General features: G+C 50.7%; 6 protein-coding genes and 2 long non-coding RNA genes across 11 annotated transcripts; 7 read left to right on the forward strand and 1 right to left on the reverse strand.

The window, feature by feature from the left end:
- Nucleotides 1–787: 787 nt before the first annotated feature.
- Nucleotides 788–2889, forward strand: HOXD9 (homeobox D9). Its single transcript, XM_047772935.1, has 2 exons — nucleotides 788–1583; nucleotides 1931–2889. Exons 1-2 carry the CDS (start codon nucleotides 788–790, stop codon nucleotides 2170–2172), a joined length of 1038 nt encoding a protein of 345 aa, XP_047628891.1. The 3' UTR covers nucleotides 2173–2889.
- A 4464-nt stretch (nucleotides 2890–7353) lies between these two features.
- Nucleotides 7354–10625, forward strand: HOXD8 (homeobox D8). Of its 2 annotated transcripts, none has more exons than XM_047772938.1 (2): nucleotides 7354–8783; nucleotides 9164–10625. In XM_047772938.1, the coding sequence occupies exons 1-2, from the start codon at nucleotides 8225–8227 to the stop codon at nucleotides 9454–9456; spliced, it is 852 nt and encodes a 283-aa protein (XP_047628894.1). In that variant the 5' UTR covers nucleotides 7354–8224; the 3' UTR covers nucleotides 9457–10625. The 2 variants fall into 2 exon arrangements, with proteins under 2 accessions (XP_047628894.1, XP_047628893.1); XM_047772937.1 differs by having other exon boundaries at nucleotides 8148–8783; nucleotides 9161–10625.
- A 1795-nt stretch (nucleotides 10626–12420) lies between these two features.
- LOC125123314 (translation initiation factor IF-2-like) lies at nucleotides 12421–14871 on the reverse strand. Its single transcript, XM_047772940.1, has 2 exons — nucleotides 14592–14871; nucleotides 12421–12912 (listed from the first exon to the last, which is right to left on the reverse strand). The coding sequence occupies exons 1-2, from the start codon at nucleotides 14869–14871 to the stop codon at nucleotides 12905–12907; spliced, it is 288 nt and encodes a 95-aa protein (XP_047628896.1). The 3' UTR covers nucleotides 12421–12904.
- On the forward strand, nucleotides 14870–29382 carry LOC125123315 (uncharacterized). Its single transcript, XR_007134026.1, has 4 exons — nucleotides 14870–14962; nucleotides 25437–25462; nucleotides 27646–27752; nucleotides 28013–29382. It is a non-coding gene; the product is annotated as an uncharacterized LOC125123315 (long non-coding RNA).
- On the forward strand, nucleotides 28209–45442 carry HOXD4 (homeobox D4). 3 transcript variants are annotated; one of them, XR_007134024.1, is made up of 3 exons: nucleotides 28209–29871; nucleotides 30409–30841; nucleotides 45381–45442. XR_007134024.1 is itself a non-coding variant. In XM_047772939.1 (2 exons), the coding sequence occupies exons 1-2, from the start codon at nucleotides 29436–29438 to the stop codon at nucleotides 30744–30746; spliced, it is 774 nt and encodes a 257-aa protein (XP_047628895.1). In that variant the 5' UTR covers nucleotides 28209–29435; the 3' UTR covers nucleotides 30747–33922. The 3 variants fall into 3 exon arrangements, 1 of the variants encoding a protein (XP_047628895.1); XR_007134025.1 differs by lacking the exon at nucleotides 45381–45442 and adding an exon at nucleotides 32959–33922; XM_047772939.1 differs by lacking the exon at nucleotides 45381–45442 and having other exon boundaries at nucleotides 30409–33922.
- On the forward strand, nucleotides 45398–50059 carry HOXD3 (homeobox D3). Its single transcript, XM_047772932.1, has 3 exons — nucleotides 45398–45482; nucleotides 46029–46652; nucleotides 48491–50059. The coding sequence occupies exons 2-3, from the start codon at nucleotides 46112–46114 to the stop codon at nucleotides 49246–49248; spliced, it is 1299 nt and encodes a 432-aa protein (XP_047628888.1). The 5' UTR covers nucleotides 45398–45482; nucleotides 46029–46111; the 3' UTR covers nucleotides 49249–50059.
- A 2823-nt stretch (nucleotides 50060–52882) lies between these two features.
- LOC125123317 (uncharacterized) lies at nucleotides 52883–56483 on the forward strand. Its single transcript, XR_007134027.1, has 2 exons — nucleotides 52883–55212; nucleotides 55381–56483. It is a non-coding gene; the product is annotated as an uncharacterized LOC125123317 (long non-coding RNA).
- Nucleotides 56484–63104: 6621 nt separating this feature from the next.
- HOXD1 (homeobox D1) lies at nucleotides 63105–66475 on the forward strand. Its single transcript, XM_047772941.1, has 2 exons — nucleotides 63105–65086; nucleotides 65408–66475. Exons 1-2 carry the CDS (start codon nucleotides 64438–64440, stop codon nucleotides 65785–65787), a joined length of 1029 nt encoding a protein of 342 aa, XP_047628897.1. The 5' UTR covers nucleotides 63105–64437; the 3' UTR covers nucleotides 65788–66475.
- The last annotated feature ends 1339 nt before the right edge of the window (nucleotides 66476–67814 follow it).

Consider the following 67814-nt stretch of genomic DNA (forward strand, 5'->3'; position numbering starts at 1 on the left):
TGCGCGGGCGTGTGTGAGTGTGGTAGGGGGAGGGGGCCCTCCGAGCTGCTCCATCCGTCCGTTTTATTAGGGACACATTAATCTATAATCAAATACACCTCATAAAATTTTTATTGAAAGGCATAATATCATTACAGAGGTCTTCCACCTGTTTTAAACAACACGACAAGCTGTGAGAGAGCGTGTGTGTGGGTATGCGTAGGGAGGGGTGGGTTCGGGCCTGAAGTGAGGTACAGGGAGAAGAACTCCCCTCGGGCGCCAGGGGGCCGCCTCGGAAGGCCGGCCAGCCTCGGGCCGCACTGGCTCTACGTTCTCCCCGGCTTCTCCCGGCTCTGGCTAAGTGCCCGATGAGCCCAGGACTTGGGACCGGTAGCTCGGAGCCCAGACACTGGGAAGTCAGCGCCGGATCGGACTGCAAGACCGAGGGCTGCAAGAGGAGGCGAACAAATAGTCCCCAGCGCCTCCTCCGGCCGCGGTCCGGCGCATGGTCCCAGCCGCCTTCTGGCTGGTTGAGCCAGGCCGGGCCGAGCCCGGCGCACTGGCCCGGGCCCGCGGGCTCTAATTGCGGCGCTTATGTTGATGATGATTTTTTTTTTTTTTTTTAAATCACAGCAGCCCCCAGTTTAGCGGACTGATTTACTCCCGGTATTGGTAAATATGATCACGTGGGCCGCGCGACCAATGGTGGAGGCTGCAGCCTGCGAACTAGTCGGCGGCTCGGGCGCCGGCTGGGAGCGGCGCCGCGGCGGGCAGTGTAACCTTGGGTGGGAGCGCACGGCGCCTCAAAATGTCCTCCAGTGGCACCCTCAGCAACTACTACGTGGATTCGCTCATAGGCCATGAGGGCGACGAGGTGTTCGCCGCGCGCTTCGGACCTCCAGGGCCTGGCGCGCAGGGCAGGCCCGCAGGTGTGGCCGACAGCCCAGCCGCCGCCGCCGCCGAGTTTGCCTCGTGTAGTTTTGCCCCCAAATCGGCCGTGTTCTCCGCCTCGTGGTCCGCGGTGCCCGCCCAGCCCCCGGCGGCGGCGGCGATGAGCGGCCTCTACCACCCTTACGTGCCCCCGCCGCCCCTGGCTGCCGCTGCTTCCGAGCCCGGCCGCTACATGCGCTCCTGGATGGAGCCGCTGCCCGGCTTTCCGGGCGGCCCGGGCGGCGGCGGCGGAGGCGGCCCGGGTCCCGGTCCCAGCCCTGGCCCCAGCGGCCCACCCAACGGGCGCCACTACGGGATTAAGCCTGAAACCGGAGCGGCCTCGGCCCCTGCCGCCGCCGCCGCCGCCGCTGCCGCCACTTCCACCTCCTCCTCCACTTCTTCGTCTTCCTCTTCTAAACGGACTGAGTGCTCCGCAGCCCGGGAGTCCCAGGGGAGCGGCGGTCCCGAGTTCCCGTGCAACTCGTTCCTACGGGACAAGGTGGCAGCGGCGTCTGGGGGATCCGGGCCCGGGGCAGGGATCGGGTCCGGGTCCGGGTCTGGGGCAGGCGGCTCATCGGAGCCTTCGGCTTGCAGCGACCACCCGAGCCCAGGCTGCCCGCTGAAGGAGGAGGAGAAGCAGCACCCGCAGCCGCCGCAGCAGCAACTTGACCCAAGTAAGTGCAAAAGAAATTGCCCCCTGATTTATTGCTGAAACCTGTAAGGCTCGAATGTGCAAAACTGATAGTTTTACTAACCTATAAAAACGTCTAGACGCCTACCCTAGCCTAGGCGAGCAACACGCACCCATAAAAAAAGCTTCCCATAACCACCTACCCTAGGCGCGCGGTTTGTACGGTAAACAGAGCGCGGGCATTAAGGCTTTTTATGATAATTCCCCCCAAGTTGTGAAAAGCGGCTATCCTTGGTGAAATTAATTTAACGACCTCTCTTCCCACCCTGTGGTCTCTTCCTGCCTCCCCTCCGCTCCTCGCTCCCCTTTCCTAAACCTCCCTCTTCGTAGACAACCCCGCAGCAAACTGGATCCACGCTCGCTCTACCCGGAAAAAGCGCTGTCCCTACACCAAATACCAGACGCTTGAGCTGGAGAAGGAATTCCTCTTCAATATGTACCTCACCCGGGACCGGCGTTATGAGGTGGCAAGGATTCTGAACCTCACAGAGAGACAGGTCAAAATCTGGTTCCAGAATCGTAGGATGAAAATGAAAAAGATGAGCAAGGAAAAATGCCCCAAAGGAGACTGACTCGGCGAGGCGCCGTTGGGACCACTCTGCTTTGCAATGGCAGTGGGGTTTTTTCTTTGTGGGTGCTTGATTTCCAGAAATTCTCTAGCGATTGGACATCTCCCCCACCCCCTTTTTTAGGTAGAAGTGACTGTGTGGTTGGTCTCTGTGCGGTATTTTGGGGAACTCTGTATTTGCTCGCTTATGTCTTGGAGAAACCAAGTGGCTTTGGGGTTTTGCCCTATCACGCTCCCCCGTTTCCTGCCCATTGGTTCCTTAGGAAATGCTATATTTTGTGAGTGCACGACAGCTTGAGGAGCCCTGTCCTGTGTAAATGTTCCCCATGTTTCTGAAAAGTGCTGTAGTTTAGCCCCCAGTGCTGTTCAAGCAGGGGCCAAGCGCACCCCACTTCCAAGAGCGAAGGCAGAGCAAGGAGAGTGAGGAGGCCCTCCCAGGCCGAGCCCTGGGTGGTGTTGCCCACTGGTTATGAAAGCGCCCTTTCCTCAGGGAGCCTCCCCTGAGACTTGGAATGAGAGAGGAGCCCAGGGCCTCCGGTAGGTTGGGGGTTTCTTCTCAGTGCACTGGGGAAGCCACTCTCTCCCTGGGAGGCTTGGCTCCTGTGGGCGGCCGCGGGTGTAAGGCTCTCCCGGTTCCTGCCTGAGGACCAGTTGTAAATGTTACCGCTTCCTACCAATAAATGATAACCTGATCAAATGGAGCCCAGATGCTGGCCCTGAACACTGTGTGCTTGCTTTCTCTGTCTCTGCAAGATATCTCCCTCATGGGACTTCATTCCCACCCTTGGGAGGGAAACACTGCTAAAAATTTGTGGCCCTTCCACCTGAGAGGTCTCTCTGACGTGCCTCTGAATGTCCCTTTGTGTGGGCAGACCCAGCCTAAAGCACAGACCTTGGGGGGGGGGTGTCCTTGGTGGTCCAGTCCCTCCACCAACCTACTTCCAGTGCTTAGGGCAAACCCAGAGTCCTGGGCCCAGAGTCAGCCTCACAGCAGTGCCAGTGGACAGGCTCCAAAAGCCAGGCACCCTCTTGCACCTCCATCTCCCTCTGCTCACAGAGTCCCAGCCATGGATCTCCTTTCTCCAAACCAGGGAAAGGCCAATTCTGCACTCTGGGGCAACACCTCCATTCTGCAGGACTGGCTAGCTCCAGGAGGGTTGAGCCAGTTAGGCTGTGAGCTTCCACCCCTCCCCGCAAAGTGACCTTAGCAGATCAAAATGGTCAAGGCTCTCCTCCGCAGCTTCCCCACCCCACTGCCCCCTTCCCACCCCACCCAGTTTCAGTGTGTTTAGGCCCGAGCTTGGCCGCATTCAGAGGCTAAAATGAAGGTCATTGTAAGTGAGGGCTCGGGCCCAGCATAGCCTTTCCAATCCAAAGAGGCGCGGAAGGCGGGGGTGATGATAGAGTTTTGGGGGATCCTGATAGTAGAAGGGGCTTAAAGGAAAGGCAGAGGGGGGCTGGAAGGGAAATCCAAGGCCCAGATCCGGCAGAAGGTGCTGTGTACCCCCGCCCCTGCGGCCAAACCGATACCTAGGGCTCTTTGAAAACAGGAAGAGCCAAGGTGTCATAAAGCCATCTAGCCGGCGAGACGTCTGGAGGTAATGAGTTTACGACAGGCCCGGCGCTTCGCTTTGAAACCATCTCATTTTGATGTTTGTGTTTGTGGGAGGAAAGAAAAAATGCAGACAAAACCAGGTCTTAAAATCTGGACAATAAAATATAAACAAGACTGTGTTGAACTAAGAAGGCAGGGGCTTGGGAGCCCCGCATGAGGTGTGAGCACCTAGGAAATAAAAACGTGGGGGGTGCATAGGAAGGAGACCATGTATTTCTGATTTTTAAATGGGCTGGGTATTAGAATTAGGCTACAGTGTGTGGCTCTCAATAATATTTGACTATGGCCACCATCTAGGTCATTCTTTAAAAAAAATTAATTGGCCTGTTATTTGGGGGTGGGAGAGCTCGTGATCTTGGGTCATTTACTTAGGCCAAGTGTCTTCAAGCTGCATGGTCTGCCGGAAATGATGAAGTTACTTAATTGACTTTTCACAGAAATATCTGGCCCTTTACTCCAAACCTTGTAGCAAAAATGCTGTTAGAAATTATATTTATTTGCTTATAGGAAAATAATCATTACAGCTGAATTGGAGGGAAGCATTTTTGAAAATGAGAAAAAGATTAACCTCTCAGAAAACACCTAAAATAATTAAAGTTTTTGCTTTTTTTTTTAAAGTCAAGTGGAATGCTTAGTAATTTTATTTAAATGTGACTTTTGATATAAATTTAATATTTATTGTGCATAGGCATTCCAATGAACATAGCCCAATGGGGCCTTTCCAGACAACCATTCAGAGATATAGCAAAAAGCTTTTAATTTGCCTTCTATCCCCTCATTGTCCAGTGAAATGGGCCTGAAGCAATAAAATTGCAAAGTTAAAATAGCAAATATTTGCCATTTAATGCTAAATGTAACCATTTTAAAGAAAACAATTAACAAATTTAACTTCTATAATTTCTTAGTTTTTAAAGTGCCTGGTTCTATTGAAGAAAAAAAAGTCCTGTTGCAGTTGATATTTAGAAAGTTGTGATTTTGTTAGATTTAGTCCATTGTAATAATTGTGGGCGATTACAGAATGGGGATTTACTGTATCTGGCAAAAGAAGGGCTGGAAGCTTTTGAAAAAGACACTACTAGAAGCTCTTGGGAGCAAAAATGCTTTTGGCATTCAGGAGCCGCTGTTTGCTGCAGTTGACTTGTCGACAATCAAATGGATGAAGCATTATTAGTGTCAGCGATTCCAGTCTCAGTCAGACTAAAGAACAAGATTGGAATTGGTTTGAGTAGACTAGCTCAGTCGGCTAGAGGTGTCCTTTTGCCACTAGAGAGCGCCGTTGCTCCACTTTGTGATCGTAAAGCTGGTGTTGCAGCGGAAGAAGGTTTTGATTAAAGATACAATCTCATTTTAAATTCCAAATTAGGATAAATTTAAGCAAAAAGAAGCAATGTGCACTATTAAGTTCTCTAGAAGTGTTTGTTATGTATAAAATTTTGGCTTAGTCAGGATTTCAGAAAATGTGGACTATGGCACAGCTGAAACTATAAAATGTTATGTTAATGCACTGTATCAAAATAGGAACGTGCAAAAGCATACATTTTTATTTACGAAGTAATCGCGCTCTTTCCCAGATTGTAAACAAAATGTTTGAAGGGGAAAAAAAAAAACCTAAGTGTTTTGTCCCAAGAGGAAATATTGTTATGATATTTTCTTAATTAGGCCAGAATGTGTAGAAATGGAATTTGTAGTGTTTGTGTTTATTTTTCGCTCCCCCAGGAATCACAAAGTTCCAGAGGGTGCCTTGTGTTATTGAGATCTGGGCTCATTCTTCTTTTTCTCCCATTCCATTCCAAAACCCACTAACGAAGATTTAAACATGCACACACACACACGCCAAACAGTGAAATAAAAGGGTGCAATTACAAAGTTATTTCCAAGGCTTTATTGAAAATAATACTCTTTTAACTGGGTATTTGCAAGATTGGAGTACAAGTCGTTAACTGTTGGAATCAGTTCGTTCGCCTTTGGACTTAAAGGAAGTTTACCTGGTGGTAACTGGCAGGAAACAACAACAAAACCCTTACCCTTCACTACCCCCACAACTAAAGTCTCCTTGCACTCCCTACTAATTTAAAAATTAAGTAAAGCTCGATTTTATCACCTGGAGATTCATTAGCAATTCGTTTACCTTAATCATTTCCAACTAATCCCTGTAGAAACAATTGATTCTTAAACATTATATTGTTATGCCTTTCCATCTCGATCTTATTTCCTCCATTTGCAAAATATGATATTCGGTCTACCCGGACTGACCCCAAGATCTTACTCACAGGCTGGGTCAACCCGCAAGAAGCGAGGGGTAGTTAAACCACTCTCCTGCTGTGCCTTTGGGAGCTGTGTGAAGGTTTTAGATATTTGCATTTGGCGTGAAAAGCTGGCGTGGTGTGTTTTAGCTATAGCGGGAGCCCCTCGGTGGGCTCAGGGAGTGTGTCTGAAGTCCGTTCCCAGGCCGTTGGGCCTGGAGCCCTCACAACAGTGGATTATCCCAAGGAAATGGGTCACCCAAAGACTCTACGAGAAAGGCAGTGTGGGCAAGGGAAAACACACTCAACAGGGACCTATTACTTACATAGGACATTAACGCCGGAGGGGAAGGGGAGGGAGGATGTGGAGGAGAGAAGGCGAATGGTGGTGTAATGGCAAGTGACTTCAGAGCAAGCTTCTAAAACCAGGGATATCATGCCGATTCACACTTGATTTATCCATATGACACAGGACGTTTCTCTTCCTCCTCGCTCATAAACCAGGATGAACCTTCTCTTTCCTTTTAGAAAAATCAGTAACTTTTTAGTCTGAGCCCAGCGCCCGCTCTCAGCAGTAACTTCACAGACTTGTTGGATAAACTACAATCTTTAGAAGATGGGCGCCGCCTGCAGCTGCTTGGAACCGGCGCGATCCGAATGCCGGCCCGAGGCTCGTTGCGGGGGGACTTGCGGGCGTCAGTCCCCTGTACTGCGCCCGGGGCCACCGCCTGCCCTGGTCCGCTCGGTTCAGGGGCTGAGACCCAGGAGCCACGCGTCCTGCCGGAGGAAATACCACCCACCCCAGCATGAGTCCTCCTTCCCGCCTTGGAACATTTCTGTCCGTTTTTCCATTTACTCCCTCAGCAATGCTAATGCCTCCCCTCACCCCCCGCCCGCCACATTCTTCAGCCTCCCCCCTGCGCCCGGTGCTGACGTCTATCAAGGGTGAAATGATGGAAACTATATTCATGGGCATGATTTCCATTAAATATCAATTAACCTGGGAGCCTCAGCCAGGCGTGCAGTGCGTCAAGGGTAAATGTACATCTCATTTCCACAAGGCCCTCTCGGCTGGAAAAGAAGGGCTTAGATTCGATTTGATAATGCAAGGTATTGGGGTCACCCTTGTGGCTTTTAATCAAACCACTTGCACAGGACCTAACTCAAATATTCGGTTTGGATCATCTACACCACTTGCCCATGTTCCTTGGGCTGCATGCTCGTGTCCAGAGCCGTAAAAGCCACGGCCAACCTCTGAGGCACTGATCTAGGGGCCCAGGAAGGGAGTCATTTGCTCCACAGCCTCCTGGGAGTGGCCTCCCTGCCTCCCCCCAAGTGTAAGGCTCTGCCGCGCCCCCGCCCTGCCAGCTGCGGTCCTCGTTCCCTCGGCCCCGAGGGGCAAGACAAGCCCTTGGCAGTGCGGCTTTATGGGCCCCCTTTAAGGCTGGCGGAGGCATCTCCCGTCCGGCGTGAGCCGTCCCGTCGGGAACAGCGGTGTCGCCTCCGCACGGATCCCTCCGCGCGGTTATCTCGCGCTCATCTCGCTCCCTCTCCGCGCAGTGGCGTGGTGCGAAAATGCCTCGCCGGGGCGCACCGGGGCGGAAGCCTCGGCAGCGGCGGCGAGAGCTGTGGGAGGGGGCTACAGGGGGGGCGAGGTGAGAGGTGGCGGCGGGCAGAGGGTGTTTTTTTCCTTTTCCCTCCAGAGCGGGGGTTGTAAACCGAAGCCAAAGAGTGTCCCCGTGGGTCGGGTGCACTTTTTTCTTGTCCCGGTGCGCTCAGGGCCGCCTGGTGCCTGAGAGGAAACAGTGGAGGCAGAGGGACAGGTCACCCGGGGCGTCGGCGATTTTATTGCGGCCGAGCCGGCGCGCGCCGGGAGAGGCTGGGCGGGCGGTGGAACGCGGGGGCTGGGTGAGGCCCCGCGACCCGCGAGGGAGGCGGCGCGAGGCCGAGGAGACGGGCGCGAGAGCGGAGCATGAACGCCCAGTAGCCGAGTGCCCGCGGCTGCCCGGCCTCAGAGGCGACGCGCGGGCGGGCGGGCGGCGGCACCAAAGTAGCCCGGCGGACCCAGCGGCGCGAGCAGCCGCCCCAGAGGCCCCCGCGGCAGTGCAGTCGCGCTGAGGCGCGCTCCCTGCCTGCTCCGCGCCGCCCGCCCGCCCGGGGCCGCCCTACCTCGGCCCCCGGCCGCCGCCGCCGCCCCGATGAGCTCGTACTTCGTGAACCCGCTGTACTCCAAGTACAAGGCGGCGGCCGCGGCGGCGGCCGCGGCAGGCGAGGCCATCAATCCCACTTACTACGACTGTCACTTCGCGCCCGAGGTCGGCGGCCGCCACGCCGCAGCCGCCGCCGCCTTGCAGCTCTATGGCAACAGCGCCGCGGGCTTCCCGCAGGCGCACGCGCACCCGCACCCTTCGCCGCCGCCCGCCAGGCCGGGTTGCGGTGGTGGGGGCGGCCCGGGTCCCGGCCAAGACTACTTCCACCCCGGCGGGGGCAGCCCAGCCGCAGCCTACCAGGCCGCCCCCCCGCCGCCGCCGCCGCCGCCGCCTCCCCCCTGCGGCGGGATTGCCTGTCACGGGGAGCCCGCGAAGTTTTACGGATACGATAACTTACAGAGACAGCCGATTTTTACGACCCAGCAAGAGGCCGAGCTGGTACAATATCCTGACTGTAAATCGTCCAGTGGTAATATTGGCGAGGACCCAGACCACTTAAATCAGAGCTCGTCTCCTTCTCAAATGTTTCCCTGGATGAGACCACAAGGTTGGGATGCATTTTTTTTTTTTTTTTAAGCGGGGAGAGGGGGAGAAATCTGCTTTCATCTCACGTTCTAGCTTTAAAACTCCCCTTTCCTCTCCCTCTCCTTTTCCTTCTTGTGTGGCTTACAGTGACTCTTGTTCATAAAGTAATACAGACTTTTTTTTTTTTTTTAAGTAGAAACCATGTAAAGATGATGGGGACAGAATAGTGGCACTCTGCCCCTCATTCCTGCACATCCTGTATATATCTAACCTAAGGAGAGTTGTGTATATTTCACTTCTTAGACCGGTTCCAGAAACCTCCAGCAACCTGCAGATGCACCGTTACATTTTTTAAACGTTTATTTTCCTCTTTTTTTTTTGTTTGTTTATTTTAATCAGCAGCTCCTGGTAGACGAAGAGGAAGACAAACCTACAGTCGTTTCCAAACCCTAGAGCTGGAAAAGGAATTCCTTTTTAACCCTTATCTGACCAGGAAGAGAAGAATCGAGGTTTCCCACGCCTTAGCCCTCACCGAGAGACAGGTAAAAATCTGGTTCCAGAACAGAAGAATGAAATGGAAAAAGGAGAACAACAAGGACAAATTCCCAGTTTCCCGACAGGAGGCAAAGGATGGGGAAACCAAAAAGGAAGCCCAAGAGCTGGAGGAAGATCGAGCTGAAGGCCCGACAAATTAACTTCTACCTTTAAAGTTTTACCGCAGACTATTAAAACTAATGGTCAGCATATGCTGGTGGACACCACCTATTTTCTTTGTTGGAAAGGACTTTACCTGTATTTCAAGCTACCTTCATGTCACTGCTCTTGAGGTTTCTGCGCTTTGAGAGGGATTTGGGTGTTGCAAAAAGTTTCTAGTGTCACATAGAAACAGCGGTTGAGCTGTCCTATGTAAGAGTAATTTGATACTGACCTTGTAGCTATATTTTTATAATGGTAGTTTTTAATGTCTGAGCTGATGATTTTGCCTCAACAACATAAACTTCCTAATGATTAGCACTAAGTAATTGAATATAAAATGCTTTATTAATCAAACAAGTGCACTTGAACATTTTAAATCTTTTCTTTATGGTGAGTAAATTAAAAGAAGTCTATTAATTTTTTAAAAAAAATTATGCCTGCAGAATATTTACTTTATATTATTTGATTAAAATGTATTATTTATGTTTTTTCTTTCTGCTTTTATAATGAATGGTTCGGGTGCCTTTTGTTTACTCCTAAAAGATTTCTTTGAGTATTTTGTAAATGTAATATCTCTGGGAAAAAGTCTGGGCCAAATATTCGAAAAGCACATGTTAGCTGAAGAGTGTAATGTGTAGTCCTGGCTCTGCAGCTTCCTTAAACTTGGGGAAAAATGTTGGGCCAGTGACAGAAGTTTCAGGACAATGTTAAAGTTGACATTTAATAATTTTTCTATAGTTTATACAAATTATGGCAATTTAATCATCTAAAGTGAATGAATACTTGAAAAGCCTATTATAACTTTCACTTATATAGTTTTTACTCTGGCGAATCGCCTTGTGGAAAGCTTTTCATTGCTGAATTTGCTTTCGTTTTGAACCGCGCTTGGTATCGCCTGAAATTGCTAGGTCTCTATGCTGTGGCAGTCGCTGTGATTCTGTTTTTTGAGGAGGTGCCATATTTATTTGTATTCCCTTCTCTCTGTTTGCATGCCCATTGTGAGCCAACTTGCTCTGCACATCTCAGATATCGGTTGGTACGTCCTCTGCTGTTCTCCAGGTTGGCCTCACTTATTTGAAACAAGCCCTGAGAGTAAATGCAGAAAAATCTGAGTGTAAACAACTGCTCCAGAACAAAGCTAGCTCCTTAATAAAAGAAATGAATCTTTTTTCTAGAGCTAGTGTTTTTGAGCGCCGCCAATAACACTTTTCCTGAATTAGGAACAATTGCCTGTGCTCACGTGAAGGCAACATCCTGCCAAAACTTCTGTTTGATAAAAAGGAGGGTGGGGGTTACATGCACTCTTGCTGTAAAAAATAAATAATAAATGCAAGGAGTGGAGGGGGCTCTCTTTCATTCCAGAGAGGGCCGGCTAGGCTACCTAAGCTTCATCTTGTTCTGTTTAACCTTGATAAGATATTGGGAAAGCCTTGAACTTCACAAAGGATTGGAGTTGTAGGCCCAGTGGAGAATGACCCAGAGTCCAGGTTACACCGCAGCTTATTCCACTGAGTCGGCGCTGATGCTGAGGTTTGGGATCTGTTCTTAACAAGATATCCATTTTCCATTTGAGGCTGCTCCTGCAGCTGCCATTTTATGAGGGCAGAGGAGGGGGCAGAGGGGCGGGAGAGAAGAGCAAAAATTCAAGTAAATTAACATTTCTTCCCCCAAAAGGGAAAGGACTTTTATCAGGTAGACATTGAAGAAGTCTCTTCTATTTCTAAATGCCTGTGTATTTTAGAAGAGGTACATTTTAATTTCCAGAATGGAATGGCTTTTAATGATTGTACAGGTAAGAAAATGAAATCCTCTAGTTTTAGGTCAGGATCACCCCTCAGGCATTGATGGGCTGTATTCCTGCTGCTTCAAGGACCGGGGAAATGTTGGCACTTACTGGGCCAGAAACGAAGCACCACCTGGCTTTCTATCCAGGGAAGAGGATCTGGCTGTGGCATTTGCTGACCTGAGCCAGGAAAGACAGTTTTAAGTCAGGGGTGGCCCTGAGTTTAAACATTTGCATGAGAGGAGACAGCTGCAAACGTGCATACTGGATTTGGAAACATCTTGCTCTGAGTGCTGCCTGAGACTGCTGTTGACTGGTTTAGAACAAGTATGCCAAGTGCCTGAAAGCATGGCTAGGGAACAGCTTGCCTGGGGAGAGGGCGTGGGTAAGCTGGCTAGAGACTGGTGCTGGCTAAACTCCAGCTGCCTTCCGTTTAAGGGATCCTCTGTTAGCAGAATGCACCATCTCCTACATAAGAATGTCCCCCCCCAAAATCACTTTTAGAGCCACTGATTTGTGCAAAATTCTCTGTAAGAAGGGGGACTTGGGTGTGGATAGAGGTGGAAATAAGGGAAGGAAGGGGAGGTAAAAATATTTCCTCTTCATTTTGTGCTACTCTGTTGTGCTGCCTGGCCCCATCAGCCTCCTAACCCATGGTTAATTCACAGCTCATGTACAGAAAAAGACTGTTGCAGTTAACTGGTGCATTTGAGAGTATTTGTACATTTTTTGGTGAGTATATATATGGTGTATTTGTATATACACATTGATACTCATGTGCAGAAAACATTGGTAATAAATGTAGGTATATAAGTTTCCTTTTGCAGCTGGGAAAAGCATAGATTTGTCTCCAAATAAAGAGCTGTGGAATTACAAACCCTCATCACCACCTTCTTTCTTACAGTGGCTAGAAACTCCCATCATGGTGTTTCATGCAGACAGCTCACAGTGACGAGTGCAGGAGATGCCCTTCTAATTGGCTCAAATCTGTAAACATCCGAGGGGTGCAGCAATAAGTGAGCCAACATTTTTGCTGCAGAAATTTGCATGAACCTTTTGCAAACCTGCGCAACGTTCTTTTGCCTTGGACTGCTTAGAGGATCTGCTTTAGAGAGGTCTGTAAACTATTTACAGAAAAATAGGAGCCTCCAATGTTAACATGGAATGAAATAACCAAGCGTTCGAAGTGAATCAGATTCTCTGTTTTCATGGACCAGAAACACACAAAAAGGGGTGTGGGTCTCAATGGTTCCTAGAGAAAAGTCAGTTCACGGGCTGCCATTTTGTGAAGTTCCACAAAGCCTAGCACATGGCTTACCTCTGCACAAGAGGGGAAAATGCAAATATGGCTGCCTTTTCAAAAGTGCAGTTTTTTTCCTAGCCCTCCTTCCCCGAGCAGAAAAGGAGGGTCATAAAGCTGTGCATTTTTTTTAGGTAGAGGAAAAATGACAATTGAGGTTCTCAGAATATCTTAGAATTAAACAATCTCTGTTCAGTTCCACATGTATAGACCCATGTAAAGTGCTCTAGCTTGGAAGGGTCCAACAACATGCTGGATTTTCTTGTATAATTAAAAATATTGTCTAATTATTCTTCAGTGCAGTAGGTGTTGCTCTTTCACATCCAAACTTGTGTCCTCTGCTTCTCCAGTGTTTGCTGAATCCTCAGGCATCTGGTGAAGAGGGGAAGAGAGAGAACATTTTAATGAACCCTGGCTGCTGCTATGGTTACCTCTAGCAAAGTTGGGAGTCCACTGACTTTCTCTAGAAAGAATATGATTTTTGCTGAAACATGGCAACAGAAGTACTTTTAGAAAAAAAATTCAAGGTCATCAGAATTTTTTCAAGGGATATAAACAGCCTGCTCCTGAGGGTGTTGTGCACCTCCTGCTTAAGTCCATGTCCACTTAGCTACTTACTGGGTGTGAGGATGTTAATAGCAGAGAACTTACACACAGGCATCCAATGCAAATATTTATAAAAGTATTACTAGAAGTCCAAAGACAGTGTCCTTGAAGGGATGGGGGGAGGGGTTACCTCTTACAGGCTGATTCTGAAGCCTGGCTGGCCATGCCCATGCATTAATGATGAGGAAGGCCAGCCAAGGACATTTACTTTCAGCTGGGGTTCACTGGAGCAGCTTCCGTGAGAGGTGCAAAGGGAATGTGACTCCTGCCTTTGAAGAAAAAGGACCTTTTTTTTTTTTTCTTCCAAGCCTGAAACTGGGGAGTTGCCCTTTTCCTGAACAAATGGAGCCCCTCTCCTCTTCAATATTGCATTGAGCAAGCTTTTCAATGAACAAGCATTTGGGGGACAAGGGAAGGCGGGCTAGGATTGATTCCATAGAAATGAAAATTGCAACAACAACAACAAAAAAAGAAAAAACAATGAGAATTGCACTTCAGGGATACTTAAACAAGGGTTTCAGAGGGGATCCAAAAAGATTGCCTCTCCTCTTTCCCAGGACTGTCCAGGAAGTTGTTTCTGCTGAGAGAAAAGGACAGGCATTGGGAGTTCACACTTATTTTGGACAAGTTGACAAGTACCTAAAACCATTTCAGCCTTTGAGCTGGTTGGCAACTCTCTACCACAGAAACCCTAAGAAATGGGAGGGACCCCAAATTATGTTGAAGAGGGCTGGTGAGGGAACAACACACTTTCTTGGCCTGCAGAGCCCAGGTTTTCAGCGCAAGATCACTGACTGGGGCTTGCTTGCCTGGAGATGAGAAGGGCCAAAACAGAAAGTGCTTGGCTGCTATTTCAGAACAGCCTTTTGGTGAGGAGAGGGACGGAGAGGCCAAATGAAAGGAGAGTTGGAGGGATGACCGCCAGGATCACCTCCTCAAGCCGGCACGGGGCGGTACACAGCACTCATTCTCCCTGTAACACAGAGCCCAATGAGCAGAGGTTTCAAGCCAACCCACCAAAATAAAAAAAAAAAAAATTTAAAGGAAAAGAATTCCTAGCAAAGGTGAAAGAGAAAGGAATCCTAAGGGCAAAAAAGGCAGAGAGAGCAGATGAGGGAGGAAGGAAGAGGAGACTCAGGAGGGGGAGGAAGAGAAGGAGAGAGAGAAGAGGAAAGAGGAGAGGGAGAGAGAGAGAAAGAGAGGAAAAAACATGGCGCTTGCGAGCTGTATGTGCAAAATCCGCAAGGAATTGCAGTAAATTCCTTTTTGTTTGAAGAAAATTTACAACTTGGTAATAGACCTTTTTATGACCTATTTGCGGTCGTCATTGGCTGCGGCTGGTCATGTGCAGGCTCCGCTCGCCTTCACGGCCTTTTTCCTGATTTCCCAGGCGAATTTCCCCCCGCATTCTGCCTTCCTAGAGCCTCACCCCCTCTTTTTCTAACCTTTGTCTCTGCAGAGGTGGGCTCCAGTCGCCGGCTGCGGGATCGCGGGGTCCGCGGCGGCGTCGTCTCCCGCCCGGCGCTCAACCTGGCCCCACCGCCGCTTCGCCCCGGCAGCGCCGCTGCCGCCTCCGAAGCCGGTAGGGAGCCCGGCGGGCGGGAGAGCCCGGAAGGAGCCCCGGGCACCGAGGCCCCCGCCGGCGCCGGCACCGCCCGCCGGGAGCAGCCGGCCTGCTCCGGGTGACCGAGCCGCGCGGTTCCGACGCGGCTCCTTCTCCAACATGAAGAAGCCCAGAGCGTGCGCAGCCCGGCAGCGCCTAGTGGATTACAGTAGCCTCCAGGGCCCACCGCCGCCTCCTGCTCGGCACCTCCGGGTAAGAGTCTCCCCCGCCCCGCGCCCCCGGCGTGCCACCGCGGGGCTCGAGGCGCCCACCCCTTTGGACCGCTCGGTGAACCCGGCCCGACACCCTACACTTCCCCGGGGCCTGGGAGTGGCTGTCTGCGCCCCCTGCTTCCAAATCACTCCATCTCTGAGCGGACGTCCCCTGGGGCCCCGGGTGGGGTCCAGCTGAGCTCAGAAGTCGAAAGGAAGCCCTGTTTCCTCTCGAGATTCCGAGGGGCGGATAGCGGCAGTCAGGACCCCACTGCCTAGATGGAAAGCCCCCCAATCTCTACCCTGGGAAAAGTGTGTAGATGGTTCCTGGACGTCTCAGCTTTGTTGGGGGTCGCTAAAGGCACTTAGAGTACAGAGCAGTGTTTTGCGGTTTGTCTGTGGTCAGGTATCTGGGAGGCTAACAGGTGCTTTTCGAGGGTGGGAGCTTGGGGTGGGGGGTGGGGTGAATTCCGTGTATTCGGGATGTGCTTGGTTTGTTAATCTAGACTTTGATGAGTGATGCTTATTTCTAAGGTTTATGGTTTATTGGGCCTTGTGTATGAGATGGAATTTTAAGTATTAACTGTTTCTCTAGTCCTTAGACAGTTTTTGTAACAACACAAGAAAGGTTTCTCACACATGTAATAATCTATCAAATGAATTTGGATTATTCTGTGCCATAAGGTGAATGCATGTTTGGGGAGGTAACAGTATCAGAACACCTGGTGCAGGTCTTGGGAAAAAAAACCAATAGACATCTCAGAAATTCGAAGCATGTTTAAGTTAAAACATTGCTTGTGTTTATTTGCTAGAGTAGGAAAAAAGTAGATATTTTGCTCTCTAAATGTACTGTCATGGTGTAGGTCATTGTTGTTTTGCTTAGAATCGAATATTATATGGCAACATTTTCAACTCTACTTCAAAATCACTGAACCAAAATATCTATGAGTCAAAAGAAAATTATTTGGAGGAAAAATGCAATTTTCTCCCACGGACTTTGAATGGCACTTGAGGATGCAGTTCTCAAATCCCATTGCCTTTTCCCTCATGGACACATTGTGAAAGAGTAAAACCTTTGGACAATCTGCCGCATTGCGCATGGGGTTGACCTACACATGGCGGAGTATCATTTTTCAAGCACCAGCAGAAAACTCTAATTTAATGTTCTCCCCAATATTCCACTGTAACAATGTTGGCCACAAAAGGATTTCTGAACAATAAACGACATCTTTATAGAAAGGCATTTTTAGTAATTCATGATGGAATGATGCTCATTTCAAAATGGAGGGCTAGGAGATTTGTGGCCCATTGACTTCTGCGGAACTGTCCTGGATCACTACGATCCTCCACAAATAAGAAACAATGATTTTTACATTTGGAATGTCTGTATTTTGTAACGATTTCTCTACTAAGGTACTGCTGAGATCATTCTTTCATATTGGCATAGAGCATTACCTACTGAAAAGCAGGCCCCTGGTGGGGGGGGCTCCCAAGGCCCTCCCCTGGCAGTTCCAGAGCCTAAGGAGCACCTAAGTTGGCTGGAACCACGATGGGGATGGGGATGAGTTGTGGCCATGATTACCAAGCTCTTGTGTTCAGAGCTTCAGTAGCCCTTCCCTGAATTTGGTGACTGAGCACGCCCAAGTGACTAGGAACCTGAGCAGGCTGCAGGTCCGATTATGCTGCAGAGGATGATGTCATGGGCAGATATGGAGGACTAAGGAGCTCTTTGTAAGTCCCTGTGGTAGCGTTAAGAGCTTACTGGAACTAAATGGTCATTTGCATCGAAGGGAGTAAATAATCTGCAAATCACATTTGAACTCAGGCCACTTAGACTACTGAGGAGACTAGTTAACACTTTTGCCACTGCCAGAAATGCTCCCACTGTCCCTGTTAACCTAATCTTTTTAAAAGTAAACGAAATAAAAAAATACTCGGACCCTAAGAGGCCACAAGCCAGGGAGTGTAACTCCCAGCGTCCTTGGCCAAACTTCTATCCGTTTATAGATCAGGGAGCCGATGGCATGTCAGGGTCTTAGTATCTAAGGTCAGGCAGTGAGCTGGGCTTGTGGTCTCCGAGGACCAGGAAAAAGAACGAAGCTCCTTGTTATAAATGTGGCCAAGCACCAGGGCTGAAAAACCAAACCTATTTTCCTGTTAGATGCTCCTCCAAATAAATGTATTTCGCCAGAATTCTGCTTTCCGAGCTCGAGAAGCAAGAGAAATCGGAACAAAGACAGTATTTCACTCTGGGCTGGCAGGCAGCTGTTAGAGGTATTTACGGCCTTGCCGCAGTGCGGCCGCCGGGCAGGGCACGCGGGGGCACCGGAAGCTGGGGAGAAGACACCAAGAACTCGGAATTCCGATTTAAGTCCAATTTAGGGTCACTTTTCCGGAATTGCTGTGAATAGATACCCTCTTTCTAGGAACTGGTTCCTTAGACTTCATAGTTGTGCAGAATGAGGGAGAAGTTGAGCTCTCTGAACGTAGGGTGGTTCCTCCCTCCCGTCCCCCTTGATGAAAGACTTGGGAGAAGCCGTGTACTAAATGTGAAATTGCTGATCCAAACGACAACCTTCAGAGGGTTCACTGGCAACATGGCGATTTTGTTGGTTCAGAGGAACAGCGCTTGCAAATCAGAAGGCATCTTGAGGCTTTTGACATAGGTTTTCCTGAAAAAGAAAAGTATGTTTCTGCCTCTCTAAGGTGGGGCATGCAAGGTCCTCTGCAAGTACCTGCTAAAGTAGCGCGCGATGCCGCACACCGCCCAGCGCTGCGCACACCTCCCACACAGTTCAGGGCCCCCAAAACGCCTGCCTCGCGCGATTGCCCGGCGTCAGGCGCATGTGCAATGAAATAGTCCAGCCTGAAGATCCAACCAGCAAAGTACGAGTAGGGGGAGGGGGCGAGTGGACTCGGAGTAGGAAGATATAACCTGATCTCTCCACTCCTCCCTCCCTCTGGATTCGCTACTCATCTTTCCTTTATTCCAACCTTCAGTCTAAATATAGCCAAACATCTTGCCCTTGACTACGTTATTTTCAATCGTCTTGACTCACCACCCCACCCCAATTGAAATCTGTACTTTAGAAACAGGCTGCAAATAAGAGCTAGTGGCCAAAAGAAAACCAAATCTTTCAAGGTGTTAAACACACACATACATTTTTAACACCTTAAAAGAAGACCTTATATGTGACCCTCGGGGGCGTATAGATTTTTTCAGCCTGGTGCTTAGGCTTTGGGAAAAGGCCTTTCCTCTTGGAGCCTGTTCAAACCGCCAAACTTCAGGCTGATCCTTCAGCCAGACCACTCCCGGATCTTGTTACGCCAGCGCAGCACGTTTGAGAGCTCCGTGGGGGCCAGCGGCTCAGCGGAGCGGTCAAACAAATAAAAAAATAAACAGACAAACTGGAAGGCTTTTCCGCCTGGGCTCGCCTAATTAAGAGGGGGGGGGGAATGCACGCTCCTGGGCAGAGAGCCTGTTGTCGGTGCTGGGGGGCTGGGGTGGGAGGCGGCCTCAGGGTCCTCTCGCCTCCTTCTGGCCATCCCAGGGGACCCTAGAGAATCAGCTCACAGCCTCTGGCGCGGGAAGACCTCCGCCGGCGCGAAGAAGCCGGCCCTCAGGTTTCCGGGGCTGGCGCAGTCCCCCTGCTCGGCTGTCTGGCGCCTTGTCCAGGAGGAGGCGCTGTAGGACAAGCGTCTTGGCTGCGGAGGCGAGGAAGATGCCCCGGCCGCGAGCGGACCGGGTGGGGTGGGGGGAGGGAAGGACACGTGACCCCGCCCCTCTCTCTCCCCGCCCTCCACCTCCGCTCGCAAAGTGTTTTCCGCCTCCGAGGAGAGTTGGCGCTGGCGACGCTGCGCCCACCCCCAGGGGAGGCTTCGCGAGACGCGCAGCAGAAGGAGCCCCGAGGCCTGGGAGTCTGAAGGCAGGTACCGGGGTGGCGGTCCACCTCACTTCCTCCGCCTTCCTGGAGGGGGCGCGATTTCCGCGCTCTAGGCTTCGAAGCGCAGGAAAAGAGCTAGGGTCCGGTGGTGGGGCAAGCTGCGCACAATCCGTGGGGTCCCAACCAGTCCCCTATTGTTGGGCTACTGTGCTTGCCACTTTCCCTTCCCGCAATCCCTGGTACCTAGAACGGACACCCTTGAAGAGCATTCAGCACGTCCTCCCGTAAGCAGACGGGCCTTGTCCTGGCTTACCCAGGACAAGCCAGGGTGAATCCTGTTGCTCGTGCTGTTAAAGAACTCCGCAGGTGCTTATCTTTCCCCCTTTCCTCACCATCGACACACTCTTCTTTCACCGTTGGACCCATTTCAGGCCTTTCGTGGGCTCCACGGGGGCATTTCTTGCATCAGTAGTGATACCCAGTTTCAACGACTGGCTCTGATCCAACGCCACTGTTCCTCATTGTCTCCTGGCAACACAGTCTTATGCCTCCTTCTTTACCTCAGGCCAGTGATTCTTAATGAAGGCCTGCATTCAAGTCTCTTGTTTATAATCCAGGTTCCTGGGCCTCACACTAGACTTACAGAATCAGAATGCAGTTTGTAAACATTCTCCACCATAGCAATTAGGATGTATACTTATGTTTGAGAATTAGAAGTCAAGGGTGTCTCCTGCTTCTTCTATGGTTCCTTGGTCTCCGGCGCCAAGTTCTCTCTACCCCCCTCCCATAGTTCTGGGGGCTCCCTCTTCAATTAAGTTTTCTAATGTCACGACCCCATGGGGTGAGTAATTGCTTCCATTTAGGGAAGGGAACATTGGTCCTTTGCTAACTTGGAGATTTTTTTTCAAAGAGATGAGTAGGTTCTTGGTACAGTCTGCCTTCGTTCAAATCTTTACCTGCTGTGTGACCTTAGGCAAGGAGGGCAAACTCTCTGGGCTAGTTTCCTCATTTGGAAAGTAGAGATAATAAAAGTACCTTCAAGAGCTGTTGTGAGGATTTTTACTTACATAGCACTTCTGTGTTCCCAGCACTATTCTAACTGCTTTAAATACATTAACTCACCGATTAAGCACTTAAAATAGTTTTTGGCACAAGCCAAACATTCATTACCTGTTTTGACCGTGTATTGAATAATAAGCATTCAGTAGGTGTTCCTTATCATCAGTATCCCTTTTCTGTTCAGTAATCAGGCCTAGACTTTTAGAACTGAAAGAGACCTGATTCCTGTGCCCAATCTTTGAATAGTACAGAGCAGACAGACCTAGACTTGGTGACATGGAAAGTGGCAGGCCCAGGAGAACATGGATCTGGGACTTTTCCTGTTGCTGTAGTGAGCCTCATAGGCTCTGCTTCCTTGGATCTCAGTGTCTGGCACCTGCCTCCAGGGAGATTTCAGGGCCATACCTTGGAGGAAAGTGCCTCTGGTTCCTCAGTGGGCAGATATCAGGTAGGGGAAGCCTCACACCCACACGGGACACACATGTGACACCTACAGGGGACACTCATGTGACACCTACAGAAGGCACAGGCTTTACCAGAGAGCAGGCCCCACCATCCACCTCCTGGAGTCACTTTCTCCACCACCACCTATCAGTCACAAGCACTGGGCCAAGTGCCCTCTTTTACAGCCCCAGGACATCTCTTGAAACCTGGCTCAGGGTGGAAAAGCAAAAAGCCAGAAGACCATGCAAAGGAGGCAAAGAGTGCCCCACTCTCTTTTATCTGCTTGTGTTCCAACATTTGGGCTCTGGGGCCATGGCTGAGCCACAGCTCCCAACTTGGGCCACAGTGATGTCATGGTGTGTCTTAGAGAGGCCTTCACCGCCACATCTCCATCAGCCCTTCCAATTTTTGAGATTCTTTTTATCTTTTAAAAAGAATTCTATAAATACTACTTCAGGATATAACCCACACATATGTACACAGGCCCCCCCCACAACCAGGTTTCACCCCTGAGCCTTGGCTTCCATGACTTCTGACTCTAGATTTTTCCTGAGTGGGCCCCCACAGCCTTTGGCAAGCTGCTTCTCTTGGCTCAACCAGAAGTCACCTGGGTCAGATTTTCTGTCCAAACACACCTAGTCTCTTCTGCTTTCAACCATGGAAGGCAGGATTTGGCCCATGTAATCAGGCAGCACTGCAGCAGCCCAGCCACCCCATCTCCTGTGCCATCTAACCTCTATTTTTGGTTCTCAAAGACTTAGATGACCACCTCAGGCTCTGCTTCTCTTGGGAATAGTGGAGCCTTTTCCAACCTCTGGCCCCAGCATCAGAGATGCTGCCGCAGAACCTGTTCTTTGACCTCCCATCTCTGACCATCAGGGTTGTTCCCTCTGGGGTCACCTTTCCTTCCCAGAGGACAGCAAGTCAGAGCTCCAATGGGCAGATGCCATCGTAGCAGGTGGAGGTAGGTGTAGCAGAAGTGATAGAGTACAGTGCTAGGACTATGGAATCATATTTCTCTTCTGCTTGGGACTCCCCAAGCTCTACCCCCAGCCTGTGTCCCTAAGTGCCAGACCTGGCAGTCTCCTTCCTTTATCTGCCCCGAGCCCAGAGAATTCACCTAAAGTCCCATCCCCACCTATCCTGGGTGTGCAAACAGTTTAAGTGGAGAGTTCCACACCACCTCTGGGCAAGAAGCCTCTTAAAAGTCAAGATCAGAATATTCTTTCCTGGGCCACATGGCAGGGCCCTTGGGGTGGGCAGGTCGTGGACCTCATTACATCAGGAGTGCAGATGATGCCTCCTCGGACCCCTTAACTCTCTCCTCCTTCCTGGGAGCTACTTGGTGGCATCTGGGTTGGAGGAGCCCTGCAGGGGACCCTACCTCATGGGAGCACTCCAGGCAGGAATTCCCAGGATTGGCTCTTTCCAGCCACATGAGGAAGGACAGTGCCCAGAGCCTCATTTTACCCAGAAACCAATTCCTGACAGGTTTTTAAGAAGGCTTTCCACCTCTTCTCCCTTACCTCTTCTTTCTGTCTACCAGGACTGCCATCAAAAGTCCTTGGGAAAATCCCAACAAATTGGCCCAAGCTAGTCTGCCGCGCCCTCTGGTGCTCCGTCTTCTTACTAGGTAGAATCTGTTCTTCCCCTTCTCCTCTCTCTCATTCATCTTCAGAAGTCCCACCCTGGGCGATGGGGGCAAGGCAAGATTAGGGGAAGGTGGGCACTTTCTTCTTAATCCTGCTTCCTGGCCATCCTAAGATTAGGAGGTAATGGAAGTTGACTGCCTTTCTTTCCTCCTTTCCCCTAAGCATAGCTGGTTCCTTTCCTGTTATTGTCTAAATATAGAGAGGAGGCTGTATAATTGTATTCTTCTTAGGTAAGCCACAGTGAGGACTGCAAACAAGTCCAAATCACCATCCTTCATCACCTTTCATTCAGAAAATATCTGTTGAGCCCTGATTAGGTCCCAGACATTGTTTCAAACACCATCTCCTCAGCTTGGTCTTCTCCTTACACCTCCCCCCCACCCCATAAAAAGCTCATCACAATTGCCTAGAATATCACGCATTCTTTGACTAATTCTGTTTTATTCACATAAGGAAAAATAAAGAAAGCTTTTCCAAGCACCTCAAACATTTATTTATTTTTTTGAGTGGATTAAGAGGGGCTTATTTTGAAGCTGTTCATCTAGTGCTAATAGACTCAGAAATCATTTTTTTAAGGATTGATCTTTATGTTCATGTTTTAAAAACAGATGCCACCAACTGTAAAAGGAAAAGATACTGCTGAGTGTCTAATGGGTGTGGAGGAGGTGGGGAGAGGCAGGGGAGAAATAGATGCCATATATAGTCCAGCCAATAGCCTTCTGCTTTCTGTCCAAGGAAAGTGAAATCAGGACATGGGTTTATAAATGCACAGAGGAAGGGTGGGAAGTAGGGTTTGAAGAGGTTTTTTGTAGAGAGGAGTTTCTTTCGTGGGTTTGATAGGACTTGCTAAGAACTTCTGCAACTGAATTTGATTTAGAAATCATGTATGTGGATGTGCTCTACAAATCTACGCAGAACATCCATTCTTTGAATCAGAATAGTCAAAATCACACATTTTCATACTGTTTGATAGCAACTCTGACAGGCTAGGGAAGAATGCTGGGGGTCAGTTCGCTTTTATTTACTCCCCTTGCGGGCAGCTGGGAGCATCTTTCCCACCCCCACCTACCCCAAGCAAAGAGTGTCACATTCGCTGCCGCCAGATAGAGCAGCACTCAGGCCCAAGTTCCTTTTCTTGCTTTCTCAGCGGGAGAGCATGGCCATCCCCTCCTCTCTTAGGCTCTCCCTCTGGTGGGAGTGGCAGTGTGGGAGTGGAGGCAGAAGAGGGGGAGAGGGATAGGACCCCAGCCAGATTTGGAGCCCCAAGCTCTGTGTGGGGGCACCGTGGGACTGGGGACATCTGACTTCCTGGGCTTGGGTTTCTTGAGAGCCTCATTTGCTTGCTCACACCCTGTCTCCTTCACACCAGGGCTGTTTTATTGTTTTATAACCTTCTTTAGCGCTTCAGTTGCCAAAGATTCAGATGGGGCTATTCTCCACTTTCTCACTTCACCAAACCCCAAATCTTGCTGTTTTAAGCAGTTTGGTCACTTGCAAAGGCTTCCCTTCCAGATCTAAGCAAATTATAGAAACTTCTAGGCATGTGGCTACCTTCAACTTTTGCTGAGCCCATTCACAACAATACAGAGCTGAGTGTTAACTCCAACTGCCACCCCCACCCCCAAGCCCACCCTGCCTCTCCCTAACTACTCTTTTCTTATTGAATCTAAAACAAAATCTCCAATAACTTCTGGTGTAAGCAAGTAAGAAGTGGCATTCCGTTCCTCTTTATTTACCACATCTAGAGCTAGAAAATGATCGAAATAAAGGAGTTGATGGTACTCACAGCGAATGTAGCCCAAGAATCATAAGGCATGCCCACCAATCAGCCTTTTCCAAATAGCACTATCTCCCAATCTAAACAGACATCCCTGAAAAGATGCTATTTGAAAAGCTCAGGGTATTGATATGAATATGACCCCCCCGTGCATCCCAGATATTTAGAACTATTTAAATGTGAGGGAACAGTTGCAGTGAACCTTTATTTAGTGAATAAAAGTTTAAAGGCGAAGGTTATTTATGGTTCTGCAGAGATGGGACCTGAGTGGCTATTTACGAGCACGTGATTCCAATAAACTTTGTTTTATGGCTTGAGAGTTGACAAGCCAAAATATAATTCCCACCATAAATTAGGTTAAGAGCATACAAGTGCAGATGCTTGGTTCCTGGAGCAGCAATAGGGAAGTGAGAGGCTCCAGCTACCGCCGGGCTCAGAAGGAGACAGTTCTGCTCCCATCTCCCCTGCCCACTAGGAGAGAAAACCAGTAAGTCACTTATTACTTTTTCCAGGACAACTCCAGGGGTGGGGGATTTCTCTGCCCCATTTTTTTCTGCCTGGTGGGGAGAAATCCCATGGAAGTGAATTTTAATTTTAACTTACACCTAAATCAACAAATAGAATGGGAATCCTGATTTTCTCCTCTCCCTTCTGAACATAGGAAGTTAAGAATTAAGGGCTCCCACCTCACAAGAGGGATTTTCTGTCCCTCTCCTCCACATAATGGAGCATCTGCTTCAGAAGTAGAATAAAACCGATAGTCTAGGTGGACAGAGAGAAAGTATAAGGATGGAGATGGCTCCGCCTCTGAGATTTCTCAGGGAAGACTGCTGTCCCAGAATAAAACTAGAGGAGTCTGAAAACTGAAAGCTGGGCGCCAGTCCCTGTGAGGACTACTGCTCTGTAAGATTGCTTTGGGGGCTCCCCAGAAAAAAATGCTGATGAAATGATGTCATATCCATAGAGCTGGGTAACAATCTAAAGCATTGCCATTTACCTTTAAACTCATCGATTTTCCTCTTCCTTGGTTATCACTTGGGTCCTCGTTTCCCTTGGAAATTGCTCTTTGTTTTGAATTAGATCAGAAGTGGGAAGGCAAGTCCCAGCCATGCCCGGTGCTTCTTTGGGAAGAAGACATTTGGGGGGGGGGCGCTAGTTGGGACTGGGGGATTTGAAGCCAATCTGAAACTGGAAAGGGAGCTGAATTGCTCTGAGCGCGAGACAGACGGGGAACTGGGGCAAGGGACAGATGCGGCGGCTGCCCCCTCCCCAGTGGACCTGCGCCCACCCCGCCGATTGTGCGGAAGAAAACACACAAAGGCCCGTTTTCTCCTCGCTTCCCGTTTTCCCACTGGGGAAACCCTGTTACAGACAGCCTGAGTCGGGCCACGCAACCAGTAAGGTTTTGCCCAAGGGGTGCATGGAGTGTGGGAGGTAATGGGGGCATACTACCCCCCCCCACCCGGCCCATGAGTCTGCCCTTGAGCACTGCAGTCTCCCGCTCCGCGGAGAACTTGGCGCAGTTCCTGGGGGCGGGCACCCGAAGCAGGGAGGTCTGGGTATTGGTGGGGTGTCTGGGCCTTGTCATTTTTCTGTGTATCATCTATCTCTGCTTTATTATCCTGTGGAATTTAAGTGACCCCGTTTTCATTGCAACAGGTTTGGGACCGTGAGACAGCGCCGCTGTAAGTACCTTCCCGTTTCTTCCGAATCGCAGAGGGTTGGTATTGATAACTGGGGAGGTGGGGCGGGAGAAGGGCCGCGCCAGGGGAGTGGGCGGGAGGAAGAGCGGCCCTGCCTCCCTAGGCCTGGCTCTGCGAGGGGAGCTCGATTTAAAGGTGGAGGCTCTGAGTTAGACTGCTGCAAAGATTTTCTGGGGCCTAGTTTACAGCCACCTAAGAGAACGTGTCGCGGGCTCTCGCCCTGGTCTCCTTGGGCCTCCCTGGACCTTCCCAGGCCTCTCCAACTCGCACAGGTGCAGCTCCGCCGCAGTGCACGCGACTGTGAAGAGCTTGCAGCTAATTAGCAGCCCGCCCTATTAACAAGTTGCGGCGAGCATCGCCTTCTGCTCCAGCCAACGGGCGGAACACCAAGGCAACGCGGTGCCCCTCCGACGCCCAGCCCAGCTCAACCCGGTCCAGCCTGGCCCAACCTTCTCTTGCTTTTTATAAAAAGAAGAAAGAAAAAAACTTAAGCCTCTACGGCTGCGGGTGTGTTGAGTTGGCCCGCTTCTGGGAAGGGCTGCGTGGAAGACCCTCCTGGCCCCTCCCCCAGCCCCAGCCCCAGCCCCAGCCCCAGCCCTAGCGGTTCGGGCTTTGGGTTGGGGACAAGGGCTGAGCGAGGAGGGAGGGTACGGCCCTTCTTTACCTCTGCTCCTCTGTAACTGCAATTTGAGAATTACTGCGTCAGAGCCGCTGGCAGTTGCAGGCAAACGTGGGGCTCAAGTGGGGGAGGTCCGGTGGGGGCAGAGATTCTTGGGGTCGGAAGTTTGGATCTTTCGACCCCAAGTTGCATTATGTCTCAGAAGACAGGTACATTTCTGAGGATACCTGTGAAATCTCCAGCTAGGCTGTCTTATTTAAGATGATGGTAGTGGGGAGAGAATGGTGGAAAAAACCAGCAGCCCCCTCCCTCGCTGTAAAACAGAGATGACTATTTTAATGGGAGATGGAATGTGCGAAGATGTTGGGAATCAGGCACCCTCTCTGGTGAGATGTCCTTTCTCTAGGCTTGAGGAAGATGGGGCTTGGCTCTGGGCCAGTTTTCTGCCCTCCAGGCTGGGCAGCCTAATCCACTCTCTGGAAGCTGCGCGTTTCCCCCCGCCCAGTGGAGAGCCCTCTCAGAACTTAGTTCACCTCTACAAATCAGGCTGGCTGAAGTGAAAGGGGCTCTGGACTCCAGGTTAGAAAATCTAGTGTCCCCAGGACCCCCTGGTCTTGTCCCTTCCTGCCACTGCCCTGGTTCTGGGTGCATATCTCTGTGGATGCTCCTTGCTTACAAACCCATGTTCAGCACCCTGTAGCTGAACACAGCACAAAAAGCTGGAGACATCAAAAGCATTTGTATGGGCAGTTGAGCGGGAGGTGAATATTTAACGCTTTTGTTCATCAATAACTCGTTGGCTTTGACCTGTCTGTACAAGTCGAGCAATAAGGTGAAATGCAGGTCACAGCGTCTAACAAATATGAAAATGTGTACCCTCACCCGGGTCCCCACCCGGCCCAGCAGGCTCCCCCAATTTGTCTGGATAAAGCCTAGGCCCATAGTCCCCAGGAAGGTGTGTGTGTGGGAGCGTTTGGAATTAAAGGAAGTTGGGGGAACCCCTTCTGGGACAAGGAAGTTGGGTGTGGGGCAGCCTCAGAGCTCTTGTTAGAATTGGCACCCAGGAAATCCCTACAAAATAGCCAAAGCACTGGAACCAGAGGATGGGGTTGGGGGGGCAGTTGTTGGAGAGTGTGCAAAGGGCAGAGTAGAAGAAACCAGCCTGTTTTGCCAGGCTACCGAGGTGGAGGGAATTTTCCCTTCTACATCCCACCAGGCCCAGGTTGAGGCTTGAAACTAATTTTCGAATCATGAGGGTTCAAAACAATCAAAAATTTTTTAACGCCTCTAGCTTATACTCAGGGACCCAAAAATCCCACTCGAGCCTGAGCATCCCTTTGCCCCTGAAATCCATCCCAGCCCTGAGTGTTCTTGATGCCCTGAATGGAGGGGTGAGCCCCAGCCTGCGCTGAGGCGCTGGGGCGGGCGTGCGATTCATGAACTTTTGTACTCTTGTGTGCTGCTGTCGGCAAACAAAAATAATGAAACTTTGTGATATGTTTGTAAATGATTTCGAATGACCCCTCGCCCTGCCCTTCACCATTAGTGCTCCGGCCCCAGCCGAGGGCGGCTCTGTGCCTGCAAGCAGCGCCTGCCTCGGGGTCTGCAGCAGCAGCCGAACGGAGAGGCCAGCCGGGCTCAGGGACCAGGAAGGTAAATGCGGGACTTCTTGGAGAACTAGCTTTGTCAGCCAACCTGGCTTGCCCTGGCAGTGGGCAAAAGAATGGGCAGAGGATATTCCCTCTTGCCTCTTTTTCTTCTGCCACTAAGGGCATTTGCTCCTTTCTGGAAAATACCAGCTGTTAAGGGAGGGGGGGGGCGTATGTAGATCCAGAGTTGGGGGGGGGAAATAAAGCCGCCATTTCTGGGATGGATTATTTTTCTTCTGTTCTTTTTGTTTCTTTCTTACGAAGAAGACTGTTCTGACTCCTTGGCTGCTTGGTAACCCCGGCCCTGGTACAAGGATGGGGAACTCCTTGCTGCAAATTGCCATCAAGCACTTCAGGCTACCTGAACCAGCTCTGAAAAGTGAGCATCGGCTGGTGGCAGCTCCGAGGAAAAGGCTGGGGCTGGCAACGGTCTGGGTACTCACTCTGGGTGGAACCCGGAGGTAGTAACGTTGTCTATATATACCCTGTAGAACCGAATTTGTGTGGTATCCACATAGTCACAGATTCGATTCTAGGGGAATATATGGTCGATGCAAAAACTTCACATTTCTCCGAAACAGCCAGAATCGGAAGTGGAGGCCAGAGGCAGCCGGCGGGGCAGTCGCCTCTTTCTGTTTTATTACCTTGGACCCTAGGAGGATCATCTGAGTCCAGTGACTCTAGAGCAGCCTTTTCCTGGAGGAGCTCCTCACCTTTAAAGAGAGGCCCCTGTGTAAACTCCTAATTGGTTGCAGGAATGCAAGGCCAAAAGGTTAGGTTTAAGGAGACTGGGGAGAGAGGTAGGAGTCCAGGTACCCCAGCCCCAGCTCTGCCCTCCAGGGACATAAAGTTGGAGGGTGCCCAGTGAGGGGACTCATGGGCTGTTCCTGCCGTGTGGGTAGAAGGTGAGCTGGGAAGAAGGAGCTTAGGGTCCATTTGGGTGAGATGGGGTGCCCTCACCTTCTTCCTGGCCCACCCTTCAGTTGCCCTAGCTGGAGCATCACCAGGGCCCTTGCCATAGCAGCAAGGCCCAGGTTTGGCTAGAAACACCCCGGCCTGGGTATTTGCAGAGAGCTTGGTGGTTACTCATTGCCTAATTTGATTCAAGCCAGCCAGATTGTGGTAACTTTTGGGTGACCCTGATGAAGACAAAGCCGGCATTCGGCCTTTGTATGGTAGAGTCCTCGCTCCCGCGGGCTGGGCGAGCAGGAGTCCTGCCTGCCTGGGGTTCTCTGCCCAACTCAGAAACCACTTATTCCACCCACTTTTGGTGCCATACACCCTGAAAGATATGTGGATTCATTCCCCCTTGATCTGTGCCCATTTGGGGGACTGATTTCAGGCAGGGTGAGTGGAGAGGGCATTGGAGGTTAGCAGAGTCAGTGGCGGACAAAAGCTGGGCTTACCTGTGGGGAATGAGGGTGCTGAGATTAGAACTACATTAACATCTGGTAGGGACCCTCAAATGTGCCTCGGCAAGTCACTTGATTACACGTATGTTATTTAGTTAAATTTGCGAAAATTATAAGATGCTCACCAACCCGGTGATAAACTCACTCCCTCGCTATTGGCTGGCGTGGTCACATGGCCGCCAACTTTATTCAGTTGACAGCAAGTAGGAGGGCCCTATGGAAGGAGAAAAAAAGACAACACGAGAAAAATTAGTATTTTCTACCTTCTGAAATTAATGGCCATGAGTTCGTATATGGTGAACTCCAAGTATGTGGACCCCAAGTTCCCTCCGTGCGAGGAATATTTGCAGGGCGGCTACCTAGGCGAGCAGGGCGCCGACTATTACAGCAGCGGCGCTCAGGGGGCCGACTTCCAGCCCCCGGGGCTCTACCCACGGCCCGACTTCAGTGAGCAGACCTTCGGAGGCGGCGGCCCCGGGCCAGGCTCGGCGCTGCCCACGCGGAGTCACGGGCAAGAGCCCAGTGGCCCCGGAGGCCACTACGGTGCCCCGGGTGAGCCGTGTCCGGCACCCCCGGCGCCCCCGCCCGCACCGCTGCCCGGCGCCCGGGCCTGCAGCCAGCCGGGCGGCCCCAAGCAGCCGCCCCCTGGGACAGCCCTCAAGCAGCCGGCCGTGGTCTACCCGTGGATGAAGAAGGTGCACGTGAATTCTGGTAAGGCGCGGGCTCAGGACCTCTGAGTCTCCACCCCAGCCTCGCGGCCTGGGCCCCGCGAGGGGGTGCAAATGGGTGGGGGCGTGTGGGGCTTCAATGGGCGCCGCAATTACTCTCTCCATAAATTTTTATAGCCAAGGGAGCAAGCCGGGACCATGTGGCTGGCTGCTTGGCTCTGGGCGCAAAAGGGGGTGGAGATGGGGGTGGGGTGGGGGTGGACTCCATCTTCAGAGCGGAGGGAAGGCGGTGGAGGAGAGGGGCTTTCCAAAATGCAAGGGAATTCCGGAGCTGGCGGCTGGCCGGGGAGCTGGGAGCAGGTTCGGGGATCCCTGCCTGTCCGCCCAGGGAGCAGGTGGGTGCCAGGGGTGGGTGGGAGTGAGAGTGTGCGCCAGGGAGCGAGGGCGGGCTGGAGGAAGGGAGCCAGGAGCGCGCAGGGAGGGCCTGGGCCTCGGGGCGCGCCAGGAAGTGAGCGGCGCTGGCCAGGGGCCTAAGCAGAGGCCGGGCGCTGACCTGACCGCGGTCTGTTTTGTCTCGCAGTGAACCCCAACTACACCGGCGGGGAGCCCAAGCGGTCCCGGACGGCCTACACCCGGCAGCAAGTCCTAGAACTGGAAAAGGAATTTCATTTTAACAGGTATCTGACGCGGCGCCGTCGGATTGAAATTGCTCACACCCTCTGTCTGTCCGAGCGCCAGATCAAGATCTGGTTCCAGAACCGGAGGATGAAGTGGAAAAAAGACCACAAGCTGCCCAACACCAAAGGCAGGTCCTCGTCCTCGTCCTCGTCCTCCTCCTCCTGCTCCTCCTCAGCTGCCCCCGGCCAACATTTGCAGCCTCTGGCCAAGGACCACCACACGGACCTGACGACCTTATAGAAGTGGGGACCCTGGGCCCATCCCTCCCTGCGCTCCTGGCTGAGCCGAAGCTGCAGGGGCAGGCCGGGCCTGCTGTCACCTCCTTGGGCTCTAAGGTACTGTGGGGTGGACCTGGGACACGCAGGCCGCCCTCGGACTAGGTTAGAATCCTGCCCGAGGGCAGCCCCCTCCCTGGAGCGGGGATGGGGGTGGGAGGGGGGCGGGATTCTCTCTCTAAGTATATTCTCAAATGGCAGGAGCTACTGAAAACAGAAAACCTTGGCGAGTCATTAAACTCCTGAAAATCTCCGCTGTTGGGTTTTGAATTTGCAAATGAAGGTTGGACGCTTTATCCCAGTGTGAATCTGAATATCCTCCCCCACCCCACCCCTCCAGGGATCTTTGTGGTTTAATAACGTGGGGGAGTTGAGGCAGAAGGTTGGCCACCCCTATACTAGGTGCTTTCAGTGGAAGCAAGGAAAGCTGGGCCAGGATTTCTGAACTTGCTGGGGTATAATTTCTGGCGTGAAACACATTTTTTCTTTTGCTCCCAGTGGCCCCATGCCCAAAGAAAATGAGTCTAAGAAGGAAGTGGAAATGGGTTGTTTTATGTTTAGATTATATTTTCTTGAATATTTATTTGTTGGGGAATTGGGGTACAGAAATAACTGACATCTTGTTGCCAAAAAAACTTAACGTGGTGAAAGGGGCTGAGTTTCAGGGAGCAAAATCAGAGATATGTGGTCTTACTTCTGGCTATAATCGGCATTTTGAACTCCACCCCCTCCCCACTCCCCGGAAATGTGTGTAGGGGGCCCTTAACCCTTCTAGAGGAAAGCAAAGGAGCCACTCAAAGCTGAGTTCTTGAAAATATATTTCCACATGTGCTTTCTTCAGCTCTGTCCTTACCACCAGTTCTGGGTGATTAAAGGAAAGGGAAAAAAGAAAGAAACAAATGGTCCAACATTTTCCTTCTGGGGAAAGAAAACAAAACCTCTATGTTCTGGGTCATTAGATTATGACTGAATTTTCTGTTCCAACTGGATTCCAAATGTCCCAAATACCCCGTATAGCAAGCAGTATTTTATAGAAACTGGTATATGGCCTATCAGGGAGAGGGGATGTGCAGTGGGGGAGAAAGTGGGAAGGTGAGAAAGTCTTGCTTTTGAAAAATGAAAGAAGGGCTGATTGAATCTAGCAGTCCCCAAAAGTTGGTCTTAGGGTTTTTTCCCTAAGTTTTAATTTTTTAACACAAACCTAAGGAAGTTTTTCTCAACCCATTAATTACAGAATTTATAAAAGTATAAAAGTTTTCAGGCCCCCTTTTCTCTCTTGCCTTGAGAATCGTGGTTTAAAGAACAATCACTTTCAAACAACAGGAGAGATGTTATTTAGTCATTTTTCTTATGCCTTGCCTGGGAAGCGTTCAAAGCTCATTTTTCTAAAATGTTGACCCTTAAGGATAAGGGGAAAGAGTCAAAGGTAATGGCCAGAGTTCATATACTCAAATGAAACAAGGCTTCAGAAGTTTAAATCCCAAAGCCTCAGGCTCCAAAAAGAAACCTCTGGTTGCAGCTACCAAAAAGTGACAGAATGGGGGCGAGGGGGGGGGGAGCTTGAAAGGGAGTTTCAGAATTGGGACTATTTTTTTTCCCCCAGTGCTTCAGAACACTTTGGAAGGGTTCAGAGATAAGTTTTAAAATACATTTAAGTATAAGGAGTAAAAAGATTTCCTCTGCAGGCATGTTCTTTGGTTTGGTGTCTCCTGAGAGCTGAGGGCAGGTATTCACTGGAGTCCCTAGGCTGAAATTCCACTCCTCTAAAGTATCTTCCAAGCCTAGGTCTTTTGTATTAGACCCTGGGGACAGCTCTTTGTTCCTCCTTGGGGTGAGCCTGGCTCTCAGACTTGCACATGGCAATACTTGAATATCGCCACGTCGGGATATTAAAGATGGATATTCCTGCATTATTCGCATCATTGTTTCTATGACAAAAAGCACAGAGTTCATACATAGTCAAGATGTCTTTTTTCTGATGCCCTCACGTTGAGAAGCTGAAAAGGTATTTTACTGAAGTTCGGCTAAATTACAGAATCAGGTTCATCCAGAGGACAAATTTTCTATTCGATTAGCTGTATTTCAGCCGGGAGGACTGACCTCTAAACCCTTAACCTTTTGGACTCTAACTACCCTTCTCTTCTCTTTTTTTTCCCCCCCTCTAACATGGAGAGCAGTCTTTGGATGTAGCATTTGAAAAGAGCCGCTATCCTCATGCAAGTTGGCAAGTTCCTCAGATTCTTTCCTAAAGCCCAAATCTGTGAATACATTGAACCTTCTCCTTGGGGGGGGGGGATATATATTTTCACAACTTCCAACTATGTTATGTATTATAAGGATTATTATATAGATTTCCCCCCTTCCCAGAAGTTCAGGTTACTCACCCTAGCTTCAGACCAAATGCCAGAACTGTTTAACTGCCTTCACCCCTGCCCCAGAGGAAAGCCAGGAGGCATATTTTGAGGAAGAAAACCCAAGCTCCTTCTCAAACATAGCCCCACTACTTTGGGAAGTAAGTTAATCAGAGCAACAACTTCTTTGTTTATAAGTCTCGGTCCTCCTTCTCAGCTTCTAGGGATTGTCTTTTGAAATGTTAATGGAGCCTGGATGGCTCGGAGGGCAGCCCTCAACCCGAGGTCCCAATGGGACCCCGGTGTCCATTTGGGCCCACCAGAGTGGGACAGGGAAGAAGTCTCCCCCCACCCCCCAGCCACCTAGGGCGGGGAAGGAAATGAGTTTCCATCTGGGAACGTGCTCTATCTAGAGAAACCTAGATGTAGAACAGCTCAGTGCCCATTTGCTTTTATTTGTTTCCAGTTTGTTCTCCCAAATATGAGCCAGAAGTGTTTGTTTTGAGGTTTTTAAATGGTGTGTTGGGGTCGTGACTGGGGGGGAGTGAAGTGTTTGCTGAGGACATTGCTCCTCAGACTCCCATCTCACTTTGTCCATTGCAGCCTTTTGTTGGGAGATGACATTGTCAGTCAGCCCCTTGGTGTCTGTTCACACAAGATGCTTTTTAAATAGAATTGACCAATGTTCTACTGCCACTGATTAAAGTATTATTTATACTAATTGTTGCCTGTAGTTTTGATGTAATTCATTGATCTATATTTGCAATAATAAAAGGTGTAGCGAAATCTCCCTCCTGTTTGGTGCCTCCACAGAAGCTTTCTTCATTAAGTCTTCTAAAAGCTAACATCCAATATAATTTATTTTATTATTTTCTGTAATATACCTGATGAATGAAGTTTAAATTATGTAAGGCTTAGCCATCCTACCATTTGCTCCTCCTCCATACCTACACACTCCCAATTTGGCTATTGTATTTTTGTGAGCATTGGGAAGCCTGAGGCTGGATTCAGGCTGCAGGGTGGTGGGCATTATTTTTTGAAAGGAAAACAAGTAACTTCTCAGACTTAGAAGAGGCTCCTCCTTAGCCCTCTGCATGGCCCAGGTCAGCCCCAGACCCCCTTGGTCTCTCTTTGTGATGTGGTGGGTGAGAGATCTCCTGACCACCGCCACCCCCCCACCCCAACTCTCAGAGTGTCCAATGCTGGGTTATGAGCCAAGCTGGGCCGGTGGCTGCCCTGATCTGACCCCTCTGGCCTCCAATCTTGGGCTGCTCCTACTTCTCCTGTGCTGTTCAGCCCCACTGGGGCCTCCAGCACCTTCCCCTCCTCCCCTGAGCGCCCCCTCCGCCCTCCAGATGACAGTAAACACAGTAAACACTCCCCACTGTAAAAAGTGGCTTGCACTATTTTTTTTTCACCAGGCTTTTTCACATCTTGGCCTTGCCTTGAGGAAGGGCCCAGGACAGGAGTCCCGAAATAGATGGGGGGGGGGTTGCTTGCAACAGGAAATGAGCAGAATGCATAAAATCAGACATGTGTCCTTAATATATGGAAGGGCTCGCCTCAGACGCGTGGACATGTGTATTTATAAGTGTGCCGACAGAAGTTTAAATATTCAGACACATTTTATGATTGTCCTCTGCCCGTCTTCTGGTTAATGGCTCCTCCCGTGCCCACCAATACATCAATACGGTTGTGTGTATTGAGTCGCGGGCAGGGATGAGGAGGAAGCGAGTGCATAGCCGAGCCCGCCGGAGTACAGTACAGTAAATCGGGCCCCACGGCAGACGGCGCTTCCCGCGCGCCCGCCCGCCCGCCATGTTGGGGAGCCCTCCCTGCCCCCCGCGCCGGGCTGGGCGGCCGGGACTCGCCGGCAGCCGGGGGAGGGCCTTTCATAACCCGGAGAATTTTCAAAGTGCGAGGAAGATGATAAGAATAGATTTCTACAAGTCCCGACCACGTGATTGGCGAAATAATTAATTCAGCACGTCCCTTAAGAAACACGGAGTCGTCATTAATCTGCCACGCAAAGGGCTCTCTCCGACTTGGAAAGTGCAGGGATCCCAAGAATATCACCCGCCGAGGGGGGCCGCGCGGCGCCCCAGCCCTCCACCCTCGGCCCCCGGCGGCGGGCGCGGGAGCGTGGCCGGCAGGTAAATATTTTGGCGACTTTTATTTCTTCGGATTTAAATCCTTAATGAACTTAGCTGTCAGGGCCGCTGACAAATAGTTCCCTTTGCTTCCTGATTTGGAACCGCGCGCCGGCGAGAAGTTGTTAGTGGCTTGGATGGTGACCTTTGGTTCAGCAAAGCTTTGCACTTATGAAAAATTACTGAGAGCGGCCGAGTGTGTGTGTGTGTGTGTGTGTGTGTGTGTCAGAGAGAGAGAGGGGGTGTGTGAGGGGGTGCGGGGGGCGAGGGGCGAGGGTGTGCGCGGGCTGCTCGGAGGCGACAGGAGTAGTAAAAACCCGCCCGGCTGGGGGACGCGCCTGGCGCACGCGGGCTGAGGTTGCCCGGTCGCCTGTGTCTACCGGGAACAATGGTCGCTGTCAGGGCATCTGCCGCCTATTCTTAAACCGGTGAGAAAAGGCCCCGGCCCTCTTTTCAAGCGAGGGTCGTAAATTTTTCTTTGCGTCATAATAGAAGGCTATAAAATCGAGTTGAAATTTTACCCCAGGCAGGTTTTAACCAACAGATAATGATTTCCGAGTTGTTTCTCCCACTCTCCTCCCTCCCCACCCAAGCTCTGCTGCTTCTGTCACCCCAGCAAGGAGTTTCTCCCACTTCCCCTCTATTTTTGTCTTTTTAATTTGGGGAGAAGATCTAAAATAAAGGCAGGGAGAAGAAGTCTTTGCCACCGAGGAGTGGAAGATCTTAGGGTGAGGGGAAGCCTTGGGGGAAGGGAAATGGGGGAGAAGCCAGGGTGAGATGCAGGGGCTCTCCTGCTGATCCCGTTTCAGCCCTTTTTTCTCCAGCACTCCAAGGAGGTGCGAGAGAGGTTCTCACCCTACTGCACCCTACCCCACCCACTCCAACCCCAGTTTGCTGGAGAGCTGGGCTGTGGGCAGCAGCAGGCATTCTCCTCCTCCAGCTCGGCTCCTGCTCCCTGATGCTGGGGAGAAGAGCCTCTTTATTCGGCTCCTTCCCTCTCTTAGGCTTTGAGGATGACATCGAGCTGGAGGCTTGCTGCGTGCAGTGGTTGTTTTGTGATTGTGTGTGTGTTTTGATTTCTTTTTTGGTGTGTGTATATTTCCCCGTCAGGACAGAGACAAAGTTTCCTCCGTTATGAATTATACATTCAAACAATAACACATTAATTCAATTATTCAAAGATGACAAATGTTTATGTGCTTTGCAAGTGACTCTGGCACGGATTCTGGGTGCTTTCTCTGAGCTGCTAGCGTTTTTTTTCTCAATGGGAATTGGCTCCCCTCCCACCCCCAACCCCACCCACTGAACCTACCTCTACATCTCCTGGTAGGCCCAGAGAAGAACCCACAAAAAGCCTCCCCAGCCTCGCTGCCAGCCCGGCAGCCAACAGCCTCCCAAGGCCCAGGCTTGGCGGGCATCGGCCCGGGCTATTTTATCAGTGTGACAATTGCCTGGGTTGGTGTGATAAATCATCGTAAGTAATTCCTGAAAGGGTGCGAGGCTGTTGGGGGCCGGGCGAGGACTGTAAATCTTTCCGGTTTATTGCTCTATGAACATATGCTCCGATTGAAGAAGGCTTAGATCCTTTCCTGGAGACAAATTCCCGCAAAGCGGCCCCCCTCTTTGGCTGGAGATTAACACTTGCTGCGGGCCGGCCGCTTGGCCCCTGGCGGGAGGCAAGGGGGCGGGGTCCTCCGGGTGAGGGTGGACTGGGGGCACCCACCCTTGGCTCAAAGAGGCACCCTGAGTCGGCTTCCAGCCAGGCCCGGCCAGGTGAACAAAAGGAGAGGCTCGCTCACAGGTCAGGGGACTTGAGACTGTTCTCTGGGACTTCCCGGTGCTTCTGGAGTGGATCTTACCCCCTTCTCCCTTGCTCTTCTTCGGCTGCCGGGCATGTTCGCCTTCGCCTGTCTGACACCTTGCAAGCGGCGACAGGGCATCTGATCCGTGCCTGATGCCGCTGAGAAGCAGAACTGGCTGGGCAAGCGAGACTTCAGGGATGGAGTGGACACCCCTACATGGTGCGGGATTTCTGCGTGCGGGCCGAGCTGGGGAAGTGATGTGGGGGCTCATGGCAAGCTGGAGCTGGAGGCCGGCTGACCGCCCTGGCCGGGGAGTTTTTAACCCTCCTCCTCACATGCAGAATTGTTACCGTAAATTCCACCCGACCACTCGGAGAGTGCTGGAAACCTATCCTGATTTAATATTTCTAAAACAGAAGCTCCCTCTTCTCCCAGATAAACCCAGCCAGGACTGATTCCGCAGCTCCCACCCACCCACCTCGCGTTCTTGGAGGCGCCGCAGGAAGCGGGAAGCCGCGGCCTGGCGGTTGCTCCTCCAGCGAGCTCCGTGGGCCCTCCCCAGATTTAGAGGCTCGCAGGTCATGGCAAATGGCTGTGCCTCGGTGGCTCCAGGCCGCGCAGGACCAGGGTGGAGTTCGCCAGATACAGAGAAGGGAGAACGCTCCAGGTCTCAGCCCGTGCTTATGCGCCTTTTCTGCTCTGGAAGTGAACGCTCATCGGTCGCGTCCGCGCAAAGAGCCAAGGCCCCAAGTAGTGGTGGTGGTGGTAGTAGTGAAGGGGGTTGTTCCGTGGGTGACCAGTCCGGTCTCTGAGTTGGAGGCTCTCATCTTAGAGCGGAAGCCACAATGTAATTGACTCGCCCGGGAAGGGAAGGGGAGGGGGCGTCCTCCCAGGCTGCGCTTTGCCCGGGTCTCTAAGGATGTGGTGTACCGGGTGCAGCCAGGGAACTAGGGGAACTCTGGGCCTCTGATGCTCCTCAGCTGCTCCAGAGACGCCTGCAAAAGAGGCAGCCTCTAAAATTTCCAATTCCCCTACCATCCTGGTGGAAGGCTGAACCAGGGTTAGAGGTCATGGGGGGGAGAGGCTCTTAGTGCCCCCTTCCTACTGCCGGCGGCCGTGCTGGGGCTTGGTCGCTCCCAAGCGGAGAAGCGACATGGGGTCTTTCCTTCCGCTCGGTACCCACCCCTGTCTGCCCCGGGGAAGGGGCCGAGATCCCACGCCTCCTGCCCCTCCTCCCAGCCCCCAGGCCTGACTGCGCTCCGGGGCTGGATGGCGTGAAAGTTTCAGCCTCAATCAGTACAATCTTCCCTGGGGTCACGTGAACAAATATGCTCGCATTTGAAGGCAGCGTCTGTATTTCCCGACCATGAGGGGGTTTCCGGGGCTCTCTTCAAATCCAGAAAGGACCACATTCCGAAAGCAAAACAAACCCCGAGCTCTGGGGGGCCTAGGAGGGCTGGGCAGGAACCCAGGAGAGGGTGGGGGCGCGGGTGGCCGCCGCTCTGGGCCTGGGAGCGGACAGGCGGGCGGGTAGACCGACAGGCGTGCAGCGCAGGCAAAGCCAGCTCGGGGACTACGAAGTCGTTCCTCCTGCGTTTATTGGTAGTTGAACCTCAGCCTGGTTCCGTTCTACCGGGAATTCCGTGTGCTCGGGTATATGGCCGCGTCTTCGAGCGCGCAAGACCAGGGTTGGGACAGTGTTGTCTGCAGACAAAGGGGGAAGACTAGCTCTGCCCCCCACTGGCGCCCACTCTGAGGCCGAGGACACAAGGTTTATGATAAATTGGGATCCAGGTAAGCAATTGCATGACAAAATAGAAATCTTTGGGCATGGGGCTGCTTGCTGCCCTGAGTGGGATAGTAAATATGATTTATTTTGTGTAATCTGTGATCTTGATTATTGCCAATTGGTGAGGCAGCCCGCGTAGACCTAGATACACTTCTACATATACATCCAGGACGGTGATTAATCTAAGGAGGTGCGCTTTGTGGAGATGCTCCCCGCCTACCCAAAGGTTAGGAGGACACACTACCATACCAGGCTTGAAGGGTGGCCAGTGGCATTGGGTGGGGGGGGGAGTGGCAGTTTGAGGAAAGGGTTGGTGAGGGGGTGGGAGCTGGAGGAAGTATTTTGGGGTAAATGTACAGTTACGAGAATGGGCTGGAAATGAAATGAATAAAGAGAAACTTTTTTTTTTTTTTTACACTGTCACTGCCAAAGTAAGATGGAGCATCATATTAATTCTGTGTTTTGGGCTCCCTGGCTGGGCGCAGGCAGGTTGATTTATACGTATTTAAAATAAACTCTGTGGCCAGCCAGCTCCCTGCATTGTTCTGGGAGCTAACTCCATGCCTTTATCTCTTGCTGTTTGCTTAATATTTTTTAATTGAGAGGTTAAAGTGCCACTCAAGCTTCTCCCCCAAATTCAAGAGAACCTCCTAACTACCCAGAAGAGTTTGAGAGAATCCTCTACACTCTCCCTTGGTAGTCTGGGTTTTGACTGAGATAGTGGCAGAGAAAAGGTTTAGGGCTTCTGGGTCCTTCTCCTCTAAGAACCTGAAATGGAAGCTAAATCATATTTTTGGTTCCTACACCCCAACCATTCTTTTGTTTACTTCGTCCTGTGGCTTCTAGATGTGGGAGGACAGGTCAGTTCATCCTTGGTCTTTCCCCAGGGCTGCAGCCTGAAAAAGCAGATCCATGAGTCAGAATGAGTGGCTCCCTGCTCCAGGGAAGACCACAGGGCCAAACCAGGCTGGGCCTCTGTGGGGGAGGGACCCTGAAAGCAAGGAGCACTCCCTTAGCCTAGGTTGGGATGAGCCCTAGCTGGAGAGGGACCCACTTCCCAGGGCATTTCCATCAAAGGGGAGCAGTAAAGTTGTTTTGTCAACAGCCTGTGCTTGGCTCCATCAGAACTTAAAGTCGCTGGACATTTTTCTTCTCTCGCTGCCTTGGAGCTGCACGCCTGCCAACTTAGTCAGCTGAATCCAATTACTGCGAGCAGCATTTCATTTGGCCCCATGGAGCACTCACTTATAACTTCCCCGAAAATTTCAATAATCCGCACCAAGGCTCCCTATCCAAAAGACTTTTCCCGGGGTTCTGGTGGAGGATGGTCTGCAGGGGACCCGCTCTTCCTTGACAGGTCTCAGACGGGGCTCCCTCCACTCGCCCGGTTTCTGGCTGTGGAAAGGGTACTTGAGCTGGTGGCCCAGGGCCAGCGGGTAAAGCCTGCGATTCTGAGCAAGCAGACCGCTGAAGTTGGTTGAGCCCCTGCTGGGTGGTGCGTGGGCTGGGGAAAGAGCGCGGGTGAAGATGGTGGGGGCTCTGGACAGCCCAACTCTGGCTATCTAGGGGTGGGTTTCCTCTTTCCTTTCCCCTTCCCAAACCTCCTCCGCCCAGAGCGCACCGCGCACCGCAAACCGTGGAATGCCCGGGAGCAAACTTACCCTGTTCCTCCGCGGCTGGGAAAACAAAATCTAGCTACAGGCTTGGGGAAAATCGCGACCTTGAGTGGCCTCCCAATTTAGCCCTTCTTCTGAAATTAGGAAGTTCCTAATTTTAAAGAACTCTCCGCTCCCCTCCACCCCACCCCACAAAAAAAAAAAATAACCAAGCGCTGAAAGTTGACGTTCGCCCACGAGAGAATGTATCATATAAAGCGGCTTCAGACCGGCCTGTCGGTCGGTCCGAGGGCCCGGGTCCATCTTGCCTCCACCGCATAGCCCTGGGGCCCGCCCAGCCGAGTGGGCCCCCCTGGGCTTGGGGCTGGCTGGGAAGCTGAAACCCAGGCGCGATGTTAGGAGCCCTACCGGGCCGGAATCTCTCGGAGGCGCTTCCGTTGGGTGTTCATTAAGGGGTGAGTTATTGCCGCGTGAGCCAAAGGTCACTTCAAAGGCTTATGGCTGCGCGCTCTGGTCTTTAGAAGGGCCCTGAACGCTTTGTGTGGGGCTTTCCCGGGCGCAGCTTAGTGTTTGCAAACTACTGAGTCGACAAATTGCACAGGGCAGATGCAAGAGGAGGCATTGTGTCTCTCCTTTCACCTGACCGGGGGGCGGGCACCTGCTGAGCTCAGGCGGAGGTGGGCAGCTAGGTCTGTTTCAGGATGGGGTGGAAGGAATGTTTGTTTCTTAGGCTCTTTGCAGCCTGATCCCCAATAGCACCAGTCGTGGGCAGCCCAGGCCAGGAATGTGGTGGATGCTACTAGAATAAAATAAACTCAGGGAAACAAGTGGAGATATACTGTACAAACCAAGAAATAACACCCAGCTCCCTCTTCACTGGGGCTACCTTTGGGAGCCTTGCCTAGGACCCATTCAGCCCCAGCTGTATATCCACCCTCCTTTTCTGGTGCCCTGTGCTGTGGCCTCTCCCTTTTGCTCCTGAGAGGATAGGCTTGGCCTGGAGGTTTGGGGAACCTGGGGGCATTTAGGGCTTGGTTGGAGTAGAAGGAGGGGGAATGGTTTCCCTGTGCATCTGACCCACTTGGCTCACCCACTGTGGAGGGTCTGGCCCTTCCTGGCTCCCCCTTCCTCCATCCAGTCAAGAATTTTTATGTTAAAACCCACCCGCTCTCTACTCAGGAGCCGAAGGAGTCTCTTCTCTGCCAGTAAGAAGGTGCTGGGATGGCTGCGGAAACCATCTACAAGGGTGACATTGATTATGATACTCCTAAAGGGAGCAAAGCCTCTCTGCATCTGTTTGTAAGAAAGAACTGGCTGCCACTGAGAGTTTTCCATTTTTGTTCTAGATTGTCTCAACAGAATATCAAAAGGAAACCGAAGAGCCTGCAAAAAGAGTTAGAGACAAAATTTGATAAAACACACACGCACATTGTGTCGAGTGGTGTGATTTTTAAAAATAATTTCCACTACATTTCCATTTGTCCTGAAACTCAAGGTAGCCATCTCAGGATTCATACATCAACACATAAAACAAAGGGCGGCTTTGAAGTGGATCACCTCAGTGTGAACTGCCGCCGGTTACATGATAACTGATCATCAGCCTTCAAATTTATGGTGCTTTAATGGGGTGAGCCCAGTGCCTTAAATGCAGGGTGTATTACGTATTGCATTATCTGGGCTAAATAAGAGTGATTTAGAAGCAGAAGAGCTCAGGCTGAGAGATCAGGAGAATGTGGGCAGAAAGCTGCCCCAGCTCTACAGTAAATATATCACCTTCTGAACAAACCCGAAAAGGAGTAGTTTCCAAATCCAGGAAGTAGTAAACCCAACAGGGAGGGAAGAATCCTTGCTAGGTTTCAGGGAATTGATTGGGGATGCCCAGCAAGGTTGGTGTCCGCCAGAAAGATCTGTAGACTTCCAAGGCTCTGATTTAGGCAAAAGAGAGAGAAGAGCGGAAGCCAGCCCAAATCTTAGGGAAAACATTGAGAGGAACAGAAGCAACCTGCACTCCAACGCCTCCTCCTTCTTTTCAAGTTCCGTGGACTAACACTACCCGTCCGTGATTTACGACGATCGCGGCGCTAGTCACAGCCGGCCCAGAGCCGCCGCCTCCATCCATCCCCAAGCCTTTCCGCCGCTCTGCCGCCGAGGCGGGCGGAGCAGCGGGGCTGGCCTCCGCGCGTCCAGCGATCTCCCCTCCCAAGGCCACGGCAGGCAGCAGATCTTCTTCCCCGGCCAGGCTGCGCTCGTCCCGTCCCGCGTCCGGCCGCTGAGCAGAGCTGCTGCGAGAGGCGGGCACGGGCCACTTTATATAATCGCCCTGCTCGCCGGGCGCGGGCCGGGAAAAAGTGCGGAGCAGGGAATTCTTTTGCTGCGCTTCCTCCTACGCGGAGCCTGTTTTCCACTTCTGAAAAGTGCTGGGCCTTGGGAAGTGTTTTTCTTTTCATTCCTTACTGAAGCGTTTACTGCCGCCGCGCTCGAAGTCATAAATTTTGCTACAAACCACAATGACAGGTGCATTGATATGCACCGTGAGAGCTCCAGCTGCTTAATAACCCCGTCCCCCGGCCGCTGTGAGCGCCTTTTATTTATTCGGTATCATATTTAGGTATTGATCCTGTGCAGAATTAAGTGCAGGGAGCAAGTATCAGGGTTCGGCAGATTTGGAGGCGCGGCGGGTGCGGCGGGACAGCGTGGCCTGGGCAGCGGGCCATGGTCGCTCCGAGGCCTCCTTCTTTCCGGCTGTGGACCTTTTGGCCCTGCATTCCCGGCCTACGGTTGGGTCTCGGAACTTGAGCTAGACGACTTACCCGGACGGCGAGAAAGAACCAGCCAGATCCCCTTTGGTGCCCCTTCCCCAGGAGGAGCAAGGGATGGCGTGGGGTGGGGGATGGTATTTGGGTGAGGATGCCACAGCATCAGATGTTGTCCCTGTCCCTGGCGGGGGTGAGATGTGTGTGGGTGGGTGGGTGATCGGGTCCAGATTAGGGGGATAGTGGGGAGCGGGTGAGAGAAAAGGGCAGCTGAGGACTTCGAAGACCGCCCCTCCCCCCACACGCACTCTCGTCTTCACCCCAAGGCATTTGGGTCTCAGAGCCCAAACGAGCAGAGCAGTACCAAAGGGCAAGAAAAGAAAGCCTTGGAAAAGGAGGGAGGGTGATGGAAAAGATGAGCCACTGAACAGTTGACCATTGTCCAAGTGATTTATGACCCGTTCCTGCTTTTTAGGTTCAAGCAGAGTTCACGAGGAGTAAGGATTTCTGGAAAGAAATAAGCTTCTTTTTTTAAACCAGTTTTGTAGCAATATTCTCAGGTTCTGTTTTAGGAAAGGTGACTTCTTGGGACTTTATATTTGGGGGCAGGGGAGAGGCTACAAAGTCCTTTCCAGTGAAGAGAGGGCTGCTTCCCTTGCTTCTGGGGAAATGGACATTTGGGTGGTGGATCATCACTGAGTGGGCCTTGGAATTCCTTAAGACAAGAAAACAGAAGAACAGACTCTATAGTTATTCAGGCAGCTGCCCAGTATTTGCACTTTTGAGGTCTATGCACAGAGCTTTTCTAGGAATATGCCACAGGAACAAATATATACTGTAAAGCCATCTGTTTCAAAGACCTGATCAGCTCCTAAAGAAGCTATTTTAATGTGACTGGTCTACCTATCAAGATAAACTTGGTCACCCTGGGAGGCAAGAAGGGGGATGTTTTGCTTCCACTGTTGTAAATGGAGTGACAGAAGCAGCAGTGAGTTCTGGTGGTCTGTGACCATTTGACATCCAGAGCACCCAAGGTTTAAGACTGGAAGCAGGATCCTAGAAAAGTCCAGAAATTTAACCAAACTCAGAGTATGTAGTCCTTTGGCCTGTGGGTGAACACAGATAAATACTAGTCACAGGATGAGGATGTAGCTGTCCATTTAACATTCAGTAGCTTTAACAGTCAGAGAATGATACAGAAACAAATGAAAGATAGAGACCAGCTTTGTTTGGTAGATAGTCTAACTGCATACATTCAAGAACAATAATAGGAACTGTTCCTAAAACATTACATCCTACTAGTCTGTTATTCCATTGAGAAGAGGCCTGTCTCATTACGGTTAATGGCATATTCGTTTATATTGTAAAACAAAATGGGCAACTAAAGTAACAAATAAAGGCTAATATGAAAAAAAGATTTTAATTGAGGTAGGCTGTTTGGTGAAAGTGGAGGGGAAATGAGTAAATAGAGGAGTGGACTTAGTACTGGTGGTCAAATCCATTAGATCACATAATTTGTCCAGATAATATGGTTCATCATGATGACCATGATGGAAGCCAAGGAGTTTGGGGCAAGGAAAGTTGCCTGAAAGATGAGATCAAGAATTCAGACCAGGGAGATGACCTGTGAGTTTTCTTTATCAACCAGAGGAAAGTGGTTGAATGGTATTGGTTATACTTTAACTCATTAGGGGCTTTCAGGAGAAGAGGGGGGTAGGTGAGAAGAGAAACCGCCCCGTCAAGAGTCAGAAGACACAAAAGAGGTAGAATTTTTCTTAGGTTTTTCTTCTTCTAATTCTGGGTCCATTCATCATGCCATGAGAGGTTCTCTCATTGGCTGTAAGTTAGGTGGGAGGTGGGGTGGAATGGATGATCCAGAGCAGAGGTCAATAGTAACATTTATACAATGGAGGCAGGATTAAAATGATAAAGTTTAATATAAAGCATTCTCCATTTGCCCATGCTCCATGCATTGCAAATTCTAAATCTCTTTACTTACTTCCAGTGATATCCATTTAAAAGTAGTAGAGGACAAAGTAAAACATAGAAAAAGGTAGATGAAAGAGAAGAAACTTTTCTAGTCTCAAAATAAGTCTGTGAGTCTTTAAGTACTCTTCTTGGCTTTTGTCTCCTGGTAGATTTCACAGTGCTGACCCACGTACTAACCAGCAGATTTCACCTTGTCACCGGAGTGTGGACTATCTGGGTCTCCATGAAAGATGCTGTGATTTTGAAACCAGGTGGGGGAGATACTTTTTTTTGAGAGATCTGGCTGTTCAAGTGGGTTTTTTTTTTTTGCCCTTCAAAGCCCTGGGATGATCCAATGATTGACTGATTGATCCATTCGTTCATTCACTCATTCAAGAAGCATTTACTGCACTTACTACATGTGGGGTGCTGGGCTGGATGTTAGGAATATATTGGTGAATAAGACAGTCCTTACCTGCAAAGAGCTCAAAGTCTAGTGGGAGAATCAGCCATTAAAATGTATCAGGCCTTAAGTGCTTTTCTATGCAATTTCAAAGGGTAAATTGACAATCGTGGAGAAAATTGTACCTGGAAAAAAAAGAAAAGCCCTTTCTCTTGGATGAAGGAAAGCCTTTTCTTATGATTATGGGAAATTCTTTCTGACTCTTTCAAGGGTTCAAAAAAGTTGAACTTCATAAAATCCCAGATCCTTCTACTATGAAGTGGGTGGGGAAGCAGAGAGGCTGGGCTAGTCCTTCTATATTTTCTGGTCTTGCCAACTACAGTCCCTCTGGGACCTCTCACTTTTTTCTTTGCAGGTTATCTGGAGGCTGGGGCTGCCCCAGCTCTCTCAGGATTTGGCAGACATTGGAGGTGGTGGTGAAGGAGACAGCAGTGGTCAATGTTATTTGAGCAGGGTCAGCAGGCCCCAGAGCTTCCTGAGTGCACGATGCAGAAGGCTGCTTACTATGAAAACCCAGGACTCTTTGGGGGCTATGGCTACAGCAAAGCCGCTGACACTTATGGCTATAGTGCCCCCCATCAGCCTTATCCACCCCCCGCTGCTGCCAGCTCCCTGGACACTGATTACCCAGGCTCTGCCTGCTCCATCCAGAGCGCTGCACCTCTGAGAGCCCCAGCCCACAAGGGGGCTGAACTTAACGGAAGCTGCATGCGGCCTGGCACTGGGAACAGCCAAGGTGGGGGTGGAGGCAGCCAGCCTCCTGGTCTGAACTCAGAGCAGCAGCCACCACAACCCCCTCCTCCACCACCAACCCTGCCCCCATCCTCACCCACCAACCCTGGAGGTGGAATACCTGCCAAGAAGGCCAAGGGTGGGCCCAATGCTTCTGGCTCCTCTGCCACCATCAGCAAGCAGATCTTTCCCTGGATGAAAGAGTCCCGACAGAACTCCAAACAGAAGAACAGCTGTGCCAGTGCAGGTAGCTCTCTGGGCTAGTGCCCCCAGACTCACCCCAAGAAGCTAGCTCGCATAGGAATCAAGAGGCTTAGGACTGGGAGTAGAACTTTGTGGAGACCATGTGTCTAAACTCCTCCTCATGCAGAAATGTTCTTTCCTTTTAATGTCTCTGATTGGGGTCATATCCTTACAGTGACAGGATGCTGAGTTCCTTTCCAGACGGCTGGCACCATTGCTAGGCAAGTCTCATAGTCATTCATAGGCAGCTTGTCCTTATGCTGCCCTCGTATCTGCTTTCCTGGGCTGCTGGTTCAACTCCTGGGCTCCTACTCAACTCCTTCTTCCAGCCAATAGCTCTTTAAAACTTGAGGATAGGTAATATGATCCCTAAGCCCAGGTGGTTACACAACCCATATCACAAGACTCCCACTTCCTTAAATCAATAAGAACTAAAGTCTGTGGAATGCTGTTTAAGAACCATGTCAAGTGCTTTACAGGCATTATCTAATTTAATTTTCCAAAGGTCCTTTTGAGGTAGGTATATGATAAAACACCCATTTTACAGATAAAGGACTGTTACGGGTGATAAGTCACTCGCTCAAGATCATAAGAGGACAAATTGGCACACCCAAGTCCAACCAGGGCCTGCAAGGAATAACCATGGGACTCTACCTGGCCCATCCCAGCTCAGTTCTCCCCATCACAGCAAATCCCTAATATGGAGGGACATATCCTAGGGGAAGAGGATGTACTCTGAAACAGGAGAAAGCTTGGGTTTTTCTCCCTGGAAAGGGAGACCCTGGAGTTGAGAAGGTTTTCTGTAGGTCCATTCAGTGCATGTGTGGAAGAAAACAGGCAGGGTCAGGAACTCTGAGGCCATCTGCCTCTCTGCTCAGCCTGCTTGGCTCCTGAACTTTTCTGGCCTTGTGTTCTCTGATGTACTTTAGCTCCAGGTAGATGAACTTGCTCCCAGGTCCAGGGCTAGCTTGAGGCTTGGGATGTAGTTTGTTATCAGACCTCTGGTTTGCCTGCTGCTCTCTTGGGCGGCTGCTCCTGGGGGTGGGGTGGGGGAGTGTCTTCAAGCCTCTGAGCTCCTTCTCCTCCTGCCCCTCCTTCCCAGCTGCAGGCCCAGGCCCTCCCTCCCAGGAGAAATCCATTTGTCTTCCCAGGGAGGGAGTGGACAAGCTGCTGAGAGGTGGCAGGGGTGATGGAAACCAGTGTTGAGGCTGCTGCTCCTAGCATTGCAATACTCAAAATATGCCCAGCCTGGCCTTGGATCCCCTACAACTCCCTGGCAGTATTTTTATGGTTTGTCACCCCTCCTGACTTTTGGATACAGGGCCCTTGGGTGCACCTGGGCTGGAGGGAGGTGCCAAGATCATAGCCACCCTCATTCCATGCTTCCTGGGGTGCTTTGCCCAGAAGCCAGGTTCTGAGCAAGGCAGTTTGAGGCTGCCTCCTGCCCCTCACCCCTACCCCAGCAGCAGAGGCAGGAAGAAGGGGTGTTCAGAGAAGTCTGGCCCTTCTTTGGGGGAGGCCTTACTAGCTGCTCCTACTCTCTTATTAAACTCCTCCTCAGCCTTTGGGACAGAATGGTGGACTAGGCTGAAGGGGAGGGAGTGGGTAGAATGAGCTGGACTTCAGAAGGCAGAAGGGAGTTTCAGGTGCTACTGATAGGTAGGCCTGGGGCCTTTGAGTCCCCTCCTTGGACTCTCACCTCTCAAAGCCCCTCCCCTGCTGCAGCCGGGATTAAAGTGGGGGGGGGGGGGGAAGAGGCAGGAGCCAGGGAAGCACCCAACTCCAGTGTGGGTGTCCCCATCTCTCCCGCTCAGCGTCTCCTCTCTCTGCCTCCTTGCCCAGGAGAGAGCTGCGAAGACAAGAGCCCGCCGGGCCCAGCGTCCAAGCGGGTACGCACAGCTTACACGAGTGCCCAGCTGGTGGAGTTGGAGAAGGAATTCCATTTCAACCGCTACTTGTGCCGGCCACGCCGCGTGGAGATGGCTAACCTGCTGAACCTCACCGAGCGTCAGATCAAGATCTGGTTCCAGAACCGGCGCATGAAGTACAAGAAGGACCAGAAGGCCAAGGGCATCCTGCACTCGCCGGCGGGTCAGTCCCCAGAGCGCAGCCCGCCGCTCGGCGGCGCCGCGGGCCACGTGGCCTACTCAGGCCAGCTGCCACCCGTGCCCGGCCTAGCCTACGACGCGCCCTCGCCGCCCGCTTTCGCCAAATCTCAGCCCAACATGTACGGCTTGGCCGCTTACACGGCGCCGCTCAGCAGCTGCCTGCCGCAGCAGAAGCGCTACGCGGCGCCGGAGTTCGAGCCCCACCCCATGGCGAGCAACGGCGGCGGCTTCGCCAGCGCCAACCTGCAGGGCAGCCCGGTGTACGTGGGCGGCAACTTCGTCGACTCCATGGCCCCGGCGTCTGGGCCCGTCTTCAACCTGGGCCACCTCTCGCACCCATCTTCAGCCAGCGTGGACTACAGTTGCGCCGCGCAGATTCCCGGCAACCATCACCACGGACCGTGTGACCCTCATCCCACCTACACAGATCTCTCGGCCCACCACTCGTCTCAGGGACGCCTGCCCGAGGCCCCCAAACTGACGCATCTGTAGCGGCGCGTTTACCTCTTTCGCTTTGGTGGCGGGGGGTGGCGGGCGGGGCCCGCGGGGCAGCTCAGTGACCGCCCCCACCCCCGCTCTGGCTGGTCGCTGCTTCCTGGTCTGGGGCCAACAACGGCCGAGAATCAGGAGACTGGGCCTCCTCTCCAGGCGCGCCCTTCTTTGGGTTACTCTGGGTTACTCGCTCTAACTCAGCCGCAAAGATTCTCCTCTGTAAGCCTGACAGTGCCATACACTTCGGACCGAGGGACTCTGATCTGGTTATGGTGTCCCGAAGGTAAGTCTGAGATCCATCGTCGGCGCGCCCTGCAGAAGGTCCAGGGCCCGGGCCTTGCCCGCCTCTAGTTTAGTTGCAGAGACCTTAATTTATATACTTCCCTGCCGGTAAGGATTGCATCGGACACAACGATCTGTATTTATTATTTGAAGCGAGTCATTTCGTTTCCCTGATTATTTATCCTCGTCTTAATGTATTTATGTGTATATTTGTAGAATTCTCCAGCCGACTTTAGGAACGCCCTCCCAGGCCGCGGGGGCCACATTTCACCTCTTTAGTCCCCTTGGTCTGAACTAGTTGAGAAAGTAGTTTTGAACAGTTGTAACCGTGGCTGGTGTTTGTAGTTGATGTAAAGGATTAAGACCGCAAATTGTCCTTCATGGGTAGAGTCAGGCGGCCCCGTGGCATGGCAGGACACCCGTTACTTGTTTCTCAACACCGCAGCCCTCGCCACTAGACACAGTTTATTGATTCAAATTGTCTGGTACTATTTGAACAAATATTTAGAATAAAAAAATTTCTCAGTCAGAAGTGTATCTGTGTTCATCATGCACACCTGCAAGTAGATCGCCCTGCCTTTATCTTGTGCACAATCCTGGTGGAAGGCACCCCAATAGGCTGACCCTTTGAACTATTTTTTTTTCCATTTATTTGGAATCCAGTACGCAAATTGGCTCCTGGGATACTTGACTACATTCCAGCTACTGACATTGGGGGGGGGGAGGGAAATATCTGAGGATGCAAGCCTAGGAATGATTTGGGTGGGATGATCTAGGTAGGGTTTTTTGTTTGTCTTTTTTTTTTTTTTTTTTTTGCTTCTGCTACTGCCTGTTTTGCTCTCTTTCTAGACACTAATTGACTTTTTTAGACTGTATTTACATTGGGGAGGCCTGAGCTCACTTTTCTGCATTAAGTAGTAAAAAATAAACTTTGAAAGAAAACTGACAATCAAAGAAAAGACACAAGAGAAGTCATAAGAAGAATTGAGCTGTGAAAAAAGTTAAGGTGCAGAAAAAGAATGATCATTTGAAGCCATGCACCTAAGCTTTTCCTATAGGAAATGCTATCACGACTTTTTCCTTTATAGCAATCGGTGGTTCATTTCTAAAGAAAACAGACGTTCCCCAAGATGTAAAGTAATAAAAGTTTCATTAATGGAACATAACAAGTATAAACACCTGTTTATTCTTGTTTCTTTGTACAAAATGGGCAAAAATGTCTTCAAAGATTTATAACCATTTTGTAAATATTAGCGTGGCTTTAGCTGGGGAGGACTACTTACACCCACTTCTCTAGGAGGAGGCACTTGGAAAACGCCTTCAGATAAGGTTCAGTTCTTTTGTATTTCAGCAAAGTCGGCCCACGCATCTCTATTTGGTTTGACAAATAATACAACTCCTACTACATGCCCGTGACTAGGGGTGAAATCCCTACCGTGTGGAAATAATTCAACTTCTAATCTTCTGGTGGAACAACAATCGTTTCTATTTGGATGTTTGTGTTTTGCTAAATAATGATGGCTCAAAATAATATTTGGTTTCCTCATTCCTTTGTGCTGTTTTTAAAATAGCATGTTAGATTGGGGGTGGGAGGGGATTATCCTTTTGCTAAATTTCACTTTATCCGAGCAGGTTTAAAGTATACATGTTGTAGAAGTGTATCAACAGAATAAATGACTTCAAGTGAAGGGATATTTTACCCACTTTGAAGGCTTAAAATTGTTTTTCTACGAGATTTGCATCCATGGGCAGAATTTCTAATTGTAAGAAATTATTTTTTAAGCTATTAGGGAAATCAAAGAGCTTGCTGCCTTGCAGGGATTACAAAAACCTTTCTTAAGTGGCTAAATATTAAATAGATGAATTGTCAGGCTGTTTAGATTCAGCCCGATTTTCCCTCATCTCCTCTTCCTACCATAAATAATAATAAAAATACATAATGCATCACGGCTCCAGGCGTTTTCCAGCGCGGTGTGTTACCGCAGGAGTATCTGCTGAGTCTGCGGGTGTCTGCAAGGCCCCAAGTGTCATCTGCGGCTTAGGGTTTCACGGATTAGATTTTAAATGGTGTCTAGCCCGGCTGACATCAGCTCCCTCTCATACTCAGGCTCCAAAGAAATGTGGGGTTAGGGGGCTCCCTCTCCAGCAGCCGCCCCGAGGCAGCTCTCGCTAGTGGGGTGGGAGTTCGCTTGGGACAAACCTGCGGTTCTCTCACCTCCAGAGGAAGGTTCCCCGAGGCTTCTAAGAACGAACGGCTCAGATCCGTTCCTGCCACTGGCGTGAGCGTCACATGACGGGCACACTCGGTAGCTCCCGGCGCGAGTGGGGGCGGCGGCGAGTCCCGCGCGGCCGCCGGCGAGGGCGAGAGCCGGAGCCCACGTACAGCTATTTAAAACTTCATAAATTATAAACAAGCCGCCCTAGCCTTCGCCATAAATTATGCTCTTTTTGAGCCTGCAATTAGAGTTAGGAGGCGCAGGAGTCTAAACACAACCAAACACCCTCTGAAGGGCCCAACTGCCCGAGGTTGCAAACGTTTATTTCCCGGTGCCACCCCCTCCGGACCCGAGGTCTGCACAAAGTCGCCTCCTCTCCCGCCACCGCCGGCGGTACACACCAGGCTGGGTTCCCGCTCTGCGAGGGCAGGTCACAATAGCTGCTCTATCGGCGGAGGCGCCCGCCTCCTCCCTCCCGGGTCTCGGAGAAGCAGAGAAAGAAGAGTGGGGGAGGGGAGCCCGGCCCGGCAATGGCGCCCCGGGCCCTGGCCTCTCCTTCTCCCGGGGAGAACCTGCAGCGGGAAGCGGCAAGTCGGCAGCGGAAGGAAACCGCCACCCCTGCCTAAGGCTTCTTCACGGGAGCGGCGCGCGGGGGACCGTGGGGAGCGCATCATGGCCTGGAGGCTGCTGGCCCCTCACCGCCCGGCGCTGGGTCGAAGGCGCCGGGAGCAGCGGGTCTTCCGGCAGCGGCGGCGCCATTGTGCGCGCGGCTTCCCACGGGCCCCGCGGCGAGGAGGCCGCACAAAGGCTGCGCAGGGCCGACGCCGGCAGGTGGGAGGGGCCGGCTCTGCTCCTGGCGCTGGGCTCTGGGAGGTTTACTTCGTTGGCCCTAGGGGAGGAAAAGGCTCTTTGGCTCCGGCCTGGGCCAGCTCTGCCTTTTTCCCACAGGGAGGCTATAGGGGATCCGCCTGGGTCCTTAAGGGGTCAGGGCCTCAAGCCCAGGCCCAAGGATGAGAGGTGGCATCCCTCATTTGGGAGCCCATGGTTGTTCGGTGGAGACAATCAGACTTGAATTAAAGCAGGGTAGAGGGGAGGTAGCTGGAATGGCCTGCTGGAAGATGGGAGGCGGGGTGGAGGGGGAGGGAGATTCAGGCAGAGGGAAGCTTGCCCTGGCTACCAGGAGGAACTCAGGACTCAGCCTGGAGGGGAAGGAGTTGCAGCTGAGCTAGCCATGGGCATGGGGAAGTTGCAGAGCAAAAGGGCTTAAGTGTAGTCCTGGCCCCTGGAAAAGTGGCAAGAAAGGGCGATTACACATTCCTACCTTCTGGCTCTCAGACCTCAGCCTCATCCAGGGGCCTGACAGAGAAAAATCCACCTCTGATGGAATCATTAAGTTAACCATCCATTTGTACCATTTCTTTGTATAGGCTTTCAAATGAGAGAGAGGGAGAGAATACAGAGCCAGTACTTTCCCCTTGGTGCAACCCCATGCCTACTCCCTATCAGAGGCACATCAGCCAAATTGGTTTCCCAGGCCCCAGAGGCTGCTAACCTTGCTGAAGAGGATTTTTTTTTTTTAAATTTCTATTTGTAAGGAGTATTAAAAGATAGTGATTACCTGTACTAGCTACTCATTCCTCCTCCCTCCCCCATTCTGTACCAGCCAACTGACTAGTGATCTCAGCCAGCAGGCTTGGGAGCCTAGGCTTTCCATCTGTTGAGGTTTTTCATTAGGGAGGATGTGTGTGGGTGGGTGTAAGTTTGAATAACAAAGAGGAAACCCAACATTCTAATAAGTGTTTCTCTGCTTGACCTGGGGAAGCCAGAAGCTTGTTTGTCCCATTTCAAGGGAGAGTCACCGGCCTGTTTTGACATTATCTTCAGAATAGTTGAAACTTCCTCCTGAAGTCAAGAATTGGTTAATCCCAGTTACAGATCCAGGAAGGTCCTCTTCATGTGGCAATTCTTGGCATTACTCTGGTCCTTCTTTCAGAAACTGTAAGAATAGGATGAACAGAAATTTGTATTAAATAAAAACAAAAAGAGATGCACAAGGCACCAGTCCCCACTGGCCGATAGCCTGATTACTTCAGGGCACTGCAACTTCCTAGAGAGGGTTTAGCTGAGGTCTGGGTGAGCAGACCCATCTCTAGACACTTTGGGAACGGGGAGCTGAGACTGAGTAACCCGCCAAATACTCTCCACCTCTGAGCACTGGCTCACCTAGATCTCTCTTGCGGAAGGCCTGGATGGAGAGAAAAAAGAGGGTAGATGGAGCATCCGCACTTACTGTATTGCTGGTTCTGGTGGTGGAGAGGATCATCATAGAGGATGAAATCTTAGTTATCACTGTTCTCTCATCTTCTCCTCTAGCTACAAATGCCCTTATGGGGGGGGAGGGAGGACCTAAAGTTGGTGCCAAATGGATTTATACACCTGGCCCAAAGCCCATGGCCTAAATAATCCCCTCAGGTCTCATACCCACCCTGGTAAGTTGGGAAAGTACAGAGACAATTCAAAGACCCACTTTCAGGCCAGGTCCAGCCTGAAACAGTGAACAAAAGGTTTCCACACATGAAAAGCCAGGGTAAATGGCTGTCCAATCATTTGCAGTAGCAGAAGCAAGTGAGGGGTCCCCAGGAGATCAACACGGTGGGGGTACTACATAAGTCTTCCTGTCCTAGATCTTAAGGTAAAATATCTTGACTGGCTCCTATATCTAGTCTGGATCATTTTATGGAAGAATAATCTCTGGAAAATGACAAGAACAGGATTTTAATATTAGTCAGAGCCCAAGGAGGAGATCTTAATTTCAATCGGAATCCATAGAGAACCCTGGTATAGATGAAGTGTTTTTGCGGGGAAGTGGGCCTAAAATCAGGCCAAGAACCTGTTGGGCCAGGGCCTTTTTGAAGGAGGGGGGAAGAATGTCCCTGACTTATGAGGAGACATGGAGAAGGCCTTTCGATGGCTCTATTGTTCAGAGCGCGGCCCTACAAGTACCGCACCCCTCTCCACCTCCTCCCCCTCCGCAAGGACCCAAGGGCCCAGCGAGCTGGAAACTGGGTCGGTTGAGCTGAGCTCGAGGCAGTGGCAGAGCCAAGACCGACCTCCCTCACCCTCGTCTGCTACCCCCTGGTGCCATCCCCGCCGCCGGCAGAAAACACAAAGGACTCCTCCCACCCGTTCTCGAACCTGAGGACGCTCTGGGGAGGGGGCTGGCGTGGACCTCGAGTCTGAGCACCTCCCTCCCCCGCGGGGAACAATAGCCATCGCCTCCCAGTGGCGGTGGGGCGGTCGCGCGGCACAAAAGCCGGCTCGGCCCGCGCCATGTGACGCGCGCTCGGCCTGCTCTCCCGGCGGCGGCGGCGGCGGCGGCGGCCGCAGGCTGCTCAGCGCGCGGCGGCGGCGGCGACGGCGGGCGGGCGTTCCTGATCCACCTGGAACACTTTCGGGAAGACAAACGGTGAGTTAATCACCCAACCGGCTGGCGGCCGCGTCCCCCTGGTCCGCGGGGAGGCCGGGGGAGGGGCGGGGTGAAGGCCCGCTTTGCGTGTGTGTCTGGGGTGGGGGCGGGAGAGGTTAGTCCTATTAAGAGTCCATCAATCACCCGTGTGCACTTTTCGCTCGACAGCGGCTCTTCCTACTTCGGAGCAAGTCCGGGCCAGCTGGGATTCGACCAGAAACCGCAGGCGGAGGAGACGCGGGCACGCAGGTTAAGGGCTCACGGAGGGCGCGACCCGCCGCCTCGCGCTCGGCGGGTCACCTCCTCGTCCCGGGGCCGCGCTGCCGCCCGCTGGCCCGGCCCTCAGGCCACGCAGGGCGCCCAGACGCCCCCGACGTGCGGGCCCCCACGCCGCCCGGATCCGCAGTGATTCTGCCTCCCCGCCCCCTGAGCACCTTCCGCTCGCCCCAGTGACACCCTTAAACGCTGCACTCCCCTCACAAAGGGACAGATCCATCTCTGAAAGCGCCGACAAGAAAAATTTCAGAGGGTCGGAAGATTCTTGCAAACACTGTTTTATTTAAGCGTTTTATAAAAGCTGTCCGGGGGATGAGAATTCAGGGGAGAGGCTGAACTAGTTTAGTTCTCTCATTTACCTGCAGGAGTATTTGTAGGGGAGGAAGCAAGATTAGACTCCTATTGAACTTGGAACTAAACTTGAATGCCATTTAAAATAATAATAAAAATATACCTAAGACACCAACCACAGTGATATACCTCTTCTCTCTTCTATGAGGGCAGGGAAGAATTGGAGTATTTTTACTTCAGCTTTTTGGGGTTCATTTTAGAAACACTATAAAGGGATAGACAACAAGCTGGGGGGAGGCAGTCTTCAGCCTCAGAGCTTTTCAGAGTAGGAGGGCCTGGGTGAGTGGGTGGGGGAGAATTCTTATACCCACTCTTGAGTGGTACCTGTTGTCCACTGTAAATTCTAGAGAGTTCTGGGCTACCCTCTCTTTTAACCTTTCTGAGTAATATCAACTGAGAAGTTTCTGAAGTTAAATGTGGTGCCTCAGCCCATGGGAAATGGCCCCTGAAAGGCAGAAAATCCCAACTTTTTCCCACTCCCCTCAATCCTCTTCTCTTTCACCATCCTCTTGGGTGGAAATAACATGCTCTGGAGAAATATTCTACTATCATTTTTCCTCAGATAGATATAAACTGAAGCATTAAGCCTTGCACAGTGTCCTATACTCCTCTGGCAATTAAAATACTGGTCCTCTTGTCCTTGATTCAGAGTCCTCTCTCCTTTCACCAAATGTACTGAAACAGCTCTTTTGTGCACTGTGCTGGACTCTGTGATACAACATTTAGTCACTACTGGTGTGTGCCCTTTGATCTACTGGGGGAGAAAAAGAATCCTAAAGCAGTGTGACAGATGCTATAACAGAGGTATGGCCAAACTGTTCCTGGAATACAGAGAAGGAACCACTATCAGTATTGCAGTGTCAAGAAAGGCTTCTCAGAGGAGGTGAATTGGGGTCTCTGAGGTATAGGAGTTATTTTAGGCCCAGGAAGAAGGCACATACCATATGTGCTGAAGAGAACAGCATATACAAAGCAGGGAGGGAAGAAAGAGCAAGGTCTGGACCTGGAACAAAGACAGGAGCTCACCGTGGGCATTGGGCTGGACAGAGAGGCCATGGTAAGAAATCTAGACTTAACATGTAGGCAGTGGAGAGCCACTGAAGGTTTTAAGCTGGGACATGAGGTTATCTATTTGGAAAGCTAGCTTTTGGGAGTCCTGTGTCTGCCTGAAGAAAGGAGTTAGAAAACAAGAACAGAGGGGGAGGAGTTCCTGTTGTGGTTCAGCGGTTAATGAACCCATCAAGCTAGTATCCACGAGAATGCAGGTTCAATCCCTGGCCTTGCTCAGTGGGTTAAGGATCCCGCATTGCTGTTGCCGTGACGTGTGGTGTAGGTCACAGACATGGCTTGGATCCCACGTTGGCTGTGGCTCTGGCATAGGCTCAGATTCGATCCTACCTGGGAAACTCCATATGCCTTGGATGTGGCCCCAAAAAGACAAAAAAAAAAAAAATCAGAGGGGAAGGCTAGAGAGGAAGTAATAAGGATAAAGAAGATAGGATAGGCCTTTAGGAGGAAGAATTCACAGGGCTTGGTAATCAGTTGGATGAGTGAAAGAGGAGCCATGGATGTAAATCCCTAGGTTTTGATTTTGAGGGCCTGAGGGGGCAGTCAGGCCATCCACCAAAATGAATAGCTGAGGGGGAAGAAATGACTCTGTGCAAGGGAAATGCATGCGTTCAGGTCTTCTCTTCAGGTCTATGTACATTGTCTTCTGCTTTCTGCTTTGCTAACTGGTACAATGTGTGACCCTAAGAAATGTACCTCATCTTTCTGGCCTTCAATTTCATTAGCAATGAAACAGTGAATAAAGATATCCACCTCATAAGTTTATTATTAGTGCTGTGTGTGTGTGTGTAGGTATTTTCTTCACCAGCTCTAAGGGTCCTATATAAAGCTAAAAGCTAGGGAAAACATCCTCTTATCCACATCATGCTGATCAATACTTATATCCTGGGTGGCCAGTGAGGAATAAGTCTCAGGGAAACTAAAAACAACACCCTACTGCTTCCCAGATATTGAGTCCAAATTAATGCTTAGGACTAGGTCAGATCAGATTGCTAATCACAGCCCCCAGCATTTCCGGAGGGTACTCTCCAGGGGAACATGCAGAAATGTGGTCTCAGTATCAGACCCCAAAGAGGAGGCCTCTTAGCAGATGTCTGAAAGCTTCTGTGCGTTTTTATACCATGTGCCCTTCAGGGGATGCACGAGGCCACCCATTCTCTTGTTCAAAGAGAAGCTCCTTAACCTTCCTTGTGGCACAGTGTAGTGGGAAAGAGTACTGGACATCTGACCTTGGCCATTTACACTGGATGTGACTACAGTGAGTTGTTTTATCTTTTTTCAGTGTCAGTATTAGCATTAGCATTTGTGAAAGAGAATTATGATAGGATCAAGTAAGATAAAGAAAAGTGACATTTTTGGAGATGCTGTAGGGTAAATAAAAGGTATTATTTTTCACTTATAAGATTGGCAAAAATAAAAACTCACGGACTTGGTACGGATGTGAGGAAATATGAATTCTCATATGTTGCTGGTATAAATATAAATTGATTCACCTCCAAGGAGTGCAATTTAGCAATAAATATCACAATCGCCAGTGCACATACTTTGGACCAAGTAATTTCACATTGAGGAAATTTTCTAATAGGCAAAACGTGTTTGTAACACCGAAAGACTGAAAAGAAGCTAACGCCCATTAATAAGGGCCTGGCTAAATAAACTGTGGTAGGTGTACACAGTAAACCATAAAGGTATCAAGATAAACTAGGAAGTTCTGTATGCATTTATATGAAATGATCTTCAAAGATATTATGAGGGGAAAGCATGGTGCAGCAGGGCCTTGTATTACGCTATCATTTGTGTAAATGTGGGGAGATTATATCCATATCTACCTATAATTATAGAGGTATAAAGTATTTCTGGAAAGATATACTCATAAAATTGGTGAAGAAACTCATAAATTGGTGTCCATGTGAAGGGGAACTTAGTGGCTAGGGACGGGGTGGGAGAAAGACTTTCTCGGTGCATGCCCTTTTGTACTTTTTGCATCTTGAACCATGTAAATTTAAATTTATTACCTATTATAAAAATAAAAGAGAGGGGAAAAAAAGATCAGGACAAGTATAACTGACTTGGGGTACCTGTGTGTGTTCACATGTGTCTGTATCTGTACTTGCCTATCCAACTACATTAATTTAGGGACACCTCTTGTTTTGCCCTCCTAGGGCCTGATGCTGATCAAGCTCAAGAGGAAATGAGGGGATCCTCTACCCTTGCTTGGTGGAGGGGGGGTGGGGACCCCAGCTCAGCTCTGCCCTTTCTTGCAGGAGCAGCTCAAGGTGGGGCCTCAAGTCTGGGGCACAAGTTTAGCAAACAAATGGCCAATTGAGGGCTGCAGGCCTCCCAGTCAGCCGGGGGGGGGGGGGGGGCAGAGAACTGTGGTCCCCATGAACACCGCTCTGTTGCTCAGCACAGAGGCTGCCACCAGGCAGAAGGGGGGCCGCCTGACTCCCTGCTCTTTGCAGACTGTGGAGACCCAAGTTGGTTCCCTCATTTTTTGTAGTATGGCTCTGCCTTTTAACTTCTGAGTAAAAAAATGTAACTTCCCCACTAAAAGGAGGGGTTTGAGGTCACTTATCTCGACGGGGCCTTCTAGCATTGACATTTTAGGCTGTGAAAGGTCAATCTTTAGCAAGAGGAAGAGTTACAACTTGGCCAAAGGGCTGCTGGCCTCCTCTGGATCCTGAGGGTGCAAACACTCATTCCAGACAATTCGGGAGAGAGAGAAGGAAGTGAGAGTTGGCTCCTCTCTCTGGAGACTTTCATTCCTGCTCCTTCCTTCTTCCCATTGCCTCAGAACCACTCAGTTTTCTCTGAAGGGATTGCGAGAGACAAGTCTCTTTCTTTTATTCCCCCCCACCCCATATTCTCAAAGCCAAATTAGGGAAACAGCAAGGAAAACTGAGCTGAGTCCCTGTGAAGCACTATTTTGTCAGCAAAACTTGGAAAACTCCTATTGACTACTTTAAAATTATATTTTCTGGAAAGTCAATCCAAGGACGTAAGTTTGACCTTGACCTTGACCCCTCTGCCCCTACCACCCAACAGGCTTCTGGACACTTTTCAGGTATAATCCTGCTCTAGGAGCCGTGAGCTCTTATTATGCAGGTCAAGGATCACCCCTCTCTCCCCACATTGCCCCCCACCCAGAAATTTTCAAAGTGTGATTCTTAAGAACCCTGCTTTAGAGTCACCCAACAGGCTTATTAAAAAAAAAAGACTCCTGCATCAGACCTACTGGATTAGAATCTTGGTGGATGGGGAGTGGGTGGGGGCTGAGGAACCTGTGCATTTAAACAAGCTTCTCTGGTGATTTCCACCCACATGAAGTGGTACTGGGAGCCAATAATCTAAGGATATCCTTTAGCCAACATTAGTCATGGTGATGACACAACGTTCTGTCCATTTTTATTTCTGCCCAATAAACATTTTTCGAATGCCTCCCGGGTGCTAGGCATGAGCTTGACCCATGAGCCTTTCATTCACAGAGCTCTCAGGGAAAGGCACAGCATACTCAGCTGTTTTCCTCAGGGAGGGTCCTGTTATCAGACTTCTGAAAGGTTTAGAACTCCTGTCCTTAGGATCCCTTTCATCCCTACCTCTATCTTGGGCCAGAAGGATGCTGCAGAGGACTGCAAATCTTGCTTAAGCAAAAAGCACCCCTCCTTTTCTTTCTTTCTTCCTTCCTTTCTTTCTTTCTTTCCGCTTTTTTAGGGCCATACCCGTGGCATATGAAAGTTCCCAGGCTAGGGGTCAAATTGGAGCTAGAGCTTCCGGCCTACACCACAGCCTCAGCAATGCCAGATCCAAGCCCCGCCTGCGACCTACACAAGAGGTCATGGCAATGCTATAGCCTTAACCCACTGACCGAGGCCAGGGATCAAACCTGCATCTTCATGGATGCCAGTCAGATTCGGTTCTGCTAGGCCACGACAGCAACTCCAAAAGAACTTCTCTTTTTAACCAAACAAGTGAGAATCTTTCTATCCTTTGGGGCTGTGGAGCCAAGAGTTTGCATGTGCTCAAGCATCTCCAAGGGCTAAAACGGGCTTGTGGAGGGGCGTTGTAAGAAGCTTCTTATGAACAACTGTAAATACACAGAAGACCAGACTGCCACCCTCCAGCACTGGTGTGTGCAAAAAAAGAAGCTTGTTTAAATGAGAGAGAAAGGTAGTCATGGGGGGTGGGTAGGAGGATGACTGCCTCTTGAGCAGGGTGGGAGAGATTTCAAAGCATTCCTACATCAAACACAACCTGGCAATCAGGCCCCTTGGCTGTCACCTCCTGCTGAGAACTCACAGCACCAGGACCCAGCAGGGCAAGTGGCCCTGAGGAATCTACGACTTGAACAAGCAATAAAATCGGTAAGACATTTCTCCCATACTCTGTGAACTTCTAGAAGACAAACTTTAAAGTCGAAATATCCTATGGACATATACTTTATACACATGCTTGCTCCTAATACTATAGTCCAATAACTTCTTAGTAAATTATAGATTCATATTTACCTAGAGTAGATTAGTAGTATAGCTAAGACCTGTGCCAGAAATGAATCATTTGTTCCCATGGTTTGAGAATATTTTTTTTTTTTTTTTTTTACTCAGCCTAACCCTCCCCTAACAAAAGTTCTTACACAGTAGGTTCTTGGCAAATGTTTATTGAATCTGAATCTGAGATGATCAGAGTCCTGACTTTCAGTCTGAACAAGAACCAGCTCAGGACTGGAGATGGCAACTCTGAGCTCCAAGGAGTAGAATATGCCAAAGGCTGGGAGATTGATTGGAGCAGAGAGAAGGGTGAACAGAATGTAGCTCCCTGTATATAATTATCAGGGAACTGTTAATGGGTCTGAACCAAGATTGAACACCCCACCTACTCACTCTCAGCTATGGTTGTGAAAATAACACAATTAAAAATTTAAAAAATCTCATTCTCTTTCAGGACACTTTCTTCTCTCTGCAAAAGCTCAATCTCCAAAATTTTGCTTGGATAGATAGCGTGGGACAGCTCATGGGTGCTTTGAAGTCAATGCTTAATGGCGACAGTAAGGACCCAGCCTTTGTTCCAAATGCTTAGCAGCAAAAACCGGGTCCTTGTTGCAATGAAGCTTGTCAAGGTGCACCTAGGCCGATTGTTTTCCCTGAAACCTCAGAGAAAAGGCCCTTAATGTGATAGGTTTTGGTCAGATTTGCCAGAAAATCAGGCTGAGTTTTCTGTCTGACATCTTTCTCTAGAAAAGTTTACAAGGCCACCCTTCTTTCGTGACCTCCTGGGGCCTCTGGACCTAGATGTTGCCATCAGATGAGTACGTTTGGAGAGCGAGTCTTATACTGTGTAGTTTATAGTTTTGAGACAGGAGTGTGAGAGCTGAGACATTATGCTGGGGCAATGAGTCTAGCCAGTGGTGGGGATGATGGGGCATTGTGAACTCAGGAGCATCTGACCTGCTGATACTTTTGCATTAAGGGCACATAAGGAGGACAGTGAAGAAATGCATCCACATTTGGAGCCTGAGCTAGCTCTGCAGAGGTCTGTCATTTCCCAACCAAGGTGCTAGAGAAGAGCCTTTATTTTTCTCTTTTTCGAAACCATTTAAGACCTTTGTCATGTGACGAGCTACAGAAGAAAACTGAAGTATCACTATCAAGTCTGAATGGCTATTTTCAGCAGAGGATTTTATTTCCCAATTCAATCTAAGAACTTCGGCAGTGCAGGAACACCAGATCCCTTCAGCTTTGTGCTCACTCCTTTGTGCTGCCTCTACCTACCGCCTCCCCTCCTGGCTCAACCCTCTTCCATCTTGGCTCAACTTCAGCATCACCACTGGTAATACTTTTGGTGCAGCTTTGTTTATGCACAAGTTCACATCACTGTAAGGAACTGGCTCCCTGGACTGTGATGGCTCCTATTTTCCAGACTTCCTCAGAGTGGAATTTTAGGCAAGGGCTCAATCGCTCTTTCATGACAAGTGGATCAGTAAAACAATAATAAAACCTCGGTCATCATAACTCAGCGGCTGTAATAGATCAAGTTTTCAAGAGCACTTGAATAAGCTAAGAGTAGACTCTTTATTCACACAGAGTTTTAGGAAACCACCCTCTTTCTTTACTGCTGTGTGTAAATAACATTTATTGAATTTGTTATTTCTTCCTACAGCCCCAAAGAGGGAAACTTTTTTTTTTTTTAATGCTCAAGGAAGTTGCAAAGTCTGTCAATGTAAAGCTTGTCTTTGTAACCCTTCTACTGTTCATTTCCTGTGCCAATTGCATTTTTTATTTCCCGTCTCTCTACACTCAGTAAACAAAACCATATTATCAAGGGAAAGATGTGAGCCCATTAACATTGTGAGCCCTCAGATTTCACTCGCAAGAGACGACGCAGCACTTATCTGATGGAACAGAAGCTTTAATTGCTTCGAGGTACAAGCCCGTCCAAACCTCTGAGATCTGACTGGTCCCTGGGAAAGCTTTGCGCCCTGGAGCCAAGCGCCTCGGAGGAAGCGTGCGTAGCACGGGTGCGTGCGCCAGCCTCCCGGGGAGGAGCACAACAAGCATTCCACTCCTAGGACAGATTCTTTATTTTGACAACCCCTAGTCAGAAGAAGAAATCTGCTAAACGTCTCACAAGGCAGAAACTTTATCTTCAGTTCAAATGGAAACCTGGCACTCCAACACTAGCCTTTATCACGCCGCCACAGATATAAGGAGTGGAAGAGACTGGAGGGAATGCTGCAAAGTAATGTGAAAATCCAGTCTAAAAGTGAAGGTTTTGTGCCGCCCCAGGTACACAGCACTTACAGCAGAAAAATTTGTCTCAAGAGTCGGAGAGAAGGGGGAAAAGGAGGGAAAATTAAACATATACTCAGGTTTAGGAGAGCGATCATATCAGTGCCAAGAAAACTGAAAGCGCATAGGGCTCAGAGAAAAGGGGAGAAACTTTACCTTCTCTGAAAGAGGGCTAGGAGCGACCCCCAAGGGCTGAGCGCCACGCTCTCTTTTAACCCTTTCCACGCCATGGTGCCCACATCCGCACCCGAGGGACCAGCCACCCAAGATCCAGAAGAAAAGGCTCTCGAGCCCCCCCCACCTCCAGCCTCTCGTCCTCACTGGAGCGGTCAGTCCTGCGTTTCTGCCCCGCCCCGCCCCCAACCTGGTCCAATACCTGTCCGGGGAGCAGGCATCCCGCGTTCCTGCCCCGCCCTTCTCTAGGCAGCTTGTGGGCCGTACGGCTCTCCTCCCGGCTTGGGTGCTCAGGGCGGCGGCCACCCGCGGGTTTGGCAAAGTTGGCGGCGGGGCAGGCGCGTGGAGCCGCGCGCCAGTCGGGACCGGCGCCGTGCGGGGACGGCGCCCATTGGCCGGCCAGCGCCACGTGGCCACCCTCGCCGCTATATTAAGCCACTATTTACCCCCGGTTCGCTTGCCATGGCTCGGCGAGGGCCGCTCGGCTAGTGAGCGAAGGCTGAGTGACGCAGACCACGGCAGTCCTGCCGGCCCCGAATCCCGGCCGGCGCGCTCAGGTGGGTGGGCTGGAGCCATGAGCTCCTACCTGGACTACGTGTCGTGCGGCCGCGGCAGGGGCGGCGGCGGCGACGTGCTGAGCTTCGCTCCCAAGTTCTGCCGCGCCGACGCCCGGCCCGTGGTCTTGCAGCCCGCTTTACCCCTGGGCAGCGGCGACGGCGCCTTTGTCAGCTGTCTGCCCCTGGCCGCGGCCAGAGCGGCGCCCTCGCCCCCGACTGCCCCAGCGCAGCCTCCCGCACCGGCTCCGGCCCCGCCCGCGTACGCGCCGTGCCCCCTGGAGGGGGCCTACGAGCCGGGCGCCGCACCTGCCGCGGCTGGGGGCACGGACTTTGGCCTCCCGGGGCCCGGGCCCGCGTATGACTTCCCGTGCGCTCTCGGGCGGCCGGCCGACGACGGCGGGGCGCACGTCCACTATGCCACCTCGGCCGTCTTCTCGGGCGGCGGCTCCTTCCTCCTCAGCGGCCAGGGGGATTACGTGGCCTTCGGCGAGCCCGGCCCCTTCCCCGCGTGTCTCAAAGAGCCGGCCGACGGCCACTCCGGGGCCTTCCAGACCGCGTCCCCAGCCCTCGGCGCCTACCCCACATCTGCGTCCCCGGCCTCTGGCCTCCCGGCCGCCTTCAGCACGTTCGAGTGGATGAAAGTGAAGAGGAACGCCCCGAAGAAAAGTAAGTACTTGGGCTCTCGACGGACAGGACGCGGCTGGGGTTGGGGACGGAGGCTGCCCCGCGGAATTGCCCCGGGGGTGTTTTGCAGCTGTCCCTCTGGACCGCGGTTTGGGCGCGGTCCTAGGCATCACTAAAGTAGGAGAATTCCATTGAGCGTGCCCAGAGTGCCAGGCGTTGAGAAAATTGCAGGAAGGAGCGCTTCTCTCTTGGCTCAACTGAGACCCAGGAGGATCTCGCGCTGTGGCTTTGATTCTCATGTAGCCCCAAGCCTCTCCCGAATTGCGTCTCCGCGTCCTCTGACGCCCTGTCTTTACGTTGCAGGCAAACTCGCCGAGTATGGAGCAGCCAGCCCCCCCAGCGCGATCCGCACGAATTTCAGCACCAAGCAACTGACAGAACTGGAGAAGGAGTTTCATTTCAATAAGTACTTAACTCGGGCCCGACGCATCGAGATAGCCAACTCATTGCAGCTGAATGATACCCAAGTCAAAATCTGGTTCCAGAACCGCAGGATGAAACAGAAGAAAAGGGAACGAGAAGGGCTTTTGCCGTCGGCCACCCCCGTGGCTTCCCTCCAACTTCCCCTCTCAGGAACGAGCCCCATCAAATCTGGCAAGAACCCGGGGAGCCCTTCTCAGGCCCACGAACCTTCAGAAAGTTTAGTCATGAGGCCGAAGAACCATGGCCTGCAGAATTCATAGGCCACCCCACCACTACCTGGACTTATTAGCTCAGTTTGAGAAGGTGGTGGGCATGGGCAGAAACAATAGAGGTTTCACTTGGGAGAACTATCTTAAGTGGCTTCTGAGTTCCAGGCTGTGGGTATACAGATGCTAATTTAAAGTCTCTAAAGCCACTTATTTGTGTCTTATCAGGGAAATGGTGCCCAGCCCTGCTGCTATGTTGTCTTAGTTGTATGCAATTCTCGGTGCAGAGTGGCAGAGCATTCCTTGCTGAGTTCTGCCAAGCCTCTGGTGTGCTCAGAAGAAGCATCTACTCAAAGTTTTATCTGGTTTTAATTTAAAAGACTAGGCGACATGTATTCAGCTTCTAGAGATGCCTAAAGCTAGTTATAGGTAGGGCCTCCCTAAGCTAAGCTGCTTCAACAATGGTCTTCACATTTGCACTGCAGCCTTTCCCCCCCTTTTCTTTAAAAAGCAGTTTCTACCTCTTCATGTGCCTGAGTGAAGATACAATCGCTGTTTAGTTGGTAGCTGAAGAAATCCACAGGGTGGATTAAGATCCTGAACTATACGTTGACACCAGTTACTCAAACTTGAATGTAAATATATACAGTATGTATATTTTTTAAAAGGTTTGCTTGCAATGAACTTATATATGACATTTAATGTCATAGCATGTGAAGGGTTTGAACTTTTTTTTGTAATAAAAATTACAGAATCTGCTACTCTTTGCTTTTCTTTATGCTCCTTTATTTTGATTATCTTTCTCTAAAGCTGATTCAGTTTCTTCTTTTTGGAATTTCTTGATTCTGCTCTGGGATTTGTTACATTTATAACAACCTTCTGACAGGTTGTGTATGTGAAACAGGGACAATTATCTGAGCAGTTTAAGAAAGAAAAAAGCCCTATTCTTCCCAATATCCAAGTCAGTATGAAAGTATTTCCTTCCTTAAATGCAGGCTATGTAGACTGCATATTAAGTGTAGATGTCCACTGCAGGATGTTGTAAAGCCAAGGAGACACTGCAGAGAGATCTCCTTTTGTCTCCTGCTCTCACAAAAGGAAGAAGAAAGGCACCTTGAAGACTTTTTAGTTGATTAGTGTTCTCTGAGAAAGGCAGCTACACATCAGAAAGTCTCAGTGGCTGAATTCCCTTTTCCAAAGTCAAGAATTACTGAGGAGTCTAGGAGAGGCCAGTAGTCAACTTTCTACTTCCTATAACCCAGACTGAGCATCAAAGCCTTATAGAGCACACAGGTGCCTTTCTTTTTTTTAAAAAAAATATATGTTTAGGCGTTCCCGCTGTGGTGCAGTGGGTTAACAATCTGACTGGCCTTCCATATGCTGTGGGTGCAGCCATTAAAACATTTATGTATGTATAATATATATATTTTATGCAGCCATTTAAAAATTATATATATTCAAATGAACTCTTTGGAAGAAGTACAAGCACAAAATTTGAAAGTTGTCAAGAAGCTTGGTGATAAAAAACTAACCTTATTTCCACCCAGCCCCCCCGTTCCCAATCCTGAAAACACCTGTGGTTGAGAAGCCTTTTATGTAACTTTATATAAATGTTACTTGAAAAACTCTGTGCTAATACACAAAATCAAGTGGATATTTGGGGCAATTGTTGGGGGGCAAGTCCTTTTCCCCACTTTATAGGTAGCTCTAGCCATATGAAAGGCTTAAATGCCCCAAATTATCCAGACAAGAGCCTCAGCTCTCCTTTTAACTTTATTTCAAGATTCTGGTGTAGTACTTCAACCCAGCAATTCAGAAGTCTACTAATTGTGGAGGAATACTTTTCTTATAAAACAGTAGTGCGATTCATTGTCTTAGAAGATTGAAATTACACTTTGATTCCTGTCCTTTGCACCCAAAGTTTAATGGAATTGAAGAAATAAAATTAGCAGCTCTAACAAACTCAGCTGATTAGGAGGGAAAGATATCACTTACAAAGCAGGTCTGTCAATATTATTCTTATCTGCCCTTCACTAACTTGAGGTTAATCCGATCTTGTTTGAGACAACAGCCACCCCCTC

This window comes from Phacochoerus africanus, chromosome 3 (genome assembly GCF_016906955.1).
Source record: "Phacochoerus africanus isolate WHEZ1 chromosome 3, ROS_Pafr_v1, whole genome shotgun sequence".
NCBI lineage: Eukaryota > Metazoa > Chordata > Mammalia > Artiodactyla > Suidae > Phacochoerus > Phacochoerus africanus.

Bases quoted from the DNA above. Each gene is read 5' to 3' on its own strand.
- HOXD9 (XM_047772935.1), top strand. From the start codon at position 788: ATGTCCTCCAGTGGCACCCTCAGCAACTACTACGTGGATTCGCTCATA. The intron at 1,584-1,930 runs GTAAGTGCAAAA...CCCTCTTCGTAG, and splicing joins GCAGCAGCAACTTGACCCAA to ACAACCCCGCAGCAAACTGG.
- HOXD8 (XM_047772937.1), top strand. From the start codon at position 8,225: ATGAGCTCGTACTTCGTGAACCCGCTGTACTCCAAGTACAAGGCGGCG. The intron at 8,784-9,160 runs GTTGGGATGCAT...TATTTTAATCAG, and splicing joins TCCCTGGATGAGACCACAAG to CAGCTCCTGGTAGACGAAGA.
- LOC125123314 (XM_047772940.1), bottom strand. From the start codon at position 14,871: ATGTTGGAGAAGGAGCCGCGTCGGAACCGCGCGGCTCGGTCACCCGGA.
- HOXD4 (XM_047772939.1), top strand. From the start codon at position 29,436: ATGGCCATGAGTTCGTATATGGTGAACTCCAAGTATGTGGACCCCAAG. The intron at 29,872-30,408 runs GTAAGGCGCGGG...TTTGTCTCGCAG, and splicing joins GAAGGTGCACGTGAATTCTG to TGAACCCCAACTACACCGGC.
- HOXD3 (XM_047772932.1), top strand. From the start codon at position 46,112: ATGTTATTTGAGCAGGGTCAGCAGGCCCCAGAGCTTCCTGAGTGCACG. The intron at 46,653-48,490 runs GTAGCTCTCTGG...CTCCTTGCCCAG, and splicing joins GAACAGCTGTGCCAGTGCAG to GAGAGAGCTGCGAAGACAAG.
- HOXD1 (XM_047772941.1), top strand. From the start codon at position 64,438: ATGAGCTCCTACCTGGACTACGTGTCGTGCGGCCGCGGCAGGGGCGGC. The intron at 65,087-65,407 runs GTAAGTACTTGG...TTTACGTTGCAG, and splicing joins GAGGAACGCCCCGAAGAAAA to GCAAACTCGCCGAGTATGGA.